This window comes from Trichoplusia ni, chromosome 26, assembly GCF_003590095.1.
Source record: "Trichoplusia ni isolate ovarian cell line Hi5 chromosome 26, tn1, whole genome shotgun sequence".
NCBI classification, from domain to species: domain Eukaryota; kingdom Metazoa; phylum Arthropoda; class Insecta; order Lepidoptera; family Noctuidae; genus Trichoplusia; species Trichoplusia ni.
Window position 1 is genome coordinate 1,994,526 of NC_039503.1, and position 72,089 is coordinate 2,066,614.

At 36.4% G+C, this 72,089-nt stretch overlaps 1 protein-coding gene across 1 annotated transcript; it reads left to right on the forward strand.

The window, feature by feature from the left end:
* Window positions 1-25,444: 25,444 nt before the first annotated feature.
* Window positions 25,445-50,091, forward strand: LOC113505641 (runt-related transcription factor 3). Its single transcript, XM_026888443.1, has 5 exons — window positions 25,445-26,471; window positions 38,513-38,626; window positions 45,404-45,520; window positions 46,731-46,916; window positions 48,358-50,091. Exons 1-5 carry the CDS (start codon window positions 26,054-26,056, stop codon window positions 48,975-48,977), a joined length of 1,455 nt encoding a protein of 484 aa, XP_026744244.1. The 5' UTR covers window positions 25,445-26,053; the 3' UTR covers window positions 48,978-50,091.
* The last annotated feature ends 21,998 nt before the right edge of the window (window positions 50,092-72,089 follow it).

Consider the following 72,089-nt stretch of genomic DNA (forward strand, 5'->3'; position numbering starts at 1 on the left):
TCCGCGCCGTTGGCTGCCAACAAAACCCGCACGCGGACACGCTGACACCCCTAATGTCACTGGTTCCGTGTGTGGTGTTAGGTCGTGAGGTTCGTATCCTTGCACGGCAAACCTAAGTGAGGGCTGATACTTTGAAGTATTTATAACAATTTCAAATTTATTTTGGAAAAGTCACCCACCCATATTATTATTATTATTTTACTAGTACGTCAGTCAAGCGCTTGCCGCGTATCCTAGTTCCATATGGTCTATGATAGAGTATCGTGGAAGGGTTTGGGGCAGGCCTTTGTTGTGCGGTGGGGCACAGTAAATTAGATAAAAAAATAAAGACATGATATTAAAAATGTATTCCAGTAGGTACATTCGATTTCGTTCCTAAAAAGCTTAGAATTAAACACCGAAAACTCAATCCATATCAGTAATTAGAGTCGACATCACCAAATCTAATTTGGTCGCGGCAGCCCTAGCGTAATGTGGGCAGCGCGCCGACGCGCGACGCCCCGTCGCGTCATTGTAAGTCCGCACCGTGTGACATCACGCCTTTGAATCCAACTTTTGTTTTGCACAGCCCTTAATTATCTTGATTAGAAGCGTCAAATATGTTCAGCCGTTCAGCGGATGTTGCTCGGCTTTTACATCCTCTTACGATAAGTGTTCTGTTCTATTTGCTTTAAGAATTGGGGTTATATTTAAGGTTGCATTAAGGTAATTGGTTTTATTCAGAGCTCTGTTAGATGCATGTGCCGTTGGATTGAAGTATTGTTTTTCACATCCATATTTGTGTAGAATTTTGAATCTGCTTGTTTGATATTTTTTTAATAAGTAACAAAACTGTCATCAAAAATTTTAGGGTTGTCTAAAACTTCAAAAATATTTATTTTCTATATAAATTAATTGTCACAGTTTGGAATATTTTTTTTTTTAGGTATGATTTATTAATTTTGATATTGTTTTTCAGTCGTGGTTTTTTCTAGTGTTTAATCCCCACCCCTCAAAGTACTATCTTCTTCACCCAAATAGGTACTTAAATAAATATAAATAGCTTCAATTTGTGTAGCACAATTATGTTTTAACCGACACTGAATGGTTCATGGCGATGTTTAATGGTACGTGACCATACCACGCTCAGCTGGTCACGGCACAATTAATAGTAACCATATAAGAAACTATGTGGTATATAAGTTTTGAATAGGGGTCATTGTTTTTGAGTTTGCTTTTGAAATAGATCGATATAGGTTGTAGGCTGTCAAAGACTGTTGTGGTACTAATTAGTTATTTTTTTGAGGATCTGTTTTTTTTCTAATTTTGCTTCTCATCCGGAAAGTAATTAAGTCTGTCTGTGCTAATCAAGTCTCGCTTATACGCTTGCTTCAAAGAAAAATATTGATTTCAACTGTAAAATTAAAATGTTACTCATAGTATGAATGTCTTTTTGATAAGATATATAATTTCTCAAAAATGTTAGACTCTTACACAACAATATCTACCTAAAAACTGTATGACCCTATTTACATTAGGGTTGAACCTCAATAAACACATGACTAATATTTAAATACCAAATTCCAATTCCAAGTAACGTCAGCTGCGAAACATTAAAGGTTCCTATCACATTATTTAGCAGTCGTAATAATAAAAAGTCAATAAAGTCATAAACTCCGCATCTCCTGTGGCTAACCTAATGGCGGCGTTTACTTTAACTGTTCTAAACAAATAAAACGATCTAATACCATACCCACATTATGAGATTGTGGGAAAGTGACAGCGCACTACAGGGTGTAGAGTGGCATCTCTCTTCCACAACTGCAAGTATATTAGTTTAAAAAGTGTTGGCAGACCTCCGGAACTGTGAAATATAACTGTAACAGGTGGATTATCACGTTTTTTTTTTATATACTGCCAGTTGTGTGCCAGCCCTGAGTAATTAACAGCGTTTAATATCCAACCTGCTGTTCGCGTGTCAATTTATTTAAGTTTTTTCTTCTTAATTTAAATGTTTGAACAGTTTGAACTAGTTCAGTTGGTCAAGATTGGTGATTATTTTTTTAAGTAACGAATTCGATTTATGAATTGTATGTTAAGTTAGGGGTTATAGTTACAAGTAATGCATACTTAGTATACGTTTAAGAATTAAGATTTCTTTATTTATAACTTTATACAAAATTGTTAAGTATTTATTTTTATTATTGTTTTTGTACCTTAAACCTAAGTATTAAAACTGCAGAATATTTACGCTTAGTTTTCAATTTGGCTGTGTTTAAGCTGCCAAAAGCAATAACGTTAAAATATATAATTTATTTATTATGAGCAGCTCTATTAATAAAATACATGAAAAGTGAATAAGAAAAAAAAACTATTTACATTGAAATATCAAAATTATTTTTATCCCTAAGGCTTAATACGGTGATCGACAAACTCTTTGCGACTGTGGTGTCTCGCTTTCGTGTTAGCGGGCGGGAGAGAACATCACAATCAACCACCGTACTCCAGGAGCCTGTAAAAGTTTTTAACACAATATTATAAAGCAAAGCAATATTTTATTTTAATAGAGTTTGACACCCGGACTCAAAACAGGTATTAGTGGATGGATGGACAGGCATCGAACCAGCTACACGTCGCGCGCTCTGTTTGGCATGGTGTCCCGTAACACTCGGTTTACTGTGCAGTCAAATATTAATTCTCAGTTATCTTACTCTAAGTATTGTTATTGTAACTTTAAATGTAAGTCATTGATTTTTGTTTTGAAATATACTTTAGACAGCGCTTATTAATCACCTGACACGACTCTTACACTCGAAACTTAATATACATTTTCATCCATGCATATATCATATACCTATTTTTTTATTAGTAGATACTTACATGAACAAATACTATTATACTGGCTTAAATTAAATACTTTTCCTGTACTATAGCTGGTTACAGAATCTTATATCAGAAGCCAATGAGGCTGTAGAATATCGCTTGCGTGTTTCGGAAGCGGTGTCGCGGGAAGCCAACACCGTCACCATGTACTGTACTCCAAGAGTCAGGGAAGATAATTTTGACCTATGTTTTTATATATTGTTTTAAAAGAAATTTCCTACAATTAAGTACACGATAGACAAGTTGCAATAGAATCCAGTTTTAGGCATTTAGGCAGGAAAAACCGAAATGCCTAAAACTGCTGCTTTTTTTGAAAAGCAACGTGCATCAAGCAGCGTGCTGTTTTTTTAAAAATACCTTTCCTATTGTTGTGTTGCAGATGAATTAATATTCCTGATTTTTATTATTATAAAGGAAAAACGCATTCATCAAAATAAATTACAATAGTTTATCTCAATTCTGTCACTAACATACCTCATAAACGCTCCAACCACAAAGAACCACTCAATAACTTCCTCATTTAATAACTCCAGCATGCAAGCCATAAAATTAATCACAAACTCCGCAAGCACCTTCTCCTATCCTATATATCTGCTGCGTCAGCTCGCGATCCTATCAGCGACGTCAATTGCCCGTGCCAAATGCCACTTCCCGATCTCCCCCTCCCCCTTTCACCAATATCCCCTCTCCCCCCACCGTCTACCGAGAACGTCTTATCGTTGAAGGAAAAAGCGAACGTGATTGAATGTTTCCGCTGATTTCATGAAACAGATAATCTTTGTGTGAAAACACAATGCTTGGATGATGATTGGAATACTGATGGGAAATATGGATGGGATTGAATAAGAGGTTCTCGGATCGCGTTTTTAAGGTAGCGGTTGTTATTTCAGTAACTTCATACTCACTACTTCTTTATAAATTGTATCATGTACGTCGTAGTTAAGTTTTTTCGTATTAACATAATTTTGCCATCTACATCAATACATTTAGAGTTTTCTTCGGTATGGTCGTTGCTGTTAATATTAAATTATTTTTGAAATTTAAATTGTGTTATGTCGTGATTACTCTTAAACAACTTAATACGTATGTGTGCATATGAAACTGTTCTTAAGTTACCAATTGTGAGTTTACGGGTGATATTGTGTACTTACAACTAAATGAGCATTATCTTTTTCATTTATTGTATGAAAATGTTGATAAATGTTATTCATTGTTTGTCATGAATTCAGCGTATATTCAACTTCTAGCCATCTACCTACTATGAGTCCATTGCATCAAGTCCCACAGTTGCAACAATTGCCATCGAGAATTAACGCGTGTCAGCTCAAATCGAACTCCCTTCTGCAAGGAACGATCGATTATCGTTTCACGGGTTAATTGCGATGCGTTTAAACAAAAAGTCTGGCCGTCGGCCTGTTGCCTAATGATGCCATAAAGTCGAAATTATACGCTCCGTTAATTCGACCAACCGTTGTTTCTCTATACGTTTGTTGGGTTCATTGCGTTTGTCTCGCATGGCGCGGGTGAAGGCTGGTTTGTGAGCTTCGGTTTGGTAGGAGTTATGAATCGACATACCTTTCGGAACGGGTTTTAAAGTGACTGTTTTTTTTTTATCCAGTACATATGATCACGCTGAAATTGTCAGGTCATGCTTAACGATTAGACTAAATCTAAGTTACAGTTATCAGAAATGTTACGCTAACTAAACTTAAAATGCGCTATTTAAAATGCCGTGACAGAATTTCTCTCAAACCACCTTAAATCAAAGGCAATCCCAAAAAAATCTAATATAAAATCCCGCACGTTAACATAATGTTGGAGCAAATGGAGCAGTACGGACGTAGCTATCGCATATTGAAAGAGGCGGGATCCGTGACAAAGTTGTATTATCTGTGGCGATAAGGGCGAATCCCATTTATACGGAGGCTATTGCGTCGAGGCGCCGATCCGTGGAGACGCAGCCCGCGACTCAACCGCGCTTTCCCCGCATCGTTTTATGAGCCTCCTAGGAAAATCCGCGCGTAAAAACCTAATACGGATTTAGAACGTGTTACGTGGAATGTATGTATTTAATTTTGAGTTCGGTGGAGGTTTTTCTCTTATAGTTTGAATGAGTTTTTTTTTCAACTTTGAAAAACGAACCGATCTTATAAATGATAACACAATTCTATACTTTACACCCTGTCCCTCAGCTTCAAGATTGAGATTGAGCTAAAATAGGATTTTCGTATACCTAGTCGAGTATGAACCATAACCCATTTATTAGTTACCTCAGCAGAGTTACTGAAAACGGACTTGATAACGCTAGTTTGAGGGGTAAAGAGGTTCCCAAATTTATAAAATTAAGATCCGGTCTTTAAAATGTTGTTATCTATTTACATTTTAGATTCATAGCAAAACTGTTAATATGAAAAATAATCGGATTACATACGCACGTAAAAGTTTTTAGTAAAAATCCCACCACTTACGTGGTAACTAACCGAGCCTTTGAAAGGAATACCGTGCATATAAACCGAATAAAAAAAATACACAAAAATCTCGACCAGATTTTCGTGTGGTCAGCGAAAAAAAACCCGGAAAAAACTATCATCCGTACGCTGGGCGCGCGACTTTATAGCGGCGATAACGAAGCCGGCAGATTGGGGCTTGAACGATTCACTGCTATCTGCCCTGCGTGGCGTTCTGCGTATAAACTGAATGTTCGGAGCTGGGCGAAATCTTTACTTAAATGTTACTGATATACATAAGGAGTAAGGGAGATTGTCTGTATGGGTAAATTGAAGAAGTGTAGAGAATTTTTTTTTCGTGATTCGGAATATGACTGGAAAGTTTAAACAGCCAATACGCAATAATAAAATTTGTATGGAACGATTAGATAAAATAAAAATATGTGTTAAAAAAGTAATTCTAAAACAGCCTGTCGTGTCCAATTGAACTTATCCTACATTGATAAAATTTCAAAGAACCTTTCAGCAAATAAAACGTATTCAATAAAAATCACAGAAATAAAATAACCGGATACGTCCGTTCTAATTTTAAAACTTCCAAACTTCTAAATCGCATAAAAATGGCCGCACATACAAGCGTACATCCGACTTTTTCTAAAATCTAAATTTGAAATGTTTGACACGTATCGCAGTGCGGGTGACTGGCCATACACGGTTTATATGAGGCCATACACTGCTTTACACTGATATGCAATGTGTCAGTTTGACGAAGGTCACAGACTCCAGACTGCCCACGTGCCGACATCGATACCAGGTTTTTTCTTTTTTTGAACCGTGATATGACGTATGAGTAGCTGATCGTTGGACAGATCGGTGAGGTTTTGTTTTGACATTGCGTTAATCTGACTTGAAATAATTTGAATAGCAGTTCAGGAATTGAAAATTTCTAGTTTTGAAAAATTAAGTATTTTAGGCCGGTTTTGCTCTAAGAATAGAGATAATTCTCTATTGTTAATAAGTATGTAAATACTCTTTTCTAGTGGCTACTCAGGAGAAGGAGTTCAAAATTTTAGGAAACTCGTTATCACTCTCATTTTTTTATCGTGGATTTACAAGACTCTAGTTTAGTAGCTAGACTACGAGTTGTTAGACCTGAAAATATGTTTATGAATGTACAATTCTTGGTTGATGTGAAAAGTGTACGAGCTCTGAATCAAAATTATTTGCAACCAGTGCAGCTTAAATGAATACTTATTAAATTACATATCTATTGTAACGTACGCGTAATAACTAAGCATATGTATAATACCGCTGCCTCGCTGACCATTTTTTGGACTCCATTGTTCAATTCGGATCAGTTTTCTACATGACATTTCAATGCGACTGTTCGCTTGTCGAATTGCAAATCTCGAGCAGATGTTTATTCAACGCATTCACAAAAATTATCGCAACAACAAAATCTAAATCCATACACCATAACTAATTATATCCACCATGTAATAGTGTGTCGGAGATGTATTGTTCAACGGGGCTATTGTAAGAAGCCGAATTACTAACCTACTTTTGGGGATATCTTTGGCAAAAAAATGTTCTTGAGATATCACGCTTTTTCGGTTTTCAATGCGAGTTATATTTTCTTTTGTGTGTTGGGTATTAGTGAGCGATATTTAGTTTCGTCGGTGTATCGCTGTTTGTTGCGATCCGAGGCTCGGTATTACAAAAGTTTGACGGGTGACTCGTCCGATACGGTATCGATTTAGCTCGGCCGCATCCGATTCTCTTCGTTTATTTTTACGAAATCGGACGTATGTAGGTTTTCGGGTTTGCGGTGCAACTGTGTCCAGTTAGTACTAGGTGGTCTGTTCGAATAAAAATTTCGCGTTGTTGTCCATTTTTATTGAGATTTTTCTATTTCCCGTGTCAACAAGCGGACGTGGTTGGAATTCCGATGCAAGATTTTTGAACAAATTTGTACAACTTTACGTTTTATTTGTTAACTTAACAAGAAACCTCTCTATTTTTAACAAGATAAATAGTATACTGCTTTTCTGAATCAAGAATTAAATTCCATTGATAATTGCAGCCTGTTAGACGAACTCTCAACAAAATAACAATACTTGTGTTACAAATTCTTTAATTCAATATGTCCTAGCAGTGAGTTGGGGACCAACGCTATTCATAAATATTAATAAACGCATGGCATTCATAAACCGTTTACATATACATACACACATGTACTCACCTACATTTATATGTAGCCTTTTAAACTTGCGCGGTATCCATTCGATTGCAAAAATACGCTGAAAATTCAGGATGAAAAACCTTTTATATGAAGCTCATATAAACCTATTAGTTCGATATTGCTGATTTTTTACATGTAGGTTGTTAGTGATGTTTAAGTTTATACAAACCAATATTTTTGTTTTTAAGATGAAATGCAATTGAAGCACGTAGATGTGATACTGTGGAGAAAAGTAAAAAAAAAACTAATTATAGTGTCATGAGAATAATACCAGCCTATATACGTCCCACTGCTGGCAGCCCTCTTCCTGTATTGGGAAGATTTTAATCATTGATCACCACGCTAGTTCGGTTTCCAAATCTTTTTCATATTCAATCTGTCCATCGGTTAGCGGTCTTTAAAATCTAAATACTTGTACGGGACCCCCAGTGTCGTGAGTTCGACTCGCACTTGTCCGGTGTTTTCTAAGTAGCTGAACAAACGGAATATAAAGGGTGCTATCCAGGTCTACAAATATAATTATAAAACAACAGAATTTAGCCCTAAATTAAAATCATCATTATGCCTTTAAAGTATGTATCGGAAGGACCATTTTCCCACGTTTTTATCTCCTAATATTCTATTGCTTTCATATCATATCATAAGTTTATTTCAATGTACAGACACTATATCAATCGAACACCTAGTATAACAATATAACATACCTGTAGGTATAATTAGGGTATCTCTTAGCAAACACAGACGTCGGCCGTGTTTGCATCGGCCGGGCGGCTTGATTTAATAGCCGACGTATAAATCTATTCATTTGCCAGCGAAAGCTTTGTACAAACAGTGCTAATGAACGTGGCTCGCTCCTACTCCCAGTGCCCAGTGCCCGGTAACTTAGTTACCCTAGTGGCTAGCGTTCACAATTCATTTTTAAGGTCCCGTGGCAAAACGTTAAAAATGGAACCCCATTGCTGAGTCTCCGCTGTTTGTCTTACCAGCTATCATATTTCGTGTAACGTGATAACGAGACAGTTGAAATTTTCTCAGTTGTTGTATTCCGGTTGCCGCTTTAACAGCAAATGCTAAATATAACGGTTTAGGTTAAGCAGCGTTACTACAGTCATAAATTTGTTGGGTGACTAAGTTTTTTGCAAATTGGTTTCTCCTCAGCTTATTTGTACGGGACCCTGAGTGGCGCGGGTCCTACTCGCACTTGCCCGGTTTTTTATTCCAGTCTATAAAATTATTCAGTATTGAGTCACGTTTCGGTTAAACACTGTTATTCTGTAAGTTTTTATTGCGATGGCGCGTGAATTTTGTATGGACGGAGTTTTAAAATAGGTTTTAAATATATGATGAAATTTGAGTGATTTTTATTGAATAAAATTATATGGTTGGTGTTAACATGTCACAAAGGCCAGGAAAGGTGTAATTTGAATTGTTTAAAAAAAATACTGGAGTAGTTATTGACGGGGAGGGCAGGTAATTTATTCGACTCTAGATCGGTGACTTCGGAGACATTGCAAGAGTCATCAAGTTTACTCAGTAAGGTTCATCAGCCACCCTTATAGCCCAAAGCATGAACTCAGTCTGCTGGCGTCCTCAATTTTTGAGCTTGTCAGTAGTGTAGACCTAAATGATTTCAAAAATCGATTAAACTAGTAAAGCCTTATGTCAGTATCAAAAGCTTTAGTGACTATTGCTAACTATAATTAATTCACAATCAGTCCAAAATTTAAAATGAAATGCCTCCCTTGGTCTCTCAGAGTATATTTGCGCTATCAACCACTAAACCAATATATCGTTGAACGTAATAATGTATGTACGCGCGGAACACATAAAGTGTAGTGACATAAGTACATAAGGTAGGTGTTTAAACAGTTTTTCACTGGCTACAGGCCTGTCGTTGTAATTCACTGACAAACGCATATAAAAGAGTCCGGTAGCGCACAGTGAGTGGCGTGAAGACGACTTACGACTAAATAATATTTAAAATATTAATGATTAAAATTATATTTGTGTGTCACGAGTTTTTTGTAATATTTACTTTAAATTATAACTATTTTTGAAGGTTATTGAAAGAATTATGATGACGGAGCATTAAATAATATTATACGTTTGATTAATTTTGGTTTTCGTTGTATTTCCTTTAATTATGGTCTGACAGGTTTTGAATTCGTGAAGATTCGACATTGATTTTCTCACACTACACTGAATTACACTTATAAAAATATATTTTTAAATGAAAAGGACGATTCAGGTGCGGGAAACCTCAGTGATTCTCAAGTACATGTAATCTATTTATTTCTTAAGACTGATGGATTTGCTATGTATGATTGATATGAATGATGTTCCAATTAATTTATCTATCTAACTTATCGTTGACTATTACCAACCGTTTAAGGTGATTCAGGCAAAGTAAAAAAAAATGACAATTTACGGCGAAATAGCAAAACTGATAGCAAGAAGAGAATCTAATTACAAAAATGACAGGCGATAACAGACTCTTAAGGATACCTACAAGAATTCACCATAAACAACATTGAGATTATTGAAGTGCTTTTAAAACCATCTTCATCGTAAAAGTTGAATTAAACAAAATAATTCATATATTTTTCAACGAGTCGACTCCGTTGCCATCCCTGTTCGCCGGCCGCGCTCGTATCCTCGCGGGAGGTAATTATGCATGGGCGCTTTTTAGCGCGTCCACCGACGAATAAAATATAAAACGCGCCGCAACTAATGATTTCACGTACATTTCATGTTATGTACTTACTGTAATTACTTGAATGTACTATGCTGTAAGTGTGGGAGTGCGGTTAACAATTGTTAAAGGTATATTTGTCATATTACTTTTGATAAATGAGAACGATTACATTTTTGGTTTAGATGTCAAAATACATGTCTTGTAGGTATAGTTACAGCATTCCCATTATCCGCTTATATCATTAGTTAGTTGATGATTCTACTATTTGATTTGTGTTTCTGTATTTAACTAGGTTAGTGGCCGGATTCGAGTGCCTTTGCATTTTGAAGTCATTAGATTCGATGATTTTAAAATTTAAAATTTTACCTATGTACATTTTAACAATATATTATTTTAGTTTTAGCAACATAAGCAAGTTTATAATTTCGATGCAATTTTTTTACATATGACAAAAACACAAGTTATTAACAATATCATAATATTCTATCCAAATTCTGCGAATTAGTGTTACCTTTAAACTTATTTACAAAAAAAGTTCCTTAGAGTTACTTATAAAAAGTTTCTTTAAGTAACTTATAACAACGCCATCTACACTTTTGTGCGGGAACTAAAGAGCTTTCTTTGTAAGCTTGTGTAAGTTTTAAGTATTTCCGCTGAGCGAGGAGGGCGTTGCGATCGTTTTTATTGCTGAAAACTCCGCTTGTTTTCGACGGCATTGTGTGGAAATGTTATTAGGGAGCGGACGTTTCGCGCTCTCTTTGTATGAAGACACGTTTATCGATAACACGTAGGTATCTTGTTTATGTAATAATTCTTTGCTTTAATAATAAGTTATTAATTAAATTTGATTTATAAAAAATATTATACATGCTGAAAAGTCTGTGTGTGAAAATAGTTATTTTATGCATGCAAAATCAATTTTAATATTTAAACATTCATTTAGGTCACACAAAATTGACTTTAAGATAAAATTAGAAACTTCAAATTGACTCCTGTCAGATGATCATGAAAAATGTAAATGGAAAGGTCTAGAAGAGTATCTTTTCGAGACAGTTCTTGATAAGCATGCACTGAATTGATGTAAACTATTCCCGAGAATAAACAAAACATGTTTTATTTTGCCTATGTGTAAAGATATTATCTACATTATACTTACTAGCTGTTACGCGCGACTTTGCGTGTTAATAAGATGACAAAATCGGATTAACAGATTTTTTATATAATTATTTACAAAAATGACAATAGATACGTGACATTCCTGACCATATTCATTTGTTTACGAGTAGGTTTCCCCAATTAGTTAACTCACACAACTAAATATTGATCCTGTTTCTATTAGCTGTGTATTTACTCAACAATTGTGTGCATCGCGTCATCATTAGATATGTAAATACGAATGCTAATTGATACATCCGTATATTGTAACTGATAGTGTATGTATATGTGTTACAATGTGCCGCTGTCGAGTAACTAATGAATCTTAGGAATCAACAAGTCGTCGTCATCGTGACACGGGAATTTTATATATTAGATTTGTAACAGGATTCTTATGCTCCTGCTGAATTGGTATTACAGGGAGGCCTATGCCCAGTAGGTTTTTCAAGGATGTGAGAAATGCTAATATTCGTCGTATATTGTAAAGTGTTAGTTGTAGTGTAATCGTACAACACCAAAAATATTATAACATTCTCTTTACTTACATATAAGTAATAAGCTGTGATAACCTACTCAAAATGACATTTCTTACCATATAGATTAGGATAGAAAATATACCTACTAGATCTTCAACATTAATAAATAAGAATGCTCTTTTTATTTAATCCCAACAAAACATTTCACACATAACTTCCTTTAAAATGCTTTCTGCGTTTCAAAATCCAAATTACAAGCTGCTGACATAACAATCTCAGTTTACCTACTTAAAATATTATCACGTATTAATTTAAATGAAGCGTGAACTGAGTCTCGCTAATCATTCGAGAAGCCAACCAAAAAGTTTTTACTGTCGCATGTTTGTCCACATGTTGGTAGGTGGCCGGAACTATAAATCTAGTGGAACACTGGTGGAGGAAGAGTCGTTGGTGGGCCGCGGTCGGTGTCGGGTTCACTTCCCGGTTGGACACTCGACGTGTGCTGGATTTACGTTTTTATGATACTCGTATGTGTGAGATTTTTTTGTGCACGCGACTCTTTGGTTTTGGAGGTAAGGGATCGGTATCAATCTATGATTTTTCAGCTGAAATATTCTGCGTGTAAAAAAGGTATTTTGATTACGACAAAAAACACAAACAGGCATTCAAATGTTAAATGTCGCTCATTGCCCGTATTTGCGGATACAAGACCCCTATTAGCTAAGTATATGAATACTGTACAGGACAGCCGACCTGCGTCATCAATCAAACGCTTACAAGTCTGCACGGGCCGCATAAAACATAAGCGTCCCACTCAACCCCCGACATCTCAACGGGTCCCATTTGTCAGCAGCACCTGAAATCACTGCCGGTTAACCGGTCCGCGCCGGGATCATTTCATATTTTCGGGAGGTCCATCTCACTCGCGCCGCTCAATTATTCACCCGGGCCCGGCACCCGGTCAAAAGTAATGACCGGTGAACGCGAAATTACACGTGTTACAATGATGATTCTGTTTACCCCGGCCGGAGTAATTTCGCCGGGATACTGTTTGAAGAGCTGTTAGGTTTTGTGAACGTTTTATTTAATGGCCTCCGAGTACGTTGGGGTTTTGTTGTTTGTTTGCCAGTATTGCGTTTTTTGTGGATTTTTTTTTAAATGAGTATGTTGTGGATAAATAGGGATGTTGTTTTTGTTCTGCAGTACTTGGATATGATCAATTTATTAATATTTGTGTATTGTCTCCTTTTGTCTTACACTGAATCATATTATTGTCAGTACTCATTGACCAGTGTAAGAAACTTCTTGTATTCAGTAAAATCTCTTGTCATATTATTTTTCTATGTAATAAGTATGACATACTGCACTGCATTGTAGTAATACTATTAAATGCAATTTTTTAATAGTTTTCAGCCATACTTTAATTTTATAAGCAATTTTTTGAAAAGCCTTGTAACAAGGAACTCAAATTAAAAAGTAGTAGTAAAAAAGCAGTTATTCTCATAACCATACCATCCCAAACAAAATCATTCAGGAACTCTACAAATCAGCAAAAACCTCCTTTTCTTTTGTTTATCCTGGCCACGTGTCTCAAGTATCAGGCCGTCGTGTGACCCTAGATTTATTGGGCACATGTCGGCGGCCGAACATTGATCAGTCATGTTTGTTTAACCCGCAAAAACTTGGTGCCAAGCCGTCTGGGTAGACCGGACCCGACAGTTTTTGCAGAGTTAAGTTTGGTATTAAGTTTTAATGATTTCCTTTGATGAGTGATTGGTGATCGTGTTATCTTTATTTCTGTATGGTACGTGTACGAGTATGATGGTTTTAATTTATTGATAAGTGGTTAATTGTTATTTTTAGTCACTTTATTCTAAGACATTCAAATTCAATAAATAAAAGACTCTACTATAAAGTCTGACTGGAGTCTTTCTATTTCATGTAAAGTAACTTAAATTAGTAGTTCTGAAGAATTATACCATACTAGTTGTCTTGGCAAACTTTGCTCTGCCGAACCATAGAAACGCAGCAAACGTTTAATTTCTTCCAGCCGTTTAGAAGGAGTTCAGTGATATACTGTAGTGATATACTGTAAGTACAATATGTACTTACATAAATATTGCCATATAAAACAACCCTTCAATCTCAAACAAAATCTTCATATCTAAAGACGAACATCCTTCAAATGAGACACACAAGATACAGAGATCGGCATCTCAAGTCATTGTCGTTCATAATATTTGATGTATGCGCGTAATGAAGTGAAGTGTGTATTTATTAAGTTAATTAAACCGTTCTGCCGTTGCCTGGGGCTCGGGCCCGACGGCCGTCGGATCAACCTCTACCTATGTATGAGATATTTGAGAGATTCTAAGATTAGAATGGGTTGGGGTATTCCAGGGATGTCGGCTGTTTTGGTAGGTTGAGGTATAGTTATGTTGCTTTGTTGGTCTTAATATAACTAAATAAGTTTTATATAAACATGATATTGAGGTTGTAGTTCCTTAAATTGGTATGATATTTTCGTTTCGTTATTTTTTTGGTACTTTTCTGTTTTGAGACACTTGTACTAGGTATCATAAGAAGAATTTGTATTTCAGTTTTCGATATTCTCCTAAATCAGTCCTTTAGGTACTTAGGACCTTACTATGAAATTACGTCACTAGTTAAAAATTGTGTACTTTGCGTTATTCAGTGACATGTAGAAAAAAAAACCTCAACAAAACATACCAGCGAACTTACACGTACAAGCATTTATTAATCCATTTTAATTATTTCAATTATCAGCCTCTCTACCAAAGATCTTTATCATCCTCATGCCAAAGTATTTCAAAACAAACAACTGCCGTTCACCCCTTTTATAATCATTAGTTACCTTTGTACCAACATAATTCAAACATATTCAAACGTTACAAATATTCGTAAATAAATCTTCTTAAAATACGCGTATGCTAAAGTTCTTGACACACGGGGAGACACGAATATCCGATGCCCGGCAACTTAAGTCTTAAACAATCACCGATATTTAAAATCAGAGTAGATATAGGTACTCCATTTAGGTAGTAGATATAGGAACTAAAAAAAATTGAAAAATATAAACAATCTTACAACAGAGAGTATTTGTATACTAAATACGTTTAAAATAAGTAATATAATGTAAGTAATTGACTGATTTAGTTGCTTTTTGTTTTTTTAAACAAGTAGGCAAACTAACCGTTTACCTTTTTAAGTACTTAAATCAGTCGATTATGGACAATTTTAAATTATTAAAATGTTTTTTTTTATACGAATAGAAAACTACAAAAGCCTAAAAATAAATTTCCATTTCGATAAGTGACCTGGCTTTGACTTGTCACTTCATCATAAATTTGATCGATTCGTCAGCGCTACTGCTCGGAGTAATATAACTTGTCTAGTGGCCCGTTTTTTAAACATATTGTTGAAGAATAAAGTCGGAGGGCCTCGAATTGTGTTACCTCGTGTAAAAAGACCTTAATTTTAATAACGCGTAACAATAATGAGACATTATTAGACATGAGTCTCATAATTAACTTTTGAAGAATTGACTTCTCTCTAATGAAACGAGGGCTTTCATTAGTCAAATCCCATGTACCTTATGTGTATATAATAAGGATTAATTTTGTACTTCTTAGAATTTTAACGTATTGTTTGCGTTATATATGATTAATGATGAAGGGGCTGTAGTATAGGGAATGTTAAACAAAAGAGAGTAAAACAAAATGTTGTGAAACAATAGAGGTCAGAATCGCTTGTATTTTATAATAGTACTGGTCCATCTTATGCTTACTTTCACATGTGATACAGCGAAGATAACTGTTGTAGAATGCAATTAAACTTTATTTAAAGTATTAAGAAAATATTAATTTAATTAAGTGATGATTAAAGTACCTTAGGTTCAGTGTAAGCAATTTAGAAAAGCACAGTTTGAAAAAATAAAATTTAAATATTTTTTAAAAGAATTTCCTTTTATCACATGACCTAGACTGAATCTAATCCTGTAAATGACCTAATTTACTATTAATTGCACAAAATATTTTGATACAGCACTATAAGGATAGAGTATTACCCGAATAGAGGAGTAAACTATAACCAAAGATCCTTCACAATCCAAAATATCCAATTCATTTATCGAACTGAATCACAATAATATCCCTCAAGAGATTCATCTCAATTCGAGCGTCGAGCCCCAAAACATAGATCACTCGAAGACAGCTGAAGCCGGCTTCGTAATGAAGACAGCGACTACAAACTATAATACGCCATATAAATGCACCGTCGACAAGCATAAACAATTGAAATAATTATCAGGATAAGCCCTGAGGATCAGGGAAATCCCTTGAGAATCTTAACCCTTCTTAGAAGCTCCTGACAGCATCTTATGCAAATTCACAAACTTATCAACCCTAACGATTACCTAGCAAGTCATTAATCAACGCAAATAATTATCAAACCTATCTGTGTTCGTTTAAGGTTGGATTCTGATTGCGAATGTTTAAATATATGATGTTTTAGATCTATGATTGTAATAGTCTCTCAATTGGCTCTACTGTTATGATATGCAAACTTACGTTTTGTTTGGACTCTTGTAGTGATAACAACTGCCACTTGAAATGTTTTTAGCTGTGTAAACAATGAATTTTAGAATGTAGAGCACATTTGATTTAATGTTGAGTAATCTAAATACTCTTTTAAAGAGAAAAGAGAGATTTAGAATTTGTTTTTAATAAAAAAAAAAATTGTTGATATAATTATCAATATGATAGTGTATTGATATCAAAATTCAAACGTACTGCAAGATTAAGACTTAATCCCTGCTCATAACTAAAATGTTTCAGTAAACTCAAAAACAACAAAATACTCTCCAGCAAAAATGTTTTATTTATGAGCTAATCACAAAATAACTTAAAACATAAAAGAGAAAATTTCACATTAAACGCCAATAAAAACACTTCAGCTCTAAGAACTAACGAATCAAATGTTTATTTTTCTGTCTGGTGCCTTTAATAAAACTGTAGAGACTTAGATTTCGTGTTAACATCGGTGCAAGCGTAAACAAAATTTAGTGATATATGGAGCCGTCCACGCGGCGGTGAACTGTGGTCGAATGAATACACATCATATAACTATGATGAGCGTGTGTGTTCACACTGGGTTGCAAATGATGAGAGATCGAGATTTCAGCTGTTGCCTATACTCTACAGTTGAAACTTCTTACATCGAAAGTACCTTCGTCTGATATAAGCCTGCATTTCTCTAAAAATCGATAATATTTTGTAGGGAAATATGGCAGTTAGTCTAAAAATGTCCAAAAAAAAAATGATACGGTCATGTTTAAGAGATTCCACAGGTATTTGTTACTATCAATAAATAAGTTAAAATATCTTATAAGCTTTTATTGATAATATATTCATCCCAACAATCGTTAAGAGATATTTAAATACTTAATCTTTTCCCCACATGCTATTCCAATAATTCACAAATTCTAAATTGGTCAAACGACCAAACTCCGTTCACGAATAGCCCGTCATATGTACGCGTACTCCACACCTACTTAGCGTAGGATGTGGTTACATCAAAAAGAGATCGTTCCGTCTTGGAGAGCCGAGGGCCGAGGGCCGACGTTACGGAATAATTCCGGAATCAAAGGCAAGCTTGGGTGGCCAGCTATAACAATAATTGTTTGGACCTCAGAGAATCCGCTGAGAAAACGCCGACAAATATCTAATTGGAATTTCTAATTAGAGTTGTGAAACGCGGCCCTAATTAGTTTTCAATTGGGGTGGGTGATGATCAAAAAGGTCGATGTGTTGTTTGAAATCTAACCGGCTATGGCGGCTACCGATGTAATAGAAATACTTGGCAATAGAATTTCGTTGGAAAGTTTTATTTGTAAGCAATTGAGTTACAATTTAGGCCGGTTGTTTATAACTTCTTAGATGTTTATATGATACGGAAAAGGAAGAGATTGTGAACTAAATTAACGATACATTTGACACGAACGTGTAACATTTATTTTTCATTTTTCAGTTTAGTTAATCAATGCATTACTTCAAAAATTGCGAATAACTTCCAAGATTTTTGTATGAACATATACAAAAATCTTAAATGTTTTTCTGCCATTGAACATGATAAACATATTATACAATACAAAAATTCCTTAGTCTCGGATATCCTTTGTTCTATGATCAACAAAAGCGACAATCAGTCATGGAACTTAGAAAAGAGTCACGCCCTACCTGACCGACTCCCAAATTAGCCCTAGAACACGCACAAACAAGAGGGAACAATTTCGGGAAGCCTTTCACATAAATTGCAAGTGCGATTTCCATTTAAAACACACGGAGCACGCATTAGGGTTCCTCTGGCATGTCGAAGGGACGCTTGACCGTACGGGTTCCGTACGGCGGCTGGAAGAAAGGGCTCATTTTCATTAGGCAACTAAGCGTCAGCGGGTCTACGTAGATTTATATAGAATGCAAATTAATGAGGTTCTCAAAGATTTTTTGCTGTTAGAGGTGTGTTTTTCAAGTACGTTTTTTTTTCAAATAAAATCTAATTGATTTCTAGTTGACCGGCCACTGTTAATGCCTAAACCTAATTCTCATGAGATTTATTTCGACAAAATCTTGTCAGATTTCTATTGGTAGAAGTCCGCTAAGACATTGTAGACCAAGATCTGTTGGTTTAAAAAAAATCTGACTGAACAGTTAAATTTTTAATTTATACCACTGCATGAATTTATAATTCCTATAATACATATATTATCATTCATGTGTATTATGTGTTTGAAATTGATGTATCGTTATTAATTAATTCAAATAAAACTACATCTAATTACGTGACAAGATTGAGATACGCTGGTCCCGCTAACGAGTGGGCAGCGTGTCCGGCAACCCTTCGTTTGAAGCCGGCGGAGCACTTTTTGTGTGCACCTACATTCCTCGCGCAAGGAACTCAGCTGGCACGCTCCAAAGGCGATGTCTGAAGTATGTGGCTCGCTCGATACATGCCTTTCTGTCTGACATCTACCTATAAACCTCTACTATGAAGGTATTGTCCTTTCATCTTATATTTTAAAGAATTCAGAAAATTTTACAGATGAAAGTAATTAGATTGGCTTTGTAGCTCGGTGAAAATACAAAATAAAACTTATTTTTGTGATGGCTAAAATGGGCTAAAAGTGAGATGTGTGAGTGGTGGAAAGATAAGTATTTGGCACGAAGTGATCAGCAAATTTTTGACAATAACAACAGTTTCTTAATTTTTATTTTTATTTACATTATTTGTTGCTAGTTAACAGAAACACATCTTTAATGAGAATTTCAACCGTTTACTTGAAAACGCATAGATGTACAGATCGTTAGATAAATGATTCTTAGATTCCGCTTTGTATATTTTGGAACGAAATTATAAAAAAGAAACGAAGTGGAAAACCGAAAAGTTTATGTAAATGCTAACTCACTAATTTTGGATAACACAAGAAAATGACGCAGGCTATCATTGCGACCTAGAAGAAGTGTTAACTAATTCAGAAATGCTTACGAATTATGAAGTTCATGTTTGTAGTTTAGTCTGGAAAATAAAAATTTTATAGATCTTGATCCGAATTATCTTTCAAATTAACCAAATTCCATCTTATTTAAAAAAGAGACTAAAAATTATGCACCTAAATCCGCCTGCTGTTAATTTCCTCAAATCAAACAGTTGACACGCGCCCATTACACAGTAAGACATAATTTAATTCCAACACATACGTATACATGTATGTGTGAACACGTCCAAGCCATTATCCCCTACGAGTGAGTCCGACTTTTGTTTTAAAATGTAGAAAATTAAAGTTTCTTTTTTCGTTGGAACAATTCTAAACTCGACAACAACTTGTATTTTAGCGGGCCACCCTCACATGTTTGTGGAAGTTTAAAAAGTTCGGGAGGACTTTAAAACGGCGATTCATTTCACTTTATACCCACAATACGGTAAATGTTGAATATTTTAATTGGTGAGGAGAGAAATACCTACCGGCGCGTGAGTCGTAAAAGAGGTATAAAATATTCTGTTTACGTGTTACTGGGTGGGTCCGTTCCAAGAAATCATAAATTATGATTTAATTATGTATAAAACTGCGGGCTATTGTTATGGTGGTGTGATGACGTTGTTTCCATAGAGTTTGCGATGTGTCTGGATATCTGCGCTGTTGCAGTCCACCAGTGACCACAATGTATCTTTGATTGTGTGAATTTTATGTGATAACGTCAAAAATGCAAATAGAGATTAAAATATTAATTAAAATAAATAATTCAAATTTTGAGAATTGACAACATCATTAATTGTGATTACTTTTTATAATCGATTGATCGTCGCGTAATCTCTTGGGTGGCGATTGCTCAGCACTGATGGTGAAAGAACTTCGACTAAATTATAGCTGGTACTTACCTTCCTTAAAAACCGTTCAAGTGCTAGTCGAACTTGCAACACTTAGGAGTTCGGATAAGTAGGCTATGGAAACACAAATTCTCAAAAGAAAATTTTCACCCATCAACTTTTGACTACAAAAGCTTATCCTCGATTTAGCTTTTTAGATAAAACGGTTCATGAGATAAAACCGATTTCACACAAACAGACGTCTGTTCTTACCTTTGACCTAATGCTCTAGTAATATAAGGCTACACAGATACTTTTAGACGTTTTAACAAGGACCTAAACTCAATTTGTTTGAAAATGTTTCATGTATAAATGTCCGTTTCACGATGTTAAAGTTCATGTTACACAGGTTCCCCCCTCAAACCCCTCTCAAATAATTTGGAATAGTATTTACAGGCTGCAAAATATCATAGCTATAATTTGTTATGTTTGTTTTTCAATCCAATTGACCATCAGTGGGTCATTGAAGATTTAGTACTCATACGTACACATTCGCTATAATAAACCATCTTTTAATGGCAATAACTTGCAAACAACCAAAAAAAAGTCTCCCAAAACAACCAGTTCCAGTTAATATTCAGTTCCATATTTCCCTAACACATACCTTTAAAGTTAACCAAGTATAGGTGTGGTGATTAATCAGCGTGCGTTTAGGCGCGGCTGCAGGCACGGTAATTAGATTTAAGAACAACTGGGCGGCGTCAGCGGGAGAATGGCCTGCATTAATTTGAGCTTCTCTAACGAGGGCGACGGACGCCACGGACTAGGACCTTGGAATAAGAAATATATGGAGTCGCTGTTTTTGTAATTGTTTTATTTTCTGTTTTGTTCGTTTTATATTGAGGAGCTCGTGGCGTAACTGAAATTACACAAGTGAATCTATCACAGGTTAAATGACACTTGATATGGTCGGTCCGTGGATGGGTGACCATCTAAGTCATAACGAGTTCCTCCGTGGCCTTAAGGCGCGTTAAATTGTGAGCTCCGGTTATTTGTAACATTTTTGATAGTCGTAACCGATAGTCAACAGTTCGAAAGTGTGAATCAGCCTTACTAAGGGGTATCGTGTCGCCCTGGTATCTGGGTTGAGGGAGTCAGATAGGCAGTCGCTCTATGTAAAACACTTGTACCCAGCAGCAATCGATTGGACTGGAAGCCGACCCCAACATAATGGGGAAAAGGCTAAGATGACGATGATGTTTGTATTATGTTATTAAAAATAGATATCTTTGAGAACTTGTAACGAGAATTGATTGTACAGTAATTTCGACACTATACTCTTCGAAGTTGTATTTTTTCTCATTATTTTGTGTCTAGTCTATCCCTTAAGCAATATTTGGTGTCAAATTCTACAACCCATTCTTCTTTACGTAGGTATTTGTACATATGCCTGATTGTTTAATAAAAAATACCTAACTATTTCACGCCTACAAAGAACTTTTGTAAAGAATATGTTTCTAATTCTGACGGAACCTACTACAAATTAATCTTCTACCATGGTACTAACTTACAAAGCCAGCCATTTAAGTAATTAATTTACATTGTACCTCAATTCAATATTCATCAATTAAGACAAACCAGCACAAAAATAATCATACGTTCGACTCTACGCCGGCCTACGTCGTTCGTAGTCAAGCTGTGTCCAGCGTAGCAGTGTGCTACGCGTCCACTACGCTATGTTTATTGCAATCTGGCGGTTAAATGCCCGTCTGCTTAGCCCGCTTATACTGCCCTTTTGTTACACCGGATTGCACCCTGTATATTTATGTTATTCCCTTTTAAAATGGCCGAATTAAATGTATATCACGGCATCTACATTTTATAACGGTCCGGAAATTGGGACCTTTTAGGGAGTTGTGAAAATAATTTTAGATTTGTTTTTGTTTTAAGGTCTTCTTTGTATATTTATAAATGGTTTCACTGTCTAGCACTGCAGTACCTATTTTAATCCGAAAATTAGTTGCAAATCACAGTTTACTTAGGAGTATTTTCTTGTAAATATTAAGGATATTTTTTTAACCTTATGGCAGACAAAATGCGTATACCGCACATTTACCAGCATTATAAACTTGAAATTGTACTACTAATTGTACGTACTTTTATCATTACATGCCGTATCAATAAAGAACGCACTTAATAGAGATTAGGAACCTCTAAAGGTATTAAGAAACCTCTATAATATTATTTTGCCCCTTATAGGAATGAGTGCCATGATAGTGTGATAGTTCCGGTCTCAAAAGGAGAATAATTTTCAAATATGATTTCAGATTCGACAACGACTTTGCGGAATAAGGAAATGTGGTAGTTCTCTCATCATTCCTGCCTACTTACAGTTGTTGGATCCGATAAAGACTTATAAAAGACCGCCAGGCAAACAAAGTGCAGATAAATTGTAAGACAAATCTATAACCTAAAAAAAGGAACTGCAATTGTTCCTATACAAAATGAGGGACTTGTAACTCTGCTTAGTCTTGGTATTCGTACTGAGATACCTATACTAAGTTATGACCAAAAGTATTGTGTATTGAATTTAAAACCCTTAAAATATGCCATGCCCAATATAATTGAAATTCTATGAACATGAATAGACCCTCGCATTAATAAAACAATCGGTATAAATCATAACATGATCTAATCGTTCTTGGGATCACCGGTCAGCTAAAAGGGTTGTTGAACTATCTCCCTCGGCTCTTGCCCTTGCAAATATACCCCTTTGTGTGCGCGGACTTAAATAAAAGGTTTGATTTCGTGTTGTAAGGGGCTATGATCAATATTTGTTGAGCGGTCCGCCGGACGGTCCGATCTGCATACCTTTATTATCATGTCGGCCTTTGAGGTCTGAGGCCGTGTTTATAAACTCTTTGCAAACTCTTTTCCGGGTTATTACCTGGTTTTTGGTCGGGTGAATTTAATTTCCTGGTATTTTTGAGTTAGAACGAATATAACTATTTGTTAAATATACCAGTGTCAATTTTTCGGTTAGGATTTGAGAGATTTGTGACGAAGTCAGTATAAAAATCAGCAAGTCTAAAAACTAGTAACCTTAAATGTCATATACTACAATCTAGGAACACTTTTCTCAATGTTAAAATAAGTTATACATTGTCACATTCAGCTCCGTAATATTTACCTCCACAATAAAGTCCGTATCGACATTCGAAAGCTAATAAACATACAAAAAAACCTTATCGATTCAGGTTGTAAAGTTCAATGGCAAGTTACTAATGAAAATTCTAAGACCCACATCGAACTATAAGAGCCACCGTATAGAGTTACTTGCGAAAATGACAGCTGCAGCAAGCCTCTCTAATGGCTATCCTTAGGTCCGCACACGGGTGCTCTCACGGTCACCTTAACCCTTATTACACAGCAATAAAGTTCACATTCGACTAATAGGTGTTAGGGACACAAACTGAACCGTCAATGGATTGTTGTACGAAATTTATTGTGTGTGCACAAGTACAGTTGCCATGTACAGGGCGGGACGCAACCGATTTGTAATTTAAAGTAGGTTTTGTTACACGTAACTAAAAATTGGTAGTGACGAGAGAGTCAATCAACTGCACCTGAATTGATTGCTATGAAAAGTCTGTGAAAAGTGCTGGCAGTTGATATAGAGCTCGTGCCTTTTTTATTGAATAAATCCTTTTTTTTAATAAAGTAAGCACAAAACTCCTTAACGCTTTGTTTTACTTTTCTATCAGCCAGTACTTTCGATAAGAAACATTAAAATAAAAACAAGAAAAGAGTTTACATGTTTTAAGTTGCATAAAAAGGTTTAACTACATTCCTGTCACAATTTCGAACAAGCTATTGGGAATGTCTTTGCACAACAATCAATACTTAGCACGGTGCCAAACTTGCCACAAGCAAGTGCAGAAGAGCTGTATACTCCGACGAAATAACTTTCTTACAAACCAACTAACTCTATTATACCCCTAAATTATTTAATATAAAAAAAAATTCAATTTAAAAACGGATCAGAGTGGGTACAATACAAAAAGTTAGTAAAGTCCACAATATTTACATCAATACTAGTACTGTCAAAAATATTTGACTAAGTAATAATAATAGTCGTCAAACACTTCTTTTTCCCTTTTTTTAATTTCAAATTAAAAAGTTAGTAAATAAAATTAAAATACTTCTTGTAACTAAACTCTTACGCTAAAACACAATACTTAGCACTCAAATTCAGCAATAAGGAATGTAATTATTTTTAAAGCTTACGTACCACGTAAAGTTTTACGCACTAACGTAATAGTAAGTCAACTTGTTAATTTACATAAAAATTTTAATGAATTGTGATTCAGTGTTTGTCACCATCTAGGAACTCTACTTATACTAGTGTAGAGTGTCATGTCATCCTTACGCTACGAGATGGGACCTAAAACTTATCAAGTTAGCAGATTTGGGAGTCAGAGGGGTGCTTAACAGGCTTCGTTAACACGATCTAATGCATGCCTGTCTCATCTTGTCTGAACACTGAATTTATGGCCAGAAAATAATTTCACAAAGGTGTAATTTTTTTTAAACTGTTGTCTATTTGTTGTCTTTGAAAGTGTTTTTTAACGTTTGCTAAAACGATTCGTAATTTTTTTTTAGGTTATGTTTATTTAGTTATATTTATTTTTGTTTAAATAAATAATTATTCCTCTTAAAACTCTTCACTTCTAATTTAAATTATTTAACATTCACGAAGTGCGTAGTACTTATTTGTTCACTCTGCACAATAATGACTTTAGTTCTAAAACTGAACCAGTGTGGTGACGGTGCATGGCCGTGGTAGAGGTGGGCACGTTGGCTTGGTGTCGGCCGGCTGCCGGCGGGTCGGCTGCTAAATGCCGCAAGAGCCGCGCGCCATCCCGCTTGCACCGCCGCTCTTGCCGCATCTCTCGCTCGCGCCGGCGCGAACACGTGTTTATTTGTATGTTTTATCCTTCGGCGGCTTTAAACCCAACCCACCCTGACCGCAAAGTGCGCTCCGCCGCCCGCCGCGCCCGCGCGCCGTCGCCGCCTCTCGCTCGCCGCCGCCGCTGCCGCCGAGCCGCACCGACTCGCCCGCGAAACTTTGTCCGAAGTCGACGGGCGCGGACGTACGCCGCGTATTAATAGCCACCGCGAGCGGTCACCGCAAGCGAGCGCTGCGAGCCCCATACGCTACGAGTCGCACTACGACCGCGAGCTGCGTCGCACGCGTCCCGCGCCACGCACCCCATACGCGTAAACACGACGCCGATGTACCGAACGCGAAAGCGAAACTGAAAACGAAACTCCAAAAAATTCAAAAAAGATAGTCGACAACGCTGAAAGTGAGAGGGACGTGCGTACGGCGATCGCGTAAATACGCGGTCTGCAAAAAGTGCCGCCGTCAGTGAAACTAGTGAAAAGTTTTTTCGCCGCGTACGGGGAGCCACCCCTCGGTGCCGGAAAAAATCGGCCCCTCGCGTCCCTCGCCCGCCCGCCGCCGAACTTTTCATTCACCGGGGAAAAAAGTGTGGCAAGGCCGCCCGTGACGTCACCGCGTCAAGTGGCCACGCGCGCGTTTCCTAGCAACGTGTTGTCACGTCTCGACAGCGGCCCTTCTTACGGAAACTTGGGACCGTCTTAGAAGTGCGGCCGACTCGGTCTCAGTGTTATTATGATAGTAGTATGTGACAATGGTGCTTAGCCGTGGAAAATGTCGGAGATGTGTTGAGTAGTGACATGTAGCAATAGCTTGCAGATAGCAGACTCTATGTGTAGCACGCAGCGCGCTCGGGTGTCGAGGATGCACCTGACGGGCGCCAGCAGCGGCGCCGTGTCGCCGGACACGAGCTCCACGCTGTTGCACGAGACGTACACCAAGATGACGTCCGACATCCTCGCGGAGCGCACGCTGGGGGACTTCCTGTCGGAGCACCCCGGCGAGCTGGTGCGCACCGGCAGCCCGCACTTCGTGTGCACCGTGTTGCCGCCGCACTGGCGCTCCAACAAGACTCTACCTGTGGCGTTCAAAGTGGTCGCACTAGGCGACGTGGGTGACGGCACGCTGGTGACGGTGAGGGCCGGCAACGACGAGAACTGCTGCGCCGAGCTCCGAAACAGTTCCGCGGTCATGAAGAACCAGGTCGCCAAATTCAACGACTTGAGATTCGTCGGCCGCAGCGGTCGCGGTGAGTGCTGAAGGTGCAGTTATGTGTACAATGAATATTAGTGATTATATAAAACATTCTAATAGTCGTCAACATAGTGTAAATCACTAAACAATATACATCAAATAGAATCTCACGTAGGCAAAAGAAACTAAATGATTTAAAAAGTCATAAATATAATATTAAACTTTCTATTCAAACCATTTCATAAATAAAAAATTAATCGTCGCGCGACACACGCAACAATATTTGAGCAAAAAAAAAACAACAAATCAGCGACCTTTCCGACAGCAAAACAAAGTCACAATAACTGCAACAAGTAGGATAACACAATAATAACTTGCAAATATATCTTCAAACTTCTTAAGTAGGGGAAAAGTCGGTGACATTGCAAAGTACTTGAAACTTTTTCCGGGCAACTTAAGGAATTGCGCGAATGTCAAATAAGGAGGGCGGGAGATTTGGGCGGCTATTTCCGCCCAATGAGTGTCCCGCCCGCCTTTTCTTAGAAAGTTTACTTTTTGCGAAGGGCAGGTGCCTAAGTTTTGAGCGAATTTCTCCTTAGATAAAGTTTAAATTTGTCTTATGCACTTAGATTTCCGTTTTTTATGAGTTTTAATTAATAATATATGTTGCTAATTAAATGGTGTTAAGCTGATGTAAAAAAACACTTTAAAATGTACAATAATATAATTTGCCGCCGGCCAACAAAGTCTTCTTTTTAAATCATATTCTTATCGAACACTCTTCTACAAGCATTAATTAGTGTTGACTTTATATTTAATACAATAATACAAACTATTTTATGAACACCAATATTTTGTCAATTTTCATTTCAACTATACAATCCAATTCCACAGATCAAAACCACGATAACCAGTTTTGTTATCTAAATTTAAATCGAATTTCGTCCACAGAACGTATTTGTCTGTTCACAATAAATTATAACTGAGTACCTATTGATAAACAAACAGTCACATATTAGCAAATACTGTCACCATGTATTATTATCATCATCATCATCATCATCTCAGCCTATCGCCGTCCACTGCTGAACGTAGGCCTCCCCCAAAGAGCGCCAACCATCCGGTGTATTATTATATTCAGTTAAAAAAATCGATGCTACTCCGAGACGAATTGACAATGTTTTCTTATAAGTTCATGACTGCAGTGATACAGATTTATGTGATGATGCATATTAATGTACAGAAAAAAAACATTACAAATCTATAATTTAATTTGTTACACAAATTGAACTACCAAAGTCCTTATCAAATTGTTATTCCTACGGAAAGTGAAACAGTTCATTATTACTATTTTATACTTTCAAGATCGTTTAAAATTGTTTCTTACTGGTAAAAAATACGTTTTTTGCGACTCAGACGCATAGTTCCCAACCCATTTAATAAGAATTACAAAGCAAGTAGAAATAATTATTAAAAATATAAATTGGCTTTTAGTCACATACTAATTATCATTAATTATCTTATATAGAAACATTGCAAGGGATCCGGGGTCTTTTAAGGGTGCTTAAAGGCCTCTGGCCTTCTCTGCTTAGGACAGTAAGTTGTACTGTTAAAGTACAATCTGCGTTATGAGTACAAAATTTGCCAAAAATATTAACTATAGAATGTAAATAGCTTGATCCAGCCTATAACCATCTCTGCTACATCTTAAAAGTTGCCTTGTATCTCAAACTAGCTGTTGCCCGCGACTTCGTCCGCGTGGTTAGAAGATATAAGTTATGATTTATATCTACCTTGTTTTTTCCACATTTTCCATTGTATCATCGCTCCTATTAGTCGCAGCGTGATGGTTTATAGCCTAAAACCTTCCTCGATGAATGATCTATTGAACACAAAAATATTTTTTTAATTTGAACCAGTAGTTCCTGAGATTAGCGCGTTCAAACAAACAAACAAGCAATCAAACAAACAAACTCTTCAGCTTTATATATTAGTATAGAAGTATAGAGATAAATGAAGAATTTCTAAGTCTATCTTAAGTTTTATCCTGATTCAGCGCTAAGCTGTACAAACTTCTCTGTTACATCAAAGGCAAAATTGCAATTGGAATTAATTAAAAGAAAAGCTGTAACAATAAAGCGTCTGAATATTCTTCCCTCTCTTCCCTTTCTTCAATCATAACTGATTAATAAACACTAAAAGTCTTAGGCATTCAAATATAAGCCTCAGCACATAAAAAATAAAATTGAATTTCGATATTTTTCTGAGGTTTACTTCCATTGTACCTACTCACTGACACATCCCTTATCTTCCCCGTTTATTGAAAACATACTCGTCTAATTTCGTAGTAATTTTATGAGATGTGCAATCAACCTGCTTGCATAGGGGTTAGGTGGACTTATAACGTGAATGAAACGTGTCCCAGTCATCGCTCGGATGCTGCGACCCTTGTAGGGTGGAGTGAAGGGTGCACGCCACTCATCGTACGTCCCGATTACAATATTGCATACTAAGGGACGGTCAGCAATGCAAGACAATGAGCTAAATTAAATTTACAAATAAACTAATAATGGACACAATTATTTTTAATTAAACTTCCATAGTTATTTAATTTTTAAATTAAATAAATCGGCAACTATGATTATGTAATGAAATATAGTTTCTTACTATAGTTACAATTTTCTTAACACCAAATCTATGTTATAATAATATTTATTGTTAATCTAAATTGTGCATTAACTTTATTGCTGACTGTATAATTGACTTAACATCAGTAACTAAATGAATGTCTGTCTGAACTCTATTTTCTAGGCCGTAAGAATGAGTTTTGTGGCGTACCTATATTTTAAGAAACAAAGACAAGAGGCTGTGATCACAAAACATATGAGAAGCCTTTTGTACGTGTGAGTTCTTGGTTTTTGAAGTAGTTTTGGTAATTTGTTTTAAAGAAGAAAAATAATAACTGGCGTTCGCTTTCCTACCTTGAGCCGTCGATGATATGTTGAATGCCCGTCATACAATGTTGACAACAAGTCCTCTACATGTTGGACCTGTTTTTAAAAGAACCACGTTTCTTGACTTGAATTAAATCAGGATATATTAAAAAAAACTATAGCAACTTAAGTCGCAATAACGTACTAAAAAAATTAAAGTACTAAAATCAACAAAATAAAATACAAAAACAAAAAATAAACGTTTTTTTTCCGAACCAATTGTTAATCATCAAAATTCATATTATACTAGCTGACCCAGCAAACGTTATTTTGCCGATTTTTTTTCTAGTTGTATGTATTTTTAATGCCACATTAGACGAAAAATAAAAACAAACAATTTCGTCCAAAAAACAAAATAATTTTCTTTAGTGTGAGCAACCCTTATCACTTAGGGGTATGAAAAATAGATGTTAGTCGATTCTCAGACCTACTGAATACGCATATAAAATTTGGTAATAATCGGTTGAGCGGTTTTGGAGGAGTACGGTAACTAGCATCGTGACACGGGAATTTTATATATTAGAAGAAGAACATATAAGATGACCGCATTCTCTTCTAAATATTTGCATATATTACTGATTCCCTGACATCGCCATACACTTCGTTTTAGTGTCAGATGACGTTACAAGTGACATGGGGACAGGTTGCTTAGACACTATCCCCATGGCCCCTATGAATAATTCAACCCCTTCGTAATCGATTCACCAGTTAGGCAGCCTGACAATTAAAAATAAAACTGCTTATAATTGGACATTTTATGTAATCATTTTTCATTCATTCATTTTATGTATGGAATTTACATCATATATTTAATGATACAATCTGTAAGGTTTTTCGATAATTATTTTCTCATTTTATCTACAACTATTACTAATTTTACTAAATTAACTAGTAAAAAATATTACTAAAACATTTACAATGTACATATCTACACTTAAAATAAGTACAAAAAAAGAAAAAAAATAATTAAAATAATCCAACATCGTTCCGGCTTTAATTTTATTTGAAACCTATATATGACGTGTGTAATGTAATTTAATTGTATATTTTCCTCCTTTCGAAATGGTATGGTGTGTAGTTTATTTTTACTATTGAAACCACTGACCCCGTTACTGATGAAAATGGTAGAAACAGAATAAGATTTTAAAAACGGATTCAATTGAGTTTATGTTGCGTTTGATAGCAAAGCTGAATTTATCAATACCTATGCAAGTGTAGAATAGACATGAACAAGATACTGTCCGCATTTGTACATAAAAATGTATAAGTGATGATCACGATGATGAAGTGATGCTCGTTCCCACAGTCACACCGTTTTTGTAGGGCATATAATGTCCTATGTTTTTCATGTGTATGTTAATAGTAATGTCTTTTGATTGATTGACAATAAAAATGCGAATGAAGCACTGGAAACCGGATAATATTTTCAATAGTTGGTTTGGACGTTTCTTCTCAGGGTAGCCAGCTGGAAAATGTCGACTTCAGCTAGCTTAAAAAAATGACATGTAAAAGTGATGACGTCTATCCTATTTGCAGAATAAATTATTTTGTTTCATTTCAATAAATCATCGTTGCATCAGAAAAAGGTTCTTATGTGTCAAGTATTCTTCCGATGCGCACCTTCTTATAACTTTCAACATACCCAGAAGCACAATTCGAAGTATCGTATATTATGTGTTGTCTTTTCTCTTCTATCTCTATGTTGTCTATGCCTATGCGTATGTATATGTTGTAACTTACAACTGTGAACTAAAAAGTCACTGAATAAATTACGAATCTGATTATGATATGAGCAAACTAGATGGTCGAACTATAAAAATTATCTGAAAATTCCAATCCACCTGTTTTAGCCTACTATTCCCCACATATGCTTTTTTACTACCTACTCTTGGTCAAAAAGTTGTATCGTTGCATTTTGCGTTGCGGTATTCAGTTTTATCTTGTAATAGGCCTCACCTAAATAATGTATTTTTTGGCTTATTAACTACATACAGCAATAATATTTTTAAGATCAAAAGCATACAACCGACTTTAAATAAAAAATACTGATCCAAACTTTATGAATTTATGGTACACAATAATATTTCAATAGCTATTTAATGTAAAATGAAAACAATATATGAAAAGAAACAAATCAATATTCATAAATATTCAAACCGCTTCGAAAAAACAGTGTAATTTTCAAATTTAATTTTGGTATTTTTTACACGCGATAACTACCTTATTCCGTCCTTAAAACAAATATTAGTATTAAAAATATTTAAATACAAAACTATTTAGCTGAGTGCAATTGAAACGATAGGAAGTTCCTAAACAATTTTCATAACGAAATTTTTGGTAAATTTTACTCAAAAACGGAGTTCTGAAACTAGTTTGGTTGGCAAGGAAGCATCTTATTTTGGTTGATGTGAACCCAGTTAGTGCGTCAAAATCAATATCATTTTTATATATTTCAAAAATAGGCGATTTTTTGACGCACATTTAAAACGTTACAGTATATATTACTCTAGGTGCATTGTTCCGAAATGTCATTCTCATGCATATTCCTAAATATAATATATCTTGACATACATACTTATGTTTGCAAAGACAGCGTAAAACAGAAAAACTGACTCAATTTTACTAGAAGTAGTCAGATAAATCTATACTAATATTATAAAGAGAAAAGATTTGATTGTTTGTTTGACACAACGATGATGTAACCAAAGGCGTAGAATTGAAAACCTATTTCTGCGTACGCTGCTAATACTATTGACAAAGAACAAAATGATTTACTACGGGTTTGTTTACCACGCGGACGAAGTCGCGGGCAACTGCTAGTTTTAAATAAAATAAAAGACCAATCATTTAAGAGAAGAAGTAACAAGGTGTGTTTCCAGTGACTCAGACTTAGGCATAATGGACGGAAAATTCGAGCAATTTAAGTGCTTACTATAATAAAATTTTATTCACGCTGTTTCTACAAACTAAGAAAAAAGATTGATTGTCTAACTTATATTAAGATCACTTATTTCTATACCTACTCATAACGTACTTATAGTGATGTGAAAAGCTCACAACACTATATATGAATGTATCGGAACGCTTTAAGCGAAAATTATCACGTTGATGATCTTGATATGCGCTTTCTTCTACATATTGTGGAGAGCAGTGGACGTGTATTTAAAAGCGACTCCCGCATTAAGCAATTGAATACTTGTGTCGTGGTGATATCACAAGTCACCGTTTTGAAAATGTGATGCAGCTACACCTAAAGATATTTGTTGTCTCTCTCCCACAGAAACATAACAGCTATAATTTACAAAACAAATATTAAATACTCTACATCTGTTTTTCTAGGTTTGTCTAAATTGCATTTCTTCCGGAATCTTCTGCCAATAAGCAGACCATGGAAGTCCATAAAAGTTTTAGCAACCAAGATCTACTCTGAAAAGTAGCCTCCAAAGTAAAAGCGTTCCAACATTCACTTTGTTTTAAACGGAATTTAGCAAAAGAGTCTTAGAGATTCTCTAACGCTTTGGAGCTTCTTCATAGCACGATCCAGTAAAGAGTAGCCAGCTGGGTATCAGAGTTTTAGTTCAATACTAGTTTTATCATCTCTGGGAGTTTCTTGATATCAATGAATATTGGTCACAACACATTTAGAAGCCGTGCCAAATTGTATAACAGGTTTTTAAAGATCACATTTTCATTTTTCATACCTTAGTCATAGTTTAACCCACAAATGCATAGTTATTTGAGCCAATCAAGTTTAAGTACTTAGTTCCGATGACGAAAGAAACGACTATTCTAACGTTAAAATTGACAGATATAATTTAAAAAGATTGATCCAATTAGCAATCTAATATCTGTATGCTAGCTAAATAAAACAAACGTCCTGCTCAAAGATTCTAAATCTATACGATTCTTATCTACCAACACACAAGTTACATAATTTAACGTAGAGAGGAAGAAGCCCGATCAATAAGACGAAGTAAACTGCAATGTCTTGTATGCCTGATCCTGCTAATTAATTTTTCAAGCTCCTTTCTACATTTTTACTAAAAAAACCTTCCTTAAAAATTCCAATATGAACCGGCTTTTAATAAAGTAAAGAAAAAGCTCCCGCAAGTTATTAATGGAAATTGAAGATCTACTGCATATTACTTAGGCCGGCTCGAACAAAAAATACGTCTCGAGAGAAACCGCAGCGAAGTTCCACGTTGCGCTTTAATCTGAAGCTATATTTCAGTGCTGTGCAAATGAAAAGTTAGTCTCGAAGACTTGAAGAAGGCCCGCCTTCTCGCTCGCCAGCCAATGGAAAAGGTCGGGAAAGCGACTTCTTCCGAGGAGGCGGGGCGAGCACGCTGCGGTCGCATCGCCATTTGAATAAAATTTTTCCTTTGAAGAGTTCTTTATTTGAATACATTGTGGGCGCGTGGGACGATAGCATTACTTTATTGTAGCGTTTTATGATCCACCTTCTGATCGCTAAGGATTTGTGTTTTGTTTTTGTTGCGCTCGATTTGAGAATAGACCTCGGAGATGTGTTTTCTTAATGTAAATTGCAGACTTAATTAGGAATTACACAACAGATTGCGTAATATTTTCCATGTAAACAAGCAGCTATGTAACCTAGTAAAGATGTATGGAAATAAGTCGATACGAAGACAGAGTCGACCTCAGTGTACCCTTCAATACCACAATTAAACTCGACAAACGTTTTCAGAAAGGTTTTAGCCGGCACGCAAACACCGCGGCCCCGCGCGGAGGGCCGCTTGCGCCGCACGCACGCCGCCCGTCACACATAACAGCCCTTGTCAACCATAACGCGGCCGCAGCCGGCGCCGGTTAACCGGGTGCGGACCGGGCCGGTACCAGCCCGGTTAGCCGGTTAGCCACGGAAAACTACCATTTCATTTACGGTCGCCCCTTGGTTTCGGGTAGTTGCTAACGGCACAACCCGCAACTTACGTAACTATGCTTTGTGGCGCGACTCACTCACGCTCTATTAACCGGCGTTTTGTTATTAGTTTAGCTATTGGAGTTGAATGTGCCGCTGAAATATTGTAATGTCATTGCAATATTTGGTTTTGGTTTATGAGTGTTAGATAACTTTGCGGAATCGTTGAATGGCGAGTACTGTTGCGCGTACTCGGTCACGTTCTCCGCTCGGCTTGATATCGATAACAGTTTATTTTTTTCTTCTAAATTAAAATTTTCTTTTGTTTATATAGAAAAAAAAACATACTGTAAAACATTTAGAACAAAAAAGAAACTATAAGTTTCAAGATTATACTTTTCAGTTTGATTTTTTAATTTATACGTCATAATCCAAAAAGAAAAATACAAAATCTTTCACAAGGAATCCGATCCCATTATATTTTTCATTTACCTACCAAGATCAAAGCACATCCCACACATCTACCCATACCTACAATCCTACCGATTACATACATCATCCATACAACCGTCATTCGCAACACCTAGCTTACACGGCCATATTAATTCACTCAATTAGCAGCAAGGGCATTAGCACGTCGTTATCGCGACTACGACGCTTAGTAATCGCTGCGACTGCGACAAGCCGACGAGTGTATTTGACAGCTGTCAAATTGGATTGCATCCAGCTATTAGGGAATGTCGCTAGACGACGATGGAATTGTCTGGATGCGGTCGAGAAGTGATGTCCTTTTTTAAGGCAGCGAAGATTGCTTTTTTGTAACAATAGAGGTTTGTATGGTATACATCCTCTTTGCCAGTCCTACTGGTTACAATAGCGTCTTCATGTTGCATATCTTCATAGGTATATATTTTTTAGATGTTATGTCATCGAATGAATAGAATCAATCTGGTCTTTATGCAGTCTGTTGCTATCTGTACCTGCTGTAGATAACTTTTCTTTTAAGAGTATGAATTTCTTTTATATAAGAATTTGAACTATAGTATAGAGTGAGAGAGAGACGTAGGAATTCATAAAATCTTATTGCTTGTTAATCTTACTACCTGTACGTGTAATTACTATAAAAAACCAATTAATTTCTAAGTCTCCTCTTTCATTTGTCAATTAACATTACTGTAAGCCCAAACTACTTACTATGTATAATTGAAACTGCTATGCATAATGAAACCGACAACCCGAATTAAACCTTTGTCAAAATAGAAACAAGTGCCAAAAAAAAAACTCAAGGAACAAAACAGTACTATTTCAAGACTGATTTTCGTTAAGGGATGTCCACATGTTAATCTACGAACACATTAAGATGTCGCACTGCAACAGAAGTTGAAACTTGGTGTCGCCGCGCCAGCTCCATTACCTACCGGCACTAAGGAGTTTTGTACTCATTGTTACAACAAGGTTTCTTTGAAATCTAATACAACAACAAAACATAGATACTCATCCTATAACGTCACCAAAAACTACCAGCTCAAAAGACCAGACTTCTTTGAATTGAACATACTTGTCAGTAGTCAGATGATTTCAATCGTTTTTGTTTAGTTCTAAACAGTTCAATACAACTAGGTTTTTTTTGTTCCTAAGTTACTGGCGTGCAGTTTCCTATCCAGCAAGTCTGACACTCGGGAATTCGCTCAATCAAAAGTGGAAGGACTAATTTGATGATGTATATACCAAACAGAAAATACTTTTTTGTTTTTTATTTATGTACTTTGATAACTATTCCAAGGCGTCACTGACAAACGGTGAAGGAAAACATCGTGAGGTAACATGAATTCCAAATATTGTAACTCGAAACCCCCGATCAATGATGAAACCCTCCCATTTGGGAAAAGGCCTGTGCTCAGTATTGGGACATTTATGGGCTGGTATTATTTTATGTAAATTAACTTCTAAAGTTACCAACGTATGCTTAGATCTCACGAATAGTTATCATTATCGTATTCAAGAAAAGCACAAGTATAAGATTCAATTCTTAATAAGTTAATATAGCTTTTATCATAATGTTTTGGAATACTGATGTTAGCTTATTAACGGAATCAATTACTAACATTTATAAATGGTAGAATTAATTAAAGCGGATTAGAGTCAATGGAATAATGATAATAAAAAATAATGAAATGACTGATTACTAAAATCGAAGATATTCAGTTTTTAAACCTTTGTAAACTGTAAACAAGATGGTATAAATCAAACAATACAAATGAGGTCGACACAATAACACTTGGTAAAGCATTTCACAGTAGATAACGAGCCGAACTCACAAACTTCCCCCGTCAATCGAAGGTTGTCGCGGCTCGAGTGAGGAAATTGTGAACTCGTAAAAAACCGGCCAAGTACGAGCCCGACTCGCGACACTAAGAGTTCCGTACGACTTGGATACTTATAGAGAAATAAGTTTCAAAAAATAATCTATTTTGACCGTTTTTTTGATCTCGATTTTTATATGCTGTTACTTGTTATAACGGAAACTGAAATACATCATGTAGGATAATTCCGACAGTCTAAATATCACGGTTTTGAGGTACAGCCTGGTGATAGAAAGATATACAACGGAGCCTTAGTTATACGATTCGAATTTTATCCTTTTATACAGAACCCTAAAAACACGTATCGTGTGGCCCCTACATTAAGTAGGGTTATTTATTTTGGCGCGCCGTAGACGATGGTACCGACTGGCACCGAACTACTAACCCATCACTCATTGCCTTGTCTTGACGCATTGTAACACTGGTTTGTTGTGCCGCGTTTTTGGAAATGAAATAATAATGGTGATGTAATGTGGTTGGGGAATTGAGTTTGGAATTAAAGTTCGCGAATTATTGCAAACGTTTGGAAAAGCCTGCAAAACAAGCAAGGCATATTTTCTTTCCGTTACCTGAGGGAAATGCACTATAATGTACACAGTATCATTTAGCAACTACTATCATGCAAAAAGGTAATCATGATCACAACATAAACTAGCAACATGCTTGAATATTGAAACAACCTCCTAAAACAGGGGTAGATCAGCCGTTTGTGATAAAATGTAGACTAAAGCGTAAAGCATCGCAAACACTTGTTTTGCGAACGGTGCAAGCGTTCCTCCGGTCGCGTTAATAAACTCCGATAGGCCGCAACAAGCTGGCTGCGTGTACGGCCTCCATTTTTAACGAGTCTCACCGCCGGGCCCGCAGAAAGTAGCCTACACATGAAATCACGTATGAATGAGGCTTTTTTCAGTTTTTTCGCGTGTAGCCGGCGGCTCGCCGCTCCCGGGCCCATTAAAGCTTACATGTCACTCTCCCGCGACCCCCCGAGGGAGGCGCGCGCCGCGAGGGGGCGCTGGAAAAATCACAAAATCGGTATTGGCTGCATCCCGCAGCGCGAGCGCCCGCCAAAACGCTCTACAATACAGCTTTGACGGACGGTCATTTAATATTAACTGTGGTTTTTCCGCAGATGGAAATGTTTTTTTTATTGCCGGCGTTACGCTGTGATGAAGTGGTCGGGCCGCTGTTTGTGACGCGCGCTCATGTGTTGCGGATGAGTTGCTCTTTTACACACTCCACGTTTGAATGAGATTGTTTCGATTCAAGTGCTTGTTTTCGTTTGTACTTTTTTTGTAGTGGTCGCCTATGAAGCTGGTTTTTTTTTGTAATAAGTGCGATAAAATCCAATTTGCGTTAGCGGTGATGATATTGATATACCGATGTGGCTTGGGGAGTTTTGATTGACAATATTTGTCGCGGCACTGTAGTGCCTATTTCATATAAAACGAATTCATTCGGCGCACAGAAATTGAAATCGAGCCGGCAATAAATTTTTAACTTTTCGAACAAGTGATCAAAATCGAACTACAAAAAGTGGGCGCTTGCCGAAAAGAGTGGCGACCACAGATTGAATTTATGGCTTACGCTCACTTTGAGTGAAAAGTTTGCGCAAATAATATTTTCAGTTTGTTATAATTACTTTTTCAGAACGAAGCGATTTAATGAAATGTATGGACTCTGAGTTAAGGGGATGTAGTTATGTACAATTCAATGTGGAAGAATGAATGTTGGATTCATTTTAATTTTATTTTATCAATCGACGACTGAATTGACATTTAAACAAAAAAAACATTTGTTTTCTGAATTACTTAATCATTTTTTGAAAGGTTTTAACGAACAACTGTTTTTGTTTCAGGCAAATCGTTTACCTTAACGATAACAGTGTCGACCACGCCTCCTCAAGTGACGACGTACAACAAAGCCATCAAGGTGACGGTGGATGGGCCTCGGGAACCTCGGTCTAAGACCAGTTAGTATAAATCTGCTTTTGATAACGTCTCTACGGAAAGCTTAGGTTTAGGTGTATAACTTAAATACAGGTTGTTAAATATGGGTGGTATTTTAGGAGGCCCGTGTTTAGCATGGGGACATCTACATCATGGTATATATTATTATTACATTAAAGGAAATATTGGTGTTAGAGTCGATTTATAGTCTGGAATGATTCAAATTACCAGCTTTAAAATTTTTAAACTTCGCATAAATTTGGTGGGGTTTGTATCGTTTTTGGAACCAGCATTGGTCGAAATCTGAGGGCCTTAAACTATGTGACTTTTTATATTTACAGTTAAAAGAGCTTTTCTGTGTAGTGTTCTATATTTCAAAACAAAGGAAAAGAAAGCTAAAAATAAGACCAACATTGTCTCATACATAATACAAAAACATTGAAGCTCCCTCTTAATGATCATCACAATCCACTTAATAAAATCACAACAATACATTATTTGAATAACAAACACGCATCGCGTACCAATTAATTTCACCTCACTATTCCATTTACGCAGTCCCACTCCTAACATCAAAGCGTCCAAATATCCAAACACTCGACAACAAACGAGCGAAACCGCAAAACATTGTAAAACGGCCCTAATGAAGGTAATTTATTAATAATTTGCCAAAATGTACCTTTTTGAGTTCGGGGCTCTACCAAAACCTCCGAAAGTAAGACTGGTGCGGTTGTGGAGGCGAGACGCACGATACAGTGTAGAGCGCTGTCTCACTTATACATCCGCTACTTCTTAATTTAAGAGGCGATGGTAGACCTCCAGACACCGTGAAAAGGGAGCGAATTCTTAGAACGATTGAACGAGTGAACGGTGAAGGCTTTGATTGGTTGAGCATGTTATGACGTAATCATATTTGACATTGACGTGAATGATATAAATCTTTTCTAAATGGAAATGTTACTGGTTTAGGGAGGAACCGTTCTCGTTTGATGATTTAATTGCTTTGAATTCTGTAGCACAAATTAACTCTTCTTCTTTTACTATGACTTTGTTATTCTGAGAAATTCGAGTTAAGGAGTAGGATTATCGTTTGTTTCTTGGTTTGGTTTTGGTTTTTTGAACTTAAATAAATTACTGAAGTACGAATAACGTTTCATATATACTACACACGTATTAAAACAATAAATTGATTGACTGTTACGATTTTGATAAGAAGAAAAATAGATAACGTATATCTTTTTTCCGATTCCTCATTGTAACCGTACTTCACACAAAGCACGTTCTTTAAAAACAATAAACATCTTGTCATTTCAAAGTTTGCAAAAATATAAAGTTTTAGTGTCGCAGGTACAAAACATAATAAACTTCAGTTTTAATAGCAATCACCGAAAACTACAGCGAACAAATGGACCAAGAAAGCAATTTAAATAGTTACGTCTGGTGACGGTAACTAATGACGGGGCTCGACGGTCTCCGAACCTCACCTAACTCTCGATCAATCCTCATCACGTGAGAAATTAAAATAATTGCAGCATGGGATAGTGCCGGTCGCTCAGACCCGAGCGGGTGAAGGGTTAGGTACCGTTAGACCGGTGGAGATAGGGTTAGAAAAAAATTGTTAAAGTTTTTAGGTTACTTGGATGTTATGTGGAAAATGAAAAGTGAAGGTTTTTGGTAAGAAATTGACTGTTACTGAATGTTGCCATAGGAAACTAACGGTTCCCTTGAAATTGTAGTGGACGTTGAGTAATAAGCTTAACCCCTCTTTGAGCTTGAGGTGAAAAAATAGTTAATTATCTATCATTTGCGGCTTGACAAAGCAATTTTATTGAAAGCCTGTTACAAAAATGATATTTCGAATAAAAGAAAATTATCAAGTCAATATTCCCTAAATTCATCCACAAAACAAAAAAATACCCTTCAGAATAAAAGCAGAATGCTGTCGGTACCTCACTAGACGAATGTGAGGGTACAAAGAGGCTGCTGCTGTAATGAATCGGTTGTTTAATTAATTAGTCAAGAAAGGGCCGGGGAGGCGTCTCCCCGCCGCGTGTGTGCATGCTCTGCATATTGATTTATTATGCCTCCGTCTATACGAGCCGATAAATTATTTAATTCTAGTAAGTTCCGACGCATGTTAACATGGGCGCGATAGCTATAGTTATCAATTCATGGGAGGAATTTTGTTCGAGGTTATCTAATCGTGAAACGGTTTTGGTTGAAGACAGTTCTGAGTTATGGTAAATTTAAATTATGTATACGTTTTAAGGACTTCAATATTTTTGTACTAGTCTATCTAGAACTTTTAATTGATCTGTGTCCGTATCGATATTTGACAAGACTAGGCGAATACTGATTAAATAAAAATACCTATAATATTTTAGGCACATTTTTACAAGTTCCTAGAAGAAAGTTTTATGAAATTTGAGGACATTTTAAGATCTTCTATAGAATATATTCCAATTCAGTATAGCCAAACGTTTGAAACATCTTCAAAGTTTACAGTAACTGTACCAGTGCAGATAATAACACACCGGACACACTGCACTACCCTTACTTATTTTTATCCTCTGAGTGGGTGGCACGTTTTATCGTCGGCAGTAGCTGACTACAATTTAATAATCGCCCGACTATTAACGATGTTTTTCTTAAGGCGCGTTCGGCTCATTTCGGGTTATTTCGGGAGCTGCGCGTTTGGACCACCCGTGCGTGTGGCGCTAGCGTCGCCTGCGCCGGACCATTCGAATGTTTACGACATTAAAGTTCGTTGTTTACGTCACACGGCGACTTAGCTCATAACTTTCATGTATTGTCTATAGTTAAGGGTGATGAACTTTTGTACTGAAGATTTTATTTGTTATATTTATGTTCAAAGAATAGAAAAGACAAGTTTGCTTGGTCGGAATTATAATATATCAATAAGAGATAATTAATTAAAGTTATGTTGTAGTAAACTAATTTATACCATAGAATCCGAGCAGTAACGTCCAAAACACATAAATTATAGATCAAGCTTAAAGTCCAACTTAAATCTTCTAAACGAGCGGCGATCAAGCAGACCCGTTCTAAAGCAGAAGCTAACTAGTAGAAATACTTGGCATTATAAATTTAACTAGACCGGACGCCACCCCGGTGTAATCCTTTAATCAGGTCCACAGTAGCCCTTGCCCGCACCCTATTTTTCCCTCCCATCTGTAATACCCCCTTGCTCCCACCCGGGGGCCCCTCGAACGGTGCAAATGACAGTTTCTAATTCCAACTTGCCATGAAAGTGTGTAATTGTTGCGCCGTTGATTTATACACTGGAGCCTTTTGCACGGGAATAGAGCATGTGTGCGCTTAATAGGGCTGTCAAGCGATTTTGTTTTGTTGCGACTGCCGCGACAAGTATTTGGCATATCGTTTTAGACAAGAATTGAATAGGATGTTTCATTTTAAAGCATGGATGTCCTGATAAACCAAATGCGATGCCAAATAATGTGCAAAGTCGCACAATGAACATTAATATAAACATTTTTTTCAATCTACAAATGTCACCATGACTTGACATGCCAAATGTGTCATGGCATAAGAGTTTCCATTAATATGTAGAAAATTAACTACTTACTATGACTAGGTACTATCTTTTTCTTCATCCAAACCGTGAAAATATTTTACTTATAAAAATAAAACATGATTTATTTATGTACATTATTTATTCTCTACTTTAAAGAAATAAAGATTGCCAACCCTACAAGGTATCGTAGAGCAAAGTGTACACGCACAGCGTCCAGCCGTGCTTTCAATTGTTTTTGTTTGTGTGCGTGCATTTGTCAATTTAATGTCCGCGGACCGTATAAGTGCGTTTATGCATTTTTGTGCTGAGTATCGGACTGCATGTGGTTATAAGTTTAATAGGATTTTGTGGGAGACTGATTCTGAATTCAGCGTAGAGTACCAAAGAACTGTTTTTTTTGTAACTTGCTCTACAATTTTTGCTTATCTTCACATTTTATATCACAGCTCGTTTTCTTGAAAGTATAAACCCGTAACGGTGTAGAAAAACAAAATATTATAAAACGTGAAATACTACAACTTTGAAAATAACACCGATTATATTCAACGAATGTCATACCTAATACAGACTTCTTACTTTGCTTCTTACAGTCAATTTCACAAACATCTACATATCACGACTCTCATACATATATACCTCTCATATATACAACCAACAGCTACATGATATTGACATACTCCGATATGAAGCAACCAAATACTATACCGGTTTAGCGTGATTGAATTATGTCGCGCGTGAAGAGTGCCAGCGCAGACAATGCGGCTTTGTCGCCTGAATTATTTGGTACATTCCCCGTAACACCGCCCACCGTGTACTAAAGCAATTGAGATTATCTCGATGTAGATCTATTAATAGAGCTTTAAATTCTGAGCTTAGGTAGAACTAAAACCTGCATCGATAAAAATGAACGGGTGAGTGCTTGTTCGTCTGATTCGTTGGGAATTGAGGACGGTTGGATGAATGAGTGAATTTTTTGTTGTCAGTTGATGGTCGAATTGTGGGTGAATGAAGTAGTAGGCAATAGCTAGTTAGACAAAAATAATAGAACAATATTTATATTCAATTTCAGAAGTAGCAGTATATAAAAGCAATGGTTTATTTAATTTAATTTGATAATTTTGTATTAGTTCTTGTAGCAAAGTAGCTACGGCGTAGTATTTTATGCCTTGTGGATATGTAAACAAATATTGTTGAGACCAAGAATCCCATTAGGTCAATAAAACAGTAATTAATTTGCAACTTGTTTACAGATGCAGAATAATGTTTTGCAACGCAATTTCCGTATGAAACTCATACATACTTTTAGAGCATATTAGCTTGATTGCGTAAATGTGTTATTTATATAACACGTTCGATACTAACACGACGTGTCGAAAGATCAAACTATTATTATCTATAGCATTGGGTATTATTGAGTTTACAACATACCTAATTACTGTCTGAATGCAAGTGGGAGTTTTAATGGTAGATCGAAAATAAGGGGAGCGTATTCCATAAACGTATGCATTAAGCATTGTTAACAATGTGCGCATAATTAAGATATAAGACAATATAATATATAATATAATATATCCAGAGACAACTCACACACGGTTATCTGATCCCAAGCTAAGCAGAACTTGTGTTATGGTAACCAGATAACTGATAAACTTACTTATATATTTCTAAATACATACATATTATAGATAAATTACACCCAGACACAGAACAAATGATCGTGCTCATCACACAAACATTTGTTCTGGGTGGGAATCGAACCCACGACCTCCGGTACAGCAGTCAGGGTCACTCACCACTAGACCAACAGGCCAGTCAATCATATTACAGCGCCACCTAGCCTCAAACTAAGCAGAGCTTAGCACTAGCTGAGTACTAGAAAAATGATAAACGTACTTATATATTTTTTAAGTACATACATATAATTAATATACATAGATACAATACACCAAGACACGACCTCCGGTATTGCAGTCATTATCACTAACTACAAGACTAACAAGCCAGACCGAGATGCCATCAGATACCAAAATATTAATAGAAAAAATTTGGCTAATCACACTAATGACGCAAACCCGTCAGCTACCGAACTATGCTAACACAATCCGATTAACAAAATATGAGTGGTTTTAGTAGCTGACCGTACCACGTCCCTTTACCCCATGTTATGATGTGTCGACGCGCAGATATAGCCGGCCTTGGTTACTCGATTGATTTGCAACGCAATTCGGAAGTGTTGGATCGAGAAACTGAATTGTGTATTAACTGAGTAGATAATCGTTATCATGTCTATTAATAGCGTAGAGGCTATTCACAGGTTAACAATTAGAAAAAAATGGGGAATATTTTTTTTACTGCAATCTTCTGTTTTCTGTTTAATTTGTTGCAATTAATGTCTCCGGCCTTTAGAATACTTTATTTTTTAATTTACAAACTTTTTGTTCCTGTTCTTTTTTCCGGTTAACAATGAAATAACCACGTACTTGGACTTTGTAAGGAAATTAAGTTATACTTATAATTTTACATTAGTGCTAGTTGAGTTCAAATTCCTATACGATTCACAAAATGAAACAACCAGAATAACAGAACAATAAGTAAATCGGAAACAAAGTAACATCTAAGTGCAAACTACACACTTAAAACTTAGAGGAACTAAATTGAAATTCCAATAAGACTGATATTTGATCGCAAGTCCTAACTAATTCGAACACAGTTCGCGACGCGAGGGTTCGTATTGTTGCGAGTGTCAATGAATTATCGAGTGTCTCGGGACTAATCGAAGGGTGTCGCTAGAGCGCCTGACACGACACCGACACTTGCACACATGTTTACATGAGCATTTAAATTGAGAATAGAATTGTATATTAATTTATTTGAATTTTGTTTTCTATGTCGAAATGTTTGGAGAAGAAGTAGCTTGTAATTTTCTTAATTGGAGTTATTGAGTGGAATACTGATCTAAATTTTGGGTCTGTGTGGAACTAAACTATGCTATTAACTCGACCATGTCAGAGTAGTTTTTATAAACACCTCATCTATATCACTTAACCTTCTTTTTCGAGACCTCTTTTTTAAGAATAAGGGAAAACATATATGTAGGACAAAATGACTATCTTTGCGTTTTTATTTTGATGTTTAGGCCTGTCACATTATAATCAACTCTTAAAGAAGCACCATATTTGTTCCTAACTAGTAGCATAAGTAGTAATGCTAATCTCGAAGGGCAGCTAGTATCGTACTGATGTAGTGCTGTCTCTCCTAGGGCAGCAGCAGCAGTTCCACTTCGCGTTCGGGCAGCGCCCGTTCCCGTTCCCGCCGGATCCGCTCGGCGGATTCCGGATGCCGCCCATCACTACTTGCCAAAGTAAGTAATTTTCTGATTAGCATTTTACTACTGATAGTTGTACTACTGTTGAGTTTGATTGTAATTGATTACTTGATAGTTTTGATAAGTGATACACGAAACAACAATTAAGAACCGGTTCTTTTACATTATAAATACGACATTCTCACAAAAACAGAATTTCTAGATTATTCGGTTTTAAATCTAATATCGCCGACTAAATTGAGGGGAGAAGTTTATAAAATAAAAGCAAACTTTATTAAACACCATCATTCACCGAAATTCATTGACACCCGTAAAAAAGTTTCGACTCCAAAAAAACAGCAACATGGAAACAGAAATCTAAATCGGAATGATGCCACAGCAAACCTTATAACAGGCACGCGGTTCAAAAGTGAATGAGTCGCCAAACCAAGCGATACGCTAAACTACGTTCACTAAAGCGCGGATTCAATCAGCCGACGCCAAAAAGAGGATCGAACTGAAAGCTGACTGCGGACGCAATCGAACAAGCGTGCACGAGCCCGCTAAAATCCACGGCTACCCCAAAACAACTCATGCGGCTCAAAATGGGAAAAAAAACATTCGCAAATCGACGCGGCGGGAACGCGTACCGTATAAAAACCGAGTCCGCCGATCGCCGGCCAAAAACGGAACCGTGATACCGAAAAATAAAAGCCACTGATACCGGGAAAAAATAAAGTGTACGCAGTACCGGCCCTGGCTCGCCTGACATCTTTATATGCGGCCGAGTGTGCTTTTCATTACAAACGCCCGATGTTTGAATGTATGCCGCATAAATACAGCCATTTAATAAATGTATTAAGTTATGCTTGTATGGGTGCCAATGACATTTTTACACTAGTATGAATTGTGAATTGTAGTGTGATTATTAGTGCCATCGAATTATGCCATTGTTGCTGTTGTTTTAAGTCGACCACAAATCAAATTTAATAAACAGTGATACAACATGTTTTTCTAATAACAATTACCCTCGTAATTCATATGATTTATGTTTTATTGTTAAAAAAACTAATTGTTTTATGAAAAATTCAAAACCAAAATATCTTGACCAAGTCTGCTATAATTATACAGTGTTCTCATACTTTTAAGCTTGATCCTGATATCTTGACTCAAATCTGTTACAATCTGTTATAATTATATCGATTCTTGTACTTTTTTTTTATTTAAGCTTTTATGTTACCCATTCTAACCATCGCTTACCTTCCAGATATGAGTCAGTTCGGGTTAAGTTCGAGTAACTCACACTGGGGCTACGGCGGTGCGGGCGCATACCCCGCGTACTTGCCGTCGTGCGCTGCGCCCGCCGCCTCGCAGTTCAACCCGCCTGCACTCGGCTTTGCCGGTACCGTGCCTGATCAGACGCCGACGCAGGACTTCACGGCAAATAATACTGGTAAAAAACCTATCATCATCCTCTTAGCCTTATCCCAAGAACGTCCTTAGACCAGAAGTTGGGGTCGAATTAAAGTCAAAATGGATACCAGTTACTGTGTTTTACAAGGAGCGACTGCCTATCTAACTCGCTCAACCCAATTACCTGGGCAACATGATACTCACTGGAGAGACTGGTTGTCCGAGTTTTTAGCTTCTGGCTACCCGTCATTACCTCCGAATTCGTTATGTTACCATCTACGGACCGAGTGTACCAAATGTACCTGAACTTTTGATCGACCCACTTGTAAACCTAGCCTAATATAGTCTGATTTGGCTTATAGGCTACATTGCCTAAATAACAGTTTCTATAGTTCCCGTATTTTGAGAATAAAGACGGATTTTGTTGAAGATTTAATTATGTGTAAGGCCTAAAAAGAGCGCTTAAAAACTGCACATGTATTTAGTAGCTAAATATAAATGGGTAACCTATTTACCTTTCCCGTATTAGTCGTTACAGCCACTGCTATAAACTTAAACTACTGACAAGTATCCTCATATTTATCAAGAACATCGCAAGACAAAGCTAAGTGCTTTTTCAGCCTTAGCTCGTCAAATCTGCGACCAATCAAACAGTCCAGTTTACAACTGAAACGCAACAGTAACTCATTTAGCCGGTAGGTTGAAATTACTTACTCTTTTACAATTCACATCGGTTGCGTACAACGCTGTGTGGCTGTGGCCAAAGAGTATGCTCGCATCAGATGGTTGGAGTTGTTCAATTTTATACAATAAACCCTACCTTCCCGTTGGGTCAAACCTTAACTCCACCAAAAAGTTTATAAGTGTAAATTATTTGCTCATAGGTCTGTAATTAAAATAGTTTAGGTGTTAGATACTTTTACAAATCTAATAAATCGTACTGGTTTTAGCAAATCTGAAGTATCTGCTGTAGTTCTTGTGCTTCAAATAGAGCTTAACATATTAAAATATAACTTCTACTTATATTATATGTGTATGTATTGTGACCAGACAAAACGTAAACATTTTGTTTTGAAATATCTAGATTTTATATGAAGTGAGTTACACACACAAAAGTTAAACGGCTTTATGGCATCTCTCGTTTAAATGCTCTAAGGTCGCTAGTCGGACATTAACCGGCTCTCATTATAATTTACAGCAGCTCGCACACGTCCGATCCGGCCGATGAATTTATTGCCGATGCGTGCCCAATGAACGAAAAATATAGCCATATTAAAACCATACTAAAATACTGTCGCTAACAACAATTGCTATTTCTGGACGCTCCACAAGAATGGAACCATGACGGGAGTTTTATGAGGGGATGCATTGTTCCTTGTAACACCTACGGTTTATATATCTGGGAGTTTTGGGTCATATTCCATAATTAAGTTTGTAAATAATCACCTTACACCTCCTAATTAGTTTAATGTTTTGTTTAGTTTTACCGGACACGACGGGCGTCGACTTGGACCAGCAGCTGTCTGGCCTAGTGGGCTCCTCACCTTCACACCACGGCAGCCTGCTACCGCGCTACAACAACAACACCGACTACAGCCTGTCGACGGGACCGCGCTCGTTAAGCGACAACAGCTCACAACCCGAGTCCCCTGTCCAGGACGATTTGCTCACTTCAAACACGTCCACAAACATCGGCCACAATCACACAAACAGCTCGAACTTCCCGTCACTAATGGGATCTCAAAACTCATCGTACGGGAGCAGTAACTGTAACAACTCGCTGTACCCCGTCCTCCCGGCGAGCTTGTTATACAGCCAACTGTATACGGCAGCTAACCAAACACACAACTTCCACCCGCTACATTCAAACTCGATACACTCGACACAAAACCACCATAATGAGCTGCAAACTATGATGGACCAGATCTCGTCGACGACGAACAATCACCGGCAGCACGGTAACCACGGCCAGGAGCTGCTGCTAGGCGGCGGGAACTCGTGCGCGGCCGCCGCGGCCAGGGGCGAGGACGGCCGGGTCAATACTCTTGGACAAAGAGGTAATCCGCAGCCAGACAGCAACACCGTGTGGCGACCCTACTAAACAATGTGACGCTTCTTTTATTGTATTCATACGGACAGTGAGTGTTTGTAGATAGATATACGTCTAACTGTGTGCGATACCTCGGATAAACCTGTAGTGTGTCCATTTTGTATTTTTCATGTGACGAAAAGTGGTTTTACACTGTTTCGACGTTTAGATTCGAGGAGTGTAAATTGACGTAGTTCGGAATAGATTGGAAGCTGCAACGAAATAGATTTTCGATGACGAATTAATTAATTTGTGCGTAAAATACCGAATACAGGTAATTTGGTTAGTTTACATTTGTACCTAGATCCAAAGTTCGCTCCCGTCCTAAATTTATACGATTTTGTTGATTTTAATGATAAAACAGTCTAGAACACTTTGGTCATAATCTGGACTAAACTAGGATAATATTTGGATACGTGTTGGATTAAACTTTGACAAACATTGTGGCTAGATTAGATCTCATTACACATAAGCTGCGACTACGTTTGAATAGAGCAACGTGTGTAACAAATCTGACCTTGACCGCAAACATTGGAGGGACATTTCAAAACCATTGATTAAACTTGTATATTAAACAACGCAATGGATGTAGATAATTGTGTGAATTTCGGCTAATGCTGATCGGTGAGAAAGGAGTTGTAAAATATACTTTAGGACTTCACAAATGTCAGAAACTTGTAAATAAGAACTGTGAATAATAATTTGTTGTAAATGCATCTTGTAAAGTGCAATAGATGTGCAATTATAAAGTTGAGTAGATGTATACTTAGTGTTAAGTGACTATCTGTTGACTATGTGAACTCTGTCCAGTTGTAGATCTTAGATTTTCTTTGTTTATGTTCTAATATTAAAATATCGAGATTATTTGTATAGTTTATATTTCGAAATTGCCTAAATTTTGACCATGTTTTCAAATTGTTTAACTTTACAACGTAAATGTATTTAGGGAAAATCAATGTTTGATTGTCAGTTATTTTTAAATGTTTCTTGTGCAATAATGAATATTGAATGTACGTTCGTGGCATTTGTTTAACTTGCATAGCAACACGTGTATGTTCCGTTTAACGTTATCATTATTTCTGTTGACTACAAGTAGCGGAATTCATTTTACAATAAATAAAATCTACAAATTCATTGCGAGTGTTTTCAATTGCGTTACCAGAAACCAAATTCCAAACATCATCAATTTAAAAACCATTTTAATATTAATAACTTTTTAAAAGGATAACTGTACTAAGAAGTTCTTTTTAATTAATTCTAACGTAAACCTAAGTTTCTATATTAAAATTAACAATCTAAATTCAATTTCAGACTTCAAATCCAGCCGACCGAACACTTCGTCTCTGTAATTACGAATTTCCCAATATTGAGAGATCGTTGGCCGCAAATATCGACCTTAATGAGCTCATTACTACAGCAGTCGCCTATGTTTGCATACAAACATAGTATACACATATATACATGTCATACAGCAATCGAGGTGAGCTGATATTTTGGCAACTGCAAACGAAACTCTGAAATAAATATCCCACCCTCATTAATTTGCGCCAATGCGATACGATGGACAGACGGCAGTACGCCCACACTCGTGTGGCTATAACTTGTGATGGCACAGGATACATTTCTGAAAGATAATTAAGTAAAAAGTTCCAAAACAGAAAATCTCTAAAACAAAAGCAATGTAATAGTGGGTTAACAAGGTGATCCGGTTTATATAGTGTTTGTATGTAGGTCAGTGGTCTATACCTAACGAAATCATAGTAAAAGTCATAATCAATCAGTCAGTCAGTCATAGTTAAACATACGGAGTATAATTTTTGAAGAACTTAACAATCTCAACATTATAATGACGAGCCAATTAAAAACAAAAGTAGAATGTACCTAAGAACATTCTTTTACTGCATTTGCAACTTGAAGAAAAACCTTTTAAATTGCTTCTTTTTAAAACCGTTGATGGATAATTACATGGCCTAACATTATCAGAACCAAACACCAAAACAATAAAAAATACGTTATAGATAACGCGCAAAAAATCATAGAATAAAATACATTCTTATGTACTAATGATTAATTAACATTAAAATCCGCTCTAATTCCTCAATGAAATGATTGTCACCTCATCGGCGATAATATATGCGATTCCACCCATGGCACCGGCACACACGGAAAAATCGATGGCAGACCGATTTGTGACAATAATGAGATTTTAAATTGCTAAGTAATTAATGAGGATTAGTGCAGTAATTGCGATGTCGTATGATAAAACAGGGTGCAAAACAATCTGCTTCATAGTGGCAACTCAGGGGTTCTTGTGTTAAGAGTTTGTTTTTGATACTAGTGAGTTTTTTTGAAGATATAGGCATGCTTTGGACAATTAAGGTGTATTTTAATAACTCTGTTTTTTTCACATAAATCATTAAAGCCTCTTTTTTTATGAAATACAACATTCGTAGTTTTGCAATGAAATGGTTTTCTGTATTTCAAACAACTGAACGAACTAATTTATTTATTTAACTTAGGTTGTAAAAAATCGAATAGGTACCTATGTAAATTAATCACTCTATATTATGACAGATCATTTCTGTGTCCGTGTTATCAAAACAATTTTATCGAGCAATCCAAACCTTTGAAATAACATAGCTCTATAGCAAAATATTTGCCTATTCGCCGCCAACTAATGAATTTTCAAATGATATTGTATCATCAGTTATTGTCCACATCAATTGAAATTTCATTAAAAACACCTATAAGTATATTCTAAATGTTGGCTCATTGAATAAATTGATATTTCATTTTATCGGTTGTATGTTTGCAATTAATTACAACAATCAATAATTTCGCGCTTCGCCGAGCGAAAACTACTACACAAACTGTGCGGAGGGAGATAAAACGATATGTACTATACAAATAAGAGTTGTGGAATACAGTTTACTTTAACCGACCAATGGAATATTATTTGCCTTTTAAAATAATTGGCTCGGACATCGCGTCACGCCTGACATAACACACGCACACTTGATTGTAATTTTAAACGTAGAAAATGAGATGATAAATACCCGGTATGTGGGCAATTTGACAGAGAGAACCACAACTCTTCTTGATGCTGTTTAAATGATTATGTAAAATGAACACGCTCTTCAGTTCCACCGAAATAAGAGTAATTTCAGTCAGTTTAAATAATATATCAGGAATCAATACTTTAAAGCATATAAAGATGTTATAGTCGTATTTATGTTGTCATATTCTGATGGATTACACTACTCACGAGCTGGTATAAAACCAGTTAAAAAATCCTCTCTGAAATGTTTTTTTTTGAGGCGAGGAAAATTTCGAGTGTTATAACAAAATCAGTTCGACTCGCGACCCCACCTCTTGATTAAAAACCCCGATTGGGTCAATCCCGATAAACCAATGAGCATAGTGACCTTTCAAAATATCTGTAAAACTCCAGATACTAAGTACTTTACAAAAACAAGGATACCACTCTTAAAGGTGGCTTAACTAAGTGTCTTCGGGAAAACTTCAGTTTATCCCGAATCGACTGTACCCAAAGTTCACATCTATAAGTAAAAAACTTTCCAATCAGGTCCAATAACCTTGACCCGATCTTTTCTTTGCAATAAATTTCAATATGTTTGCCGTGATTAACGAAGTTTTCCGGGGATTGCCCTCCGAGTGAGGGTGCTCGGGTCTAGGGCGCGACGACAAAAAATAAAAAGATTGATTTTGATCCTTGATATAATTAATTTACGACTCAATATCGTAAGCCTTTTGGTGTCTGTCCTCCAATCCTGTCAATGACCGTCGGTGTGTCTGGTAATTGACCTAAGGGTAATTTCTGCACATACATGACTTCTTATTATATTCACGTGTGTAAACGTTCGATAATTTCTTTCAAGTAGCTGCTAAAAGTTACTTCTTAATTCGTCTCAATATTCTATAAACATAAATTAATAAAATTACTTATTATTAATAAAATTACTTACTATTATATTTCCTTCATATCCCAATTCTTTCAAAATGATTAATAACTCCTAAGACAAAAATCACAAACAAACAAAACAAAAATTCCGCTCCAAAACTCTAAATGAATATAAAAAATCACCAAAAACAACAAACCAGTCCAGCCAGTATATAAAAACATTACCGTTTCACATAAGTACCCCAATTATATAACAAAATCGCTATCGGGATATAAAACAAGGCTTTCGAAATGACGGCGAGGGCTTATCATCGTGTCATTTTCATAATGTATGGTCCGTGCATTTTAGCGTTCGTGTATAATGCACGCGCCGCGCCACACGGACGCATCGTATTAATTACATACATACACAGCTTAATTATTGATTTTTAGTATTAAACAGCAGAGCACTTTGGTCGGCAGGCCGCTGCCTGATTTATGCTTAAAGTGTCCTAAGTATGATGAAATAAATATGAAGTATGTGATGTGTTGGGGTTTTCTCTTTTGTTTTTTTTTTTTGTTTACTTAACTTGTTCCGTGATATATCTTATCTACATACGTATGGGTAACATTATTTAAATCTGAAAGTGATTAGAGCGAATGATGCCTAATTTTACCGTGTTTGTGAAGAAAAAGTATTTTCGCGGCTCTATCACAATTTCATAACAATGTAGCCTTCACTCTCCAAAAAGTATTTCCTATGGAAATTGAATATTTATCAGTGTGACCAAGTTATCTGTAGAATACGACCCGTACGGATCTGCAATCATGAGCCTAAAGCGAAGTGTACCTACAAACATATTTTACCGGAACTATAAAATAAACAGGACCATTTCTAAACTGCTATTAAATGATCGTTAATTTTCCCATACTTTATATACAAGTGATTTCCTATACAAATAAATGTTCAAGGGCTATTTATGGTTGTTCATCCGGTGTATTAGTGTGAAGTAAGTTAAATTTAATTGTAATTGAAATATCAAACCATAAACAGGCTGCGGTCAGCCAAGTGTTGAATAAACGTTGCCCCGCACTGACTGTAGTGCGGTAGGATGTAATACATGAATATCAAATGTACTTGTACTAGCCGAAGCTTAGAACGAAAAAAAACGAATTTAAGTGATTTTCACTTTTGTCGTGTTAAAATTTTTGTCTCCAAAATTGTTTCTTTGACAATCTCTACTGGGTTCTGTTTACAAAACAAAACTTAATTTATCAATTCAATTCAATAAATAAAATAGTCAGTAACTACAATTTACTACCTGATTACGCTAAGGTATTCCAATCCAAGGACTTGAAGGATAATAAGTACATAATACTTCCTCAAAAAAATATATCTTAAAGAACTCAAACTAACAATCTCTATTCACAAAAAAAGAAAAGGCAGCAAATCTACAAAACACATAATGATCAACTATCCGATAGTCTGTCGAACTGCAATCGTGGGGGGGGGCGTAATTTAAAACCGCACCAAACCGTCCCGCCCCCCCCCCCCCTGCGAAATTAAGTGCGAGGCGGTGGATACGTGACACCGGCAAATGCGAAGCGCCTACCATGTGTACCCGCCTTAATTGTGAAGCGTCATTTGTATGGCGTCACAGGTGTAAGTCTTTGTACCTTTTGAAGAGTTCGACTGGTGTCATCAGTTCCCGGTAGTTAAAAAAAGGTATATATGCGTCTTGGCCTATCGACTTAAGGTTCCGGATCTGACACTAATAGCTTCATAGTTCATTATAAGGCTGAAGAAAAACAAATCTGCATCTAAAAGTTGCCCATCAAATTTATGCTCGCATCAATCTATGCGAGGCTTGGATTTTCATCTTATCTGATGTTATCGCATCAACAAAAGCACATAATTTTAATAGTCTAGCTGCCACACACGGTAATAGACGGACGGACAGACTGGCAGACAGTGGAGTATAGGATAAGGGTTCCGCCTCAACCAACTAGGTTACCACAACCTAAAATGACTAACTTGAAACAGAAGCTGATCTCTAAATCTAGTATGAATGATCAAACATTCTTTGAATCGTCAAAATATAAGTAGATCTGAATCTTCTTCTTACCGTAGAATATATTGTGGTACAACCTGGTGTGCCGGTTTCATTGAGTTGGGTAAGTCTGAAATAATAAATGTTGTTTTACGGAACTAAGGTCAGTCCTACTCCCTGATAGTCTGTTGTAAGTAAGTGTTGTGAGGATAAAATGTAATCTAGAAGAAGTAAGTATGATAATTTTACCTTCAGTTAATCTTCAAAACATCTTCGCCTATTTACAAATTAACAATTAATAATGATTTCGTTAATAACGAATCCGAAATGAGTAGTTATCTGACTCAGAAATTTATGTTAAAAAATGCCTTTACCAACAAATTTGATAATGGCTTCCAGTCCACCAAATATCGGTAACTGGATCATTGGGTTATTATCTAAGCTCTGATCGAGTGCTGTCTCGTCTGTCAACGGGAATCAGTGCGGCGAGACCCATTAATCATCTATTCGACCCTACGCCCGGCTCCCGGTTAGCCGCCGCGATACCCCGCTAATCAAACTCTTTATATGCTCGTGTCGACGAACCTCTTTTTGGCTCCTAAAAAGTTAAATTTTGTCGATGACATGGCACGCGTCTTTTTTTCTTTGGATTTTCGTGTTTAGTGCTGGCCAATGATTGTGGATTTTTTTTGCTAAGGATTACGTTTTTTTAACTCTCTCATTCAGTCATCATGGATTCGTATACCTACCGTATCGTGTACCTACGTTAGCTATTTAGACGATTTATAATTTCGCCCACCAATCTGAGGGGCATCAGCACCTTAATCCCAAATCAAATGACCTTCAGTAAACTGTTAAGTTGGTAACCAAGGCTAATTAGTTACAATTTACACATACATTCATAGCTGTGTGCTATGAATTTATAAAAAACAAAAAATCACAAAAACAAATCATAATTAAATTTTGCCTTAATACCATTCTCATTACACGCCCTTCACTCAAATCTACATAAAGCGAAAAATCGTCATTCCAAAAACGAATGCCTCCACCAACATTTGTCCCAACAGTCCATACATCCAACAACCAACAACCAACATCCAATCTTGTCTATCACCATGTAAAGACGAGCTCCCATTGTCGAACCGAGACGTTCGTATGTAATTACTGCACCTTTCATACGGACCCTTCTAATTACCGGCTCCTTTGTATGGCGCAGGCGACAATTATTGCACTAAGTAAATAATAAGCATTGTCTCGCTTTGTTATTACATGTATTGGAAGTAATTCGTTGTACGTATTCGGTTTTGTATGTTCGGGGAATTGGATTTTGTTCGTGTTTTGTTTTCGTGCTGATGGCTTTACAAGTTTCTCTTGTTTGTCTCTTTGGTGGAGACTGGATTACTACTTGCTGGTGGTTTTCTTCACTAAAATTATCTACTGGTTTTTATTAGTTCCTCTGATGACATTATTACTTTAAAATGACATTGTTCAAAGTACAGGACGAAGTGTTATTTATGGTGAGGATTATTATTTGTCCAGAGTTTACCCAAAGGTTAAAAACGGAACCCTGTTCCTGGAGCTCCGCTGTCCGTACGTCTGCTTGCATGTCTGTCCGACTTTCACCAAGCTGCATTTTATGAACCGTCACCCAACAGATTTGATTGTCTTTAGCCTTGGTGTACTGAGTCCTCTGTGTCGCTAGTCCGACACGCATTTAACTGTTTTTTTTCAATCCATACCTTATAGTTTCTTATGAATGACACATAAATATCGATTAGTTACTGATGATACAGATTGAAAGAATAGTTTTTAAATATAATTTTCTTCTTTCTGAAATTGCAAGTAGGCCAAAAAAAAACAATAGAAACTCAAAGTCTCAATTCGAATAGAAAAATACAGAAGAATGATATCAATGAATACTGATTAGGGTTGTCGGTTTTAATTAAACAGAGCTTGACGCGAGTAGCCGAGCGACGGTGAATGGGAATATTTTAATTATCACCAGCGCCACCGCCTGCACGTAAATTTCCCACGACTGCGATAAAGAATAAACATCGGCATTGTCTTAAAACCCCGCTAAGAGTTACAACAAACAAGGGTTGCTACGTGAGGGTTGGAAATTAAAATGTAATCATTTTTCGTTTTAGTTTTTTTCTTAGCCTGTCTCTTCCAATCTGCTATGCATGTGGTTAGAAAGTAACCTGAAATTTTAACTTTTCAGAGCTGAAACTGCCCCACGTCCGGCAAAACTAAACAAATTCAAATAAACTTCAGCAGATTTCTTATTATTTTGATTATATTTCAATAACTATTTAAGAAATGTTGTTCAGAGTATTTCATCTTTATTAAGTTACATTTGAAAAGACCGTTTTATATATAAATTTGTCCTGGTTTCTTATAAGGTGGCAGCCCTATTCTGCAATGGCTCAAGTCGTCGGGCGGCCGCTCCCGCCGGGGCCATTACGCGGTCACCGGCTGATTACCGCCCCGTCTTGATTTCAACCCTTCTTTATCTACGAAATACGGAGTGTAGCCCCTAAGCACGTATAAGGATAAGCAAATATGCTGGCGTCTTAAGACTTGAGCTTTGGTTTATTTGATGTGTTTTACTGTGCCCCATTCCTTTTACTTATTACACATGCAACTAACATCTAGAATATTAAGTATAACAAAAAACTAGATTTCAGATACTTGGTGAAATAAAATAAAAATAAACCTTTATTTCAGACGTAGTCAATATTTAAAGTAGGCCACATAAATAAAAAATCAAATAAAGTACAGCTATAATATAATGTGTTAATTTAACCAGTGTCTTATCAACAGAGAGTCTTATTTACCGAGACTGAGAGTCTTATTACCTTTCTGTTATTACTTTTAGGACGCTGTTGGTACTAGTATTCACACGGTTAAGGAGAGGCACTACGTTTTCTGACATTCATTTTAGTGTTATTAATAAGCTTAATGATTACGATAATATCCGTTATGTAAAGTTCTGTTAGTATAAATCTCACATATGAAAGTATTAGTTTAATCCGATTTTATGTTCCTGTGGGATCATTTTTATTTGTAGTACGCCGAACCGCAGGCAAGTAATATAATATGTAAAAGAATTTTTCTCTTTCTAGCTACATATTCATTTGTTATTTTTGGTATTTGGTCGACAGTAAGGTAGGCAGTAAAATCAACAAGGACTGAACCAAAAAGGGTGAATTCTGAGACAGTCCCGCGACGGCCGTTTTGCGGTCACCGCCTGATTGCCGCTCGTCTTGATTTCAACCCCTTCTTTCAACCTCTTCGCCAAGTACCAAATGATTTTTATTATAATTAGGACGATTTTGGTCCCTACTGCATGTATAATTTAATTTTGTTTGTGATTTCTAAAAAGGTCGTTTCTAGGTTAATACTAAATGCGTTTTATTGCGAACATTAGTGTATATAACGTTTAAGCCTTATAAAGTCAAATTAAAAACCCAATTAGTGAAGCATCTGTCATTGATATTCATTTTGTAGATTTAGGTATTCGAATGCACAGAGAGTCGAGTGGTTGAGGCCACCACGCAAGTTCATCCCCGTGTAGGAAACGATCCACGAATGCTTGTCCCGATTATGGGTGTCTATGTACATGTGATTTGAATGTTTGTGAAACCTTCGCAACACAAGGATTCATTTCATTAAAGCGGGATAAAAAATAATAATGTTTTATGACTTATAATATATAGCTTTTTCGACAACCTAGCCACATTTATCACGATATAAATTCTCTGTATTTCACATAAATCATTCGATTCTAGGAAATAATATAGCCGACTATTAACTGAACCAAACTGTACTATAAAAGCGTTGCTTTAATGAAGGTGGATAGGTACATTAAAACATAGCGGGGCGTAATGTGACCAGCGAGAAATAAATAGTCCAGAAAATTACCACCCCCCGTTTCACCCCCTTGTTTCACCCCCTCCAACCTATAGTAGTTAATGTTTGGAGATATGGCGATAAATATATATTGTTATAGCTGCTGTAAACATATTGAGAACCTTTCAGTGTTGTGTGTGATTTAATGTGTTAAAGTTCGTACTGCATTTCTGAATTTCAATATTAAAGTTATTTTTAATTTTGATGATAATATTATTGAGAGTTTTGTTTTTTTAAAACGATATGATATCTAGAGAGGCTGAATAGACTGTTTGAATTTTTAGATTTGACTGTCTTCTGGCTGGTGTCATGGGAATTATATTATCAGGCAACATATAAAGGTATCTTAGAAGAGTAGGTATGTAATAGTAGAGCTAAGATCCAGCAAATTAAAAACAAAAAAAAATGAACAAAGTAAAGCACAATTTGTAAAACTCATTGCGATACAGGGAATATACACGCGACACGAGACTTAAATTCTTGCGAGAGTAGTTAAAAGAAAAAACAATGCTTTTCTTGTACTCTTAATAAAATTCTCTTAACTTTCATAATATACGTTATACCAAATAAGAAACTTCCTGAAACATTTCAGAATATAACAAAACAGAAAATTCCATTACATTGTCAAACCTCTCAATGTCCCCTTTTATTCAAATCTGACGGAACCATAACATGTAAAGTTTCTGAGGACCATTAACTAGCACTATTACTATCGTCGGGAGGAACCCAGTTCGACTGGTCGTCAAGGGTTGTTAAACGCTAATAAGTCGGTAGACGCTTCATTATAATTAGTGTTCAAATAATAGTTAAGGGGAAGTCACCTTTAAACTGAAGTCACATTTAATAAAGATACAATATAGAGCATATTGTATCTTTATTAAATGACTAGCTTGTGCCCGCGACTTCGTCCGCGTGGAATAGTGACTTCCGGCAGAAAAGTATAGATAGCTGTGTCCGCGACTCCGTCAGCGTGTAACTCCTTGTGTATTAAGTTAATGTATTGGTAATATTTATTATTATTATTTATATTGGTAATATTGTTTAGATCACGTTCACATAAGGCTTAACCCTTTATAAGACACAGAACTTAAAAATATTTATAGCTTTTAAACTTTATAATAATGTGTTAAGGTTCAAATTCTGGTGGCAATATAAGTACCACTGCCTTATAAAGGTAAGGTAAAGGTACCTATAAAACGAAAATACTTTAGTGCAAAGCTTCCGGGTAAACTATATTGAAAGTTGACCCGTCCGGCACGTGAACATAAAGACTTTTAGAACTGCTAACACGGGAAAGAGCAACATACAACTGACCATGTGAGAAACAACTGACACTGAGATCTACTCCAGCAACACGAAAAGTCTGCCCTTGAGCCTTGTTAATTGTCATTGCATAACACACCGATACTGGGAATTGCGTCCTTTTAAATTGGAATGGAAAATTATTTGGTATGACGCAGTTTCAGCATCTCGGGATAACACATGTTGTTCTCGGTCAATGGTAAGCCTCAGCTCTCGTTGAGAAGAGCTTTGAGACGCCCGTGATGTAGCTCGTCTCGCTCTGTCAGCTGCTAATCGCATCTCTCTCTCTGGAGAGCTTTCATTGGCTCGAGAGGTTGAGGCACTAACTCTCATAGAGTTTAACCGATGTGCTCTTTCCTCTGCCGATTCTTGAGAACGCGCATTTCTCATCCTTTTAGCATCTCTCGAATTTCGAGATAAAGATGGTCGTTTTTTAGGTGGCATTGTGTATTTTTAATCGACGGTAACTGAAGCTACCTTACACTTACAATTATATATAGTTATTATGTAATAATTACGAAAATAAACTATTAATATAATAAAACACTACCAATTACGAAAATAAACTATTAATACAATTAAACACTACCAAAGTAACTAATATAATAATAACGAAAATAAACTATTAATATAATTAAACACTACCAATTACGAAAATAAACTATTAATTTAATTAAACACTACCAATTACGAAAATAAACTATTAATTTAATTAAACACTACCAAATTACGAAAATAAACTATTAATACAATTAAACACTACCAAAATAAATAATATAAAAATTACGAAAATAAACTATTAATATAATTAAACACTACCAATTACGAAAATAAACTATTAATACAATTAAACACTACCAAAATAACTAATAGGTGTACCTACTACTAATACTATTAATCTAATACCTATTATATAAACTAACAACAAAACAATTCTAAAAATAAACTATTCAAAGACTAAAAGTCGTGCTGATAAGCACGGTTTGCAAATAACAATTATTGATTGTCAATAAGGTCGAACAGTCTGAACGTCTATTCGCATCAACAGCCAAATATTGTATGACGCTCGAGCGCGGACCCCCCGCCTTTTTATACCTCCCGCCACGACGCGCGTCGAGCGCGGCAACCGATACACAAAAATAATCCTTATAGCATGACTCTGTATTCACGCGCGATTTCTTATTATTTCATGTATAACTTTGGTGTTTCTACACCGATTTACATGATTCTTTTTTTATTGAATAGGTAATAATGTTAACTTTTTTAATTGGGGATGAGTGATAGTGTTGTAAACGTTAGAGTAGACAAATACAATCAGAAATCTCCGAATTGCTAAGCTATCGGGAGTTTCACGTGTTATTGTGAGTCAACCATAAAAGTTAGACATATGCTGTCGAGGAATATTTTTTATATAATTTTAGGGAGAATATTTCCGTCATACATGATTTCTATGTAGCTTTAACCTATAAGCCTGCACACGTGACGGAAGCTTAAAAAATGGAGTAACTTACCCCGTTTTCCCAATATTTCCCTTCACTGCTCTGCTCCTATTGGTCGTAGCGTAATGAAAAGTATACTATAACCTGCCCAAGAGTATGAAGAATAATTGTGCCAAATTTCGTTAAAATCCGTCGAGTAGTTTTTGTTTCTATAACGAATATACAGACAGACAGACAGACAGACAGACAGACAGACAGACAGACAAAAATTTTACTGATTGCATTTTTGGCATCAGTAGCGATCCCTAACCACCCCTTGATAGTTATTTTTTAAATATATTTTATGTACAGAATTGACCTCTCTACAGATTTATTATAAGTATAGATAGATAGATATAGATGTAACGGTTTATTCACGCGTATTTATCGCCATTTTACGATTTTGCCATTAATAATAATAGTAGTGTATTATGATTTTCAGCCCGTGTATTCCCTATACTCGTGCTTTTATAAAAATACTCCAAAGTATGGAAATATCATTTCGTTTCGTTTAGTCACGTGACTTTGAGCTGTAATTTTCATAAATTCAAATGTTTTCCAATAACGCTAATCATTTACGGAATGGGCTATGGGAGCTGTTAATTAAGTTTAATATCTATTGGTGATTGTGAAATTCAAGTCATATACCTACTAGAACTATTATATTAGAGGTTTACTGCATATTGAAGGTGTTGGTGAATTAATACCGAAAAACAAAATTGACGTTTTGTTAAAAAAGATCTAAATTCAGCACGTAACTGAATTAAATTTGTGTATATGTATTTACCACAAATATTGGTGAAGATTATACGTTCACGAATAACAACATCGAGTTATAAACTTGTCGCCCATTGCATAACACACAAGCCTTTAAACTTGGTGAGTCAATTACTAACTATTTCGAAGCAAAAATAAACTAACAAGATTCATCAACTCCTTTTAACTTTGGTACAAACGTAACCTACATTTACAATTCCAAATGTACGAAATGTTCCATTTCCTAATGATTCATCCTATTTTAAACGTAAAGTATCTCCATCTACATCACGCTAAAACAATACACATAAGGCATAATGAAACTAATCTAAGAACGTACTACGAACACACTTCCACTAACTAATCTTCTAAAAGCGTTTTCAACTCATCTTTCAAACGACTGTCGGGTTTCAAAATGCCGGGACTCGTTATTCCAGTAGAAACCACAACTACCGCCAACGCCATCTCACGGGGATTTTCCGCACTGAGAGCACACTAGCGCCACTAACAGCACACATTTTTATACCCCTGTAAACACATCCACTCACACATGACCACTGAAAAGTTAGCAAAAATTGTCTAAGCGACTTTTGCTGTAAACTCTTTTATCAAAAACATGGGAAAGTGAACTTTACGCGATACAGACAAAGTTGCTTTTCAAATGAATGCCGCAAAAAATAATAGCTATTTTTGCTTGTAGGGAGTTCGTTTGAACTGTTCGAAAAGAGAACAACGTCACGGTTTATCGCGGTACAAAACCGTCGTTCTTGAACCGAGCGCTTTGAAAGTCGGTCGCACGGAACTAAAAGGTCGTATAAGCGCGCCAAAAAGTTAGACTTACAACATTTCGTCATGCGCAGTAGATTTTGTTTCTTAGGGGAGAGTGCAAGCTTTGAATGTGTGAGTGCGGGTCGTGTACGCGAAGCTTCTTAGACGGAGTTTGAGTTTCTTAAGAACGCGAAGAAAGTGAAAAGGTTCGCACTTGAAGGCGTTTTGTTAAAAATAGGAGCAGCAAGTTCGTAGCGCTGCCGTTAGAGGGCGCGTTTTGAACTTTTTTCGTTGATATATGGAGCTATAACTATAAATAGGGATGTTTGAGCGACTTTCAAGCATTTAGTAGCGTTATAATTATAAAATTAATTCCGTTTGAGGAATAATGTATTCGTCTTTAGAAAACACCATAAAATGAGGTATTACAATAAAATATTAAGAAACCAGAGATCAACGTATAAATATAGAGATATACATATAAAATATATCTACTGCAAGGGTTGATAAAACTAATTTATTCTCCAAAGTAACCTATCATGAGGTTGAAAAGCCGATTCGTCGAAATCGTTGTACTTAGGGGAATATAAAATAGATAATCAACACTCGTAACCACTGCGGCCAGTGGTGAGCCAGCGGCGCGAACAGCCCCGCGACAAATCCTGCCAACTGTGTCCACAATCACAGCCCATTATAATCTTAACGAATAGCGTTTCGCGGTTAACCGCAAAATTACCGCGATCGACCAATCACGGCCTCCGATGACATATATTTTCCTCTATCTATTTTTCCAGGGGTGAAAATCTTAGAAACCACACGACTAACCGCAAAGGTCAGGTAATCGACCAATCAGAAGTTGTAAATATAACCGCAAGCCACGCCCATTTAACCGCAAACCAACCACAACGCGAGACGTTCACTTCGCGTCATCGATCGTGGTGACGGGAACATTTTTTTTTTCGGATTACGATCGGCGGTTGGTTATTTACGGCCAGTTGGTTCGGGATTTATTAGTAAAACGTCCTTGTAGGCTAAAAACAAAGGGGTTTAAATAAAAAAACACAAAAGGTTACTTTAAATAGTTCTAATGTTCTTGTTTCAAAAGTTTGTGGGGAGTACATCAAATTGGTGACCGTGCTCCACAAAGATGAAATATTGATTCCACCGCGTGGTAGAAGGCGCGCCACACACACACACGTGGGACACGTCCAAACGCACAGACACAGGCGCGACCGCATTATATTCATAATGAATACAGCTATCCCACTCGCCAGTCGTCTTTGACTTTGTATAAACATATTTTGTCTCTGTCTCGCGGCACTTGAGCGAGCTTTTCCCCCTCGCGGGAGAGGGACGGGTGAGAGTTAGGAGTCTGTCTTCGAGAGGTCGCCAATTTCTATTTCATTAAGTGGCGCGCTAGAAACCGCAGCGGATCGATGAAACTTGGCCACCTGAAAAAATGTGTTCATCCTGGTACCTTCATACCTCCTTAGAAATCACAATTTATACCAACCAAATAACTATAATGTGTTACAAACATTGCTTTTGCAACCTTGTTTCTTACGCAATCGATACACCACAAGACGTAAGACAAAAGTCCTTAAGTATATCTTAAATCCGAAACTTTTCAAACCGATGTAGAGTCATTAAGTCATACTTTCCCAAGTAAGTAGTTACAGAAGTACATTTAGTGTATTAAGATGCCCATAGCTGGGTACAAAACCTGGTCTTAAATTATAGATTTGAAACAATATGATATTTGGGTTGTACGAACAGATGCTCATATCATATTCAGTAGTATTTCCTTTGAAAGTTCAATTCTTTGTGATTTGAGTGCGCATTAAATATTTATAAAAGGACATGTTGGCAAGAGGTTGGACCCCATTGTGTATTAAGGCTGTGTTGAATTTGTAGATATGTATGAAGAATATTAAGTTACTAGTAGAAATGTGGTGGAAGCCATAATGCGTTATTAAGCAAAAGTTTTGCAAAGAGATATTGACGTATGAATTGGACATTTCAGAATCACAAAGAGGTAAACTGTAACAAAAACTCACATTCTTGAAATCTACTAAACCTGTGTCTTTGTATTGTAAAACAGTACTGAAAGACAGTGAAAGGCCTATTAAGTTATACTGTCTGATTAAATAGTCACACTCTCAGTGACAGTCAGACACTTCAATCTTTAACAACCCATAAGTCAAAAATTGAAGACTAATCCAAGGAATTTCGAAGTGAGGACAATACAGAGAGACCTGTATTAACCTTTATAATTTCCCATATAATAAAATACATAAAACGAGAATTATTGCCTTTAGGCCGCAATAAAAGTATAAACACAATCTACCACACTCCACAGTACTTAACCACCTCAGAAAATGTGTACTATTAAATTAGAATTATGACGTAATAAACCAAGTAACAACACTTTTCCCTCCCGCTACCGTACGAATGAGGTAAGTACAAACGATCGCGCTAAATACTTATTCTCCTCAATTGCTCATATTTCATTTGGGGGGCTCTAAATAACGCTTTATTACGTAAATAATATCCCCCAAAATATTCCTGCTAATTAATATAAGGGCTTGTTGAGCTGTTATCTTTAGCGGCTGGGTGCAAAGCCTGTATAAGTAGGGTCCTGAAATGAAATATTTTTATGTGGTGAGGATACGTATTTTTAACGCCTGTCTGTTTTTAATGAGAGATGTTAAGGTAATGAAGTTTTTGCATGTTCTCACAATGGACTGGCACTATCGATTTCTCTTTGTTTTTAAATGTATACAAATTTCAATCGAAGATTTAGTTAAACATGTGTAGATTATTAGAGGAGTTTTTAAAATATGACCTATATTGGAAGTTAAGGTAAAACTGGACGCTGGTATCGCCGTAAATTACAAGCACTCAGTTAAGTACCCAGTTACGCAATTGTTTTGTTATTAAAATACTTATTATCCAATCTTTTTTTCAAAAGCTTTAATAGTGAAGTCTTGACTTTACTACTAGTGCCTCAAATACAAAAGCTAAGCTACAATTCACAGTTTCACTGATCACATAAGACTATTGACTTGTAAGATAATGTCAGTTGAACCGTGAAGCCGTGAAGGCGTTAGTCTTTGCCAGAGTTATGTGCAGCGATGAATCCATAATACTCGATCGAATAGTGATCTATTTGTATAAATAAACTTAGGTACGATAAAAATTATGGCATTTACAAATTGAGAATAACTCTACACCGGTTCTTATCGATATTAGGAAATTATCACAAAATTACAAGAAATTTAGTAATATTTTTCTATTTCGAAGGAAATTAGAAAGTTTGCGTTAATTCTAGTCAATTTACCTATACCCCCGTGAAGGAGCAATTAGCAGCTGTTGTGTTCTGAAAACAAAACACCGCTTTTGATTTTAAACACAAAAACTACAAGAAGTAAAAAAAAACCTAGTTAAGACCTAACCTTCATTAACGCTATTCCATAAATAACGCTTTTTGTTTATCATATTTCTTTGTATTTGATAATCCGCAATCGCCTTTTTTATGATTGATTTAACGTACGTACCATTTATTTGTTAATCATAACATAATGATCATTGAATAATGGTTGGTTGTGCAATAAATGATTTTAAGTTTACAAACGTTTAGTATAACGTGTTATTATTCTGCTGTTTTTATTTCGAATCAACAAATATTTACAATACAACCCCAGAGGTTATAAGGCCATATTCGTCAGCTAAATCAAACACAACTAAGCCAGCCAGCCCAAGTAAGGTCACAAGTCAAGCCCCAATCGTGTCGTCAAACTACGCGGATCTAGTTATAGTTAGTACATAACAGGCCATCGTCGGCTGCCTATAGCGACACCCTAATCCATTTATCTTAGTTACCGCCTACACCTTGAGTGACGAACGCTGATATGGTTCATTAATCTTGCAATTTCAAATTTCTATGGAAATTATTATTAAGTGGCTTGGAGAATGCTGGACTGGGTTTGGTTTAAGAATTTAAGTTTGTAACTATGTCACGATTAGGATGTTTTAATGACTAATTGCTTTTTAGTTTCAATTTAAACCGATCTAAGCTGGCAGAAATATGTAAGCTGCTAAGAATTGCTGGTTGTAAATTAGAGAACTGAATGAATCTATAGTAAATCTTCTACTAAAACTTTAAATTGAGACATTCATAAATAAGCAGTTAACGTCTTAATCAGTAAGCTTGAATCAAGATCAATCGGATTTTATCTTGGGTTTTGCCACTGAGTAGTGATTAGTCAGTATTCTTACTCAACATAATATCCAGCCTCTTGATCACCTTTTTGCGCACGCTGTTCACCGCTTTTTCGAATTACATTCCAAGATCCTTGGCAACGTTAATCAACGAGCAGCGACCGTCGCCCGCATCTAATAATAAGATCAAACATCACGTGGGGTCTTCGCATTCCGCTGAAACAATTAGTAGCTTCAACATTTTTGATTCCACAAACCCCATCTAATTCAGGCTCTGGAGACCGTTCAACCGTGATTCGATCATGCAAAAAGTCAGCCTACACATTATTTAAACACAATGGTCGTTCGTTAGGCTGGCCTCAGGAGTTCGATGCAAGATTTAATTAAATCGCCCTCCTCCGGGGAGCCGCCCCCTCCCCCCGCATACCTCACCCCCGGCCGCGTCGTCGGCAATTTCCTCGAGGGTTGATTTATTGTCGCCTCTGGCCGCGAGGTGCCGCCAACACGCAAGGCCTACGGTAAAGGATTGAGCAATACATCTATGTTGCTCGAAATCTGTTCCGTAAACATATAGATTAGCTGCATGATAGATGATTTGGGCTTGCTGCCGAGTTTGCAGTTGCCTCTTGAAACTGAAGTTCGATTTCTGCGTTTTGGTATTCAGGGTATTGTATGGTTATGCTTAGCTGTAAATTACACCTGAATGAAATTCAACCTGTTAAGCAACATATTAAGAACTTACACTTACTTGCTTTTCATACTTTTTCTACATGCCCCCATTCACAACACCCCAAGCGCGCCCACAATGAAGCGTGACCATACAAAAAATCCAAAGCATTCCACCTTCCGTTGAAGAATTCGTCCCAAACTTGTGCCCAAGTATAACGCTAAGTGTATTCCTATGTCCGGCTCGGGTTACTTCCCCGTAGTATATTAAGGCGGGATCAGCTAGGGCGCGTATGATTTATGCCAGTGCAAAAGAAGCGGTCCCAGGGCTGCCATCCGTATTTCGTAAACGTCGTGCAAATGTGCCAAGAAGGCAGAATTATTATAAGTGGTGCTGATTAACTAGGACTCTCGGCATTATGATTAATTTAAAGGTATTCTTATGGAACAAAACAAAAACTTCCATCATCTTTTGGTTCCGTGAAAAATCCAGCCGTTGGTATTATCATTTTGATCTCCACTTAAAGCAGTTTCAAAGTGGCAAAAAATATAACATCCTTAAAGTGCTAAGTAGCTAAATATTTCCAGAAAATTGGTCTGTTCCCATTACACCTCAAATAACACGCTAAATATTTGTATTCCCATAACTATATACTTACGTAATAGATTAAGGCTAGTTCATACATAACCACGGTGTAATGTGGACTATCGGTAACCCTGGCGACGTGGAAGGCGCCGCGGGCGATACGTCACTCGGACAACGGCTGACAGTTCACGCGATTACGATACGCATCGATGTGAACACGCCTTATCTTAACAATTTATCGAGTTTGCTCTACGTCTTCGTCAACTTTGATTATTATTAGGATTAACACCTAGTCTTAATACATAGTGAATGCAACTTAAAAACAAGCAAAAGTCTTGGTGTTTCCTTATTTCTTCGAATCGGCGACCGAAGAAGAATAGCCATGAGGAAATAATAATCTGAAAACGAATGAGTAGATCTCCGTTATACTGTTAATAAGTGATATTTAACAGATCATAAAGCATGGATTCCATATATCAATACTTTATAAAATATTCTTAAAAAATAACGAACACACGTCAAACAAAAAGTTATTTATGAAGAGAACACGAAGATGTTCTAATCACATCTGCGTCAACCCCTCGTCTCATCAAAGCATCAAAGTTTCACTCAAAAAGACGTTTTGTACAGAACTTTGCTTATTAAGTCAAACAAACTCGGAACTGAGCTACTTTTCATATCAGCCCTACTAATTAATCAGCTATCCGGAATACAACAACAAAGTATTAAATTACAACTCCAAAACGTTCTAATAACGTTAATTAAATCGAAAAGTTTCGGGACCTCATCGAGTTTGTGGATTGATTTTTGGACTATTCGATTGTTATATTCATGATCACGCTTTTGATCCACAACAATATAGTTAAAGATATTTCTATCATCTTTATTTTTATCGGCCAAAATACGACTTGATTTATTACAGTATGTATATGTATGTTACGCTTATTTTTCGTAATTCGTAAAAAAATATATCCTTCTATTAAAGCCTGTACATGATTAGGATATCAAGCACCGCCATACAAGCTCATAGCGGTTGTTACATAAGTATTCTAATTGGAGACTTATAGTAGTCACAGACATAAAGTGTAGGACACTTTCGCGGCATTTGCAGTGTACGGATCAAAGAGTGGTCGGTGTAGGTCATCATGCCAAAGAAACTTTGTGTGACTTGTCATGGATTCGATCCCCGCGTAGGTCAAGTATTTTTCTTCATCTGAGTGTTGTCTGGCCCACGCGATTTAATTTTGGTGAATATAAGGATAAAATTACTCAGAGCGGGTCTCGTTTTTTTTCAGGCTCAGCTCCAAACAAACCTTCCAGAATATACCTAATAGAAAAGTACCAAAACAAGTCTATCTAAGAAACAATCATAAGGCCAGTCTATAAATATTAAGTCCGATACATAGGGGTGGCCGCTACTAAATCAACCAGAGAACATAACTCATACGCACAGGCCTGTTTATCATTTCTTTGTCCACCCTGGAGATTTATTGAGGCGATGTGTGACGACCCTGAACCCTTGGGCACTGGGGATACAGCAATAACTCAAACAAAACTGTTATTTATATTCTTCATACCTGTTAAGATTATATTGAGATGTACTGACAAAGAAAATAGGTACAACCGGTAAAGGTGTGATTCTCCGGAAAAAAGTAACACAAATTAAGAACATCATTATCCTCACCTAATTTTTCATACTGCAGATTGCTTGATTTAATATTATTTTTACCTAACAACAACAAGCTTGTTGTTTGCTTTTTTACGGCTATTATTAGATGAAGTAAAAATTAAAACATTTTAAGCATCACAGTGAAGTGAACCAGTTGGTGAGGATAATGATATGACCTTAACTAGTGTATATTTGGCGAAGAATCACCAAAGTACGAATAGGGCTCGCGACACTGAAGGCTTTACAAAACATAATCACAAAAATTAAATTAGCACCCAGAAAATTTGTTATCAAATACAAAACATTGCTCTACTTTGTTACTTCGTTTCCATTAGGTACTCGATTTTTATTTCTAAGCAGACATCCAAACATGTTATATTATCTAAGGCTGTGCCGGCTCGATTGCTATTAAAGGATTAACGTCGGGTACAAAGCGATGGCATTTTGTTCTCCTTGCCCCTTGTCCGGCGCCCCCTTCACCCCCCCCTCCCTGCCCTTACACCGACCCTCAAGACCTTCGTACATTTGCATAGCTTTAAAGCTTAGGTTTTTTGCTTTCACTAAGTTCTTAAAGGATAAAAGAAGGAGGCGAAAGATTTTCTCTCGATTTTTTCCTTTCCTTTCCCGATCGTGTGGAACCTTAGTATAGAGTTTATCGGTATGCAAAGTATACTTATTTTAAATTCTTCTGTGCTGAGATTTCTCTATACGGATAAAAAACGACGAATACGTCATCGCGACAGTAAGTATTATAGTTAAATGAATTCCAGTACCAAACACAATGTTATTAATATTACACGTTTTCAGTATGCTAATTTTTTCAGTTAATTGAGATTTCCCATCTAAATATGCGTCATCGAAAAGCCACATCGCTGGTAGTTTCATACCACTACATACTAATGTATCTTCCAAAATATTGGGCTCATTAATCCAAATTACTCTTACATGAAATTCTCTGAAATTCTGTAATAAGACTCAATAGTATCTAAATCCCGTAAGCTAATTAAAACAGTCGCACGTTTGTCTGTAGGTACCTAGGTATTCGCACTCGCCTCGGGTGAGCTCTTAAGCCTGCTTTCGCTTTTAATTATTAATTCAGACCAGTGCTTTACACACTGCCCGCCTGCATATTCATGTGAAGGACTAACACTTCTATAATATTCACTCAAATGCCGTATAGAGAGATAGAGACTTTTGAAATATATTATGCACATCAGTTTGTAAAATATTTGGCTCGTTGTAGCTAGCTAATGAAATATGCAGAGCGAAAATAAATTTAAAATTGTTGGTGTATCTTTTAGGTATGTGAGTAATAAAGTTTTAATATATAGAAAGTGTACATTTTGATAAAGTGGCCAAGGTGCGTTATACACGAGGCAACACAAATCTTCATTCATTATAATTTTTGTCATTAACTATTGACAATTTACCGTTTGTATGGCAGTTGCGATTTTGATGATATAACAGCCAATCCATTCCGCATACTCAATTATCAAAATTATGTGTATCAAAATTCTGCACATACGTTAGGGATCACGACTGCGAATAAAATCTTTTTATTCCGTCAGATAAATAATAAAAAAAGAAACACTTATTTTTAAACAAAAAAGCATTGATAAACATAAACCGCTCTAAAATTAAGGAGAAGGAATTTGTGATGTAACAACTACGCAAAATTTATGCACAGAAGTGACATCACGCGCATGTTTCATTCAATGTAATTTAGAAAAATATGTTTTTGATAAAATAAAAGTAACACCCAAATAATTATCCATTATTAATCATTAAATTACATAAGACATTGAAAAAAACAC

Excerpts from the sequence above, each read along its gene's own strand:
- LOC113505641 (XM_026888443.1), top strand. The coding sequence starts at position 26,054 with ATGTGTAGCACGCAGCGCGCTCGGGTGTCGAGGATGCACCTGACGGGC. Across the intron at positions 38,627-45,403 it reads GGAACCTCGGTCTAAGACCA|TGCTGTCTCTCCTAGGGCAG; the intron begins GTTAGTATAAAT and ends GTACTGATGTAG. Across the intron at positions 45,521-46,730 it reads GCCCATCACTACTTGCCAAA|ATATGAGTCAGTTCGGGTTA; the intron begins GTAAGTAATTTT and ends CTTACCTTCCAG.